The following is a 72,089-nucleotide window of genomic DNA, read 5'->3' as shown; positions in this document are numbered from 1 at the left end:
ACCCCCTTACCTTTGATTATCTCCATCAGAAGGCAGGATCCCAGGTCCGGAAGGCATTCCAGGTCCGGAACAAATGTGGTTTCTTTTGACAAAGTTCATAATTTATGTCCAAATAACACCAAGTACTTAGCGTTCATTATGCTCCCACAAAACGTGGTTGGGGCTGGTAAAATCACGCCGAAAAGCTAAAAAAACCTAGTAAATAATCTATTTATGTTCGTTCAAACATGTCAAATGTTGTTTAGCATTAATCTTTTGGTCCATTTTTTACGTTAAACATCAGTAATATTTTCACACAACCTATCCTATGTCTAGATAAAAAATGATGACAAACTCACGTTTCTCAGATTTATGCGCAGGCGCAAAAAATGAAGTGATGACATGTCAACTTCCTTGGATTCTAATTTGCTCTCTGTTTATCATAGACGCTTCAAACAACTTTATAAAGATCGTTGACATCTAGTGGAAGCCGTAGGTGTTGCGAAATGAATCCTTTCTCACTATGGTACCTATAAAACAATGACACTAAATAGTACAGTCACAAAATTCACATTTTTTTAAATCTATTTTTCACAGGTTTTTGCCTGCAATATGAGTTTTGTTATACTTACAGACACCATTCAAACTGTTTTAGAAAATTCAGAGTGTTTTCTATCCGAATGTGTTAATAATATGCATATCCTAGCTTCTGAGTTGGTGTAGGAGGCAGTTAAAAATGGGCACATATTTTTTCAAAATGTCTCAATACTGCCCCGAGCCCCAACAGGTTGATCAATCAAGTCATTCTGTACATTTCACCTTTTTTATTTACAGTTTTAACCTGACATCATTCCATAAAAAACGTTCTCTGTCAAATCCACCATCCCTTCTGTTTAGCCAGATAATACTTCCTGCTGACCAGCCAATCACATCAAAGTGCTGTTTGCTGCCTGGTGTACTCTCTCGGGAGGCCATCCCTTATCAAACGTTTAATTTCTTTTCTCACTTTCCTTGTTGTGGAGCCTGGTCATCGAAGGATACCGCTGTGGAGCCCTGGTTGGTGGTGATCACGGGTCAATGCTGTTTCACATTGACGTTAACACAGGATCCTGGATGGTACTTCCTGAATGAGAAGAATCAGAGGGGGTTGGTTAGGTTGAAAATGTCATTACATGTTATCAGCTGTAACATTGTCTTAACAGTGATGAATACCAAGTGCTGTACAGGACTTACAACACATTGCGATAGTACTGAAGCTTTGTGATGGGAAGATGTGGCTGTTACTGCAGTGGTGTGGAGGCTGCATTGTGGGGCCTGCTGGACTGACAGAGTTGGTGGGATGAGATGGGGGAGTCTGGAGGTCAAAACATGATGAACAAACAAAACAAAAAAACATAAGAAATACTGATTTAATACCAACTGTTAAAGTCTGAAATATATTTCAGGAAACTTTAGGCACAGTTTGTAATGATAAAAAAATATTTACAACAGGTAAAACTGGGATCAGCTGGATTAGACTGAATAAAAGTATGGTTGACACCAATGCAATGTGTAAAGCAGTTGAATTCCTTGTTGGCAGTGGAAGAGGGAACACACATCACCTCAATCATAACACCTACAGAACATTCTGCTACTTGTAAATCAAGTTCCTCTAAATCTAGGATATGTGTTCAGTGTAGCAGAGGTATAGTATCACATTGGCATTGGCGTCACTGGAGAAGAATCTGTACTTACCTGCTCTGTTGCCCCGCCTTTTTCCTCCCAGAAGCGGAGGTGGAACAACGTGGGGGATAATGGGGGGGGGGGGTTCCCCTTCTTTTGGTTTTGTGCACCTGTGTTAGTTTGGTTAATTAGTGGGGCTATTTATGTCAGCTGGTCCGCTTCCGTGTTGTGCGGGATTATTTCGATTGTGACGGCTCATGTTCGTGTCGGCGCTATTTTACGCTGTGTGTATTTTCTCCCCTGTGTTTGGGAGTATTTGTTTTATGAGTGAGTGTAAATTAAATACGCCACTACCCTGCTCGCTGCTTCCTGTGCCTCATTCCTTCACCACGACTGCCAACCCGTTACAGTTATGTACAAGCTATGCTATGTATAGTGGCTTGCGCAAGTATTCAACCCCTTGTCATTTTTCCTATTTTGTTGCCTTACAACCTGTAATTGAAATTGATTTTTGGGGTGTTTCTTTCATTTGATTTACACAACATGCCTACCACTTTGAAGATGCAAAATGTTTTTATTGTGAAACAATCAAGAAATAAGACAAAGCAACAGAAAACTTGAGCGTGCATAACTATTCACCCCCCCAAGTCAAAACTTTGTAGAGCCACCTTTTGCAGCAATTACAGCTGCATGTCTGTTGGTGTATGTCTCTATACGTTTGGCACATCTAGCCACTGGGATTTCTGCCCATTCTTCAAGGCAAAACTGTTCCAGCTCCTTCAAGTTGGATGGGTTCCGCTGGTGTACAGCAATCTAAGTCATACCACAGATTCTCAATTGGATTGAGGTCTGGGCTTTGACTAGGTCATTCCAAGACATTTAAATGTTTCCCCTTAATAAACCACTCAAGTGTTGCTTTAGCAGTATGATTAAGGTCAATGTCCTGCTGGAAGGTGAACCTCCGTCCCAGTCTGAAATCTTTGGAAGACTGAAACAGGTTTCCCTCAGGAATTTCCCTGTATTTAGCATCATCCATCATTCTTTCAATTCTGACCAGTTTCCCAGTCCCTGCTGATGAAAAACATCCACACACAAAGATGCTGCCTCCACCATGCTTCACTGTGGGGATGGAGTTCTCAGGGTGATGAGAGGTCTTGGGTTTGCGGCAGACATAGCATTTTCCTTGATGTCCAAAATGCTACATTTTAGTCTCATCTGACCAGAGTACCTTCTTCCATAGGTTTGGGGAGTCTCCCACATGCCTTCTGGTGAACACCAAACATGTTTGCTTATTTTGTTCTTTAAAACTTCTTGACGGTCGCCCAGGATAGGGGGCGCCACAGCGATTTTTGAAAAAATGCGTGCCCATTTTCAACGGCCTCCTACTCAAACTCAGAAGCTAGGATATGCATATAATTAATATATGTGGATAGAAAACACCCTAAAGTTTCTAAAACTGTTTGAATGGTGTCTGTGAGTATAACAGAACTCATATGGCAGTCAAAACCCCGAGACAGATCGTAACCTGATGTGGAATTCTGAATTGCGGACTCAACTTCAGCGCTGTGCCTATAAATCACACTGTGAGCTATGGTTCATTGAGCACTTCCTATTGCTTCCACTAGATGTCCCCAGTCTTTACAAAGTGGTTTGAGTCTCCTACTGTCAAAACTGCCTGAAAGAGAGGCTGTGGAATGTAGTCACATGGGGAGGGCCATCACCATTATGACGCCGGCGCCCCTGGCTACCCCCACCTTTCGAAACGTTTTGAAAGATAATGCAACCGCCCCGATTGAATGCTATTGGATCTGTGGTTGAAAAAGGCCCTAGAGATTTATGTTATACAACGTTTGACATGTTTGAACGAACCTAAATAAAATAAAAATCAATTTTGGTAAGAGAGGTAGCCCGCGGACGACGGTACTTTTGGTGCAGCCTTCAGAACGCGCTAACAAGAAGACATAAAGGATACATTTTTTCGAACGAAAATACATTTGTTGTGGACCTGGGATTCCTAGAAGTGCCTTCTGATGAAGACAATCAAAGGTAAGGGATTTTTGACAATAGTATACAAGACTATATTTGATATGCGATTGTTCCAAGATGGCGCTGACCTGTAACGAAAGCCTATTTTTCTGAGTATCGCATCCCCTTTCATCGCAAAGTATGATTACCCAGTAAAGTTATTTTTAAATCTGGCACTGCAGGTGCTTTGAAGAGATGTTAATCTATAAATCTTAGATTGACAATATTACATTTTAAAAATGTTTTCGAATAGTAATTTAGTAAATTGTAGCGCTGTTTCACCGGACGCATTTGAGGAAAAATAGTTAGTCAACGTCACGCGCCGATGTAAAATGCAGTTTTTATATATAAATATGAACTTTATCGAACAAAAGAATGCATGTATTGTGTAACATGATGTCCTAGGAGTGTCATCTGATGAAGATTGTCAAAGGTTAGTGCTGCATTTAGCTGTTTTTGGGTTATTTGTGATGCATGTGGTTGGTCGGAAAATGGCTATGTGAATACTTTTACGATGTACTCCTCTAACATAATCTAATGTTGTGCTTTTGCTGTAAAGCCTTTTTGAAATCGGACAACGTGGGTCGATTCAGGAGAGGTGTATCTATAAAACGATATACTATAGTCCTATATTTGAAAAAAAAAAAATAATAATTTTGTTATGCAAATGGCGATAGGATTTTTCGCTGGATGTCAGCCCGACCAGGGGTTAAGCAATGGCTTTTTTCTGGCAATCTTCCGTAAAGCCCAGCTCTGTGGAGTGTACGGCTTAAAGTGGTCCTATGGACAGATACTCCAATCTCTGCTGTGGAGCTTTGCAGCTCCTTCAGGGTTATCTTTGGTCTCGTTGTTGCCTCTCATTAAATCCCTCCTTGCCTGGTCCATGAGTTTTGGTGGGCGGCCCTCTCTTGGCAGGTTTGTTGCGGTGCCAAATTCTTTCCATTTTTAATAATGGATTTAATGGTGCTCCTTGGGATGTTCAAAGTTTCTGATATTTTTTTATAACCCAACCCTGATCTGTACTTCTCGACAACTTTGTTCCTGACCTGTTTGGAGAACTCCTAGGTCTTCATGGTGCCACTTGCTTGGTGGTGCCACTTGGTGTTGCAGACTCTGGGGTCTTTCCGAACAGGTGTGTATATATATATATATATATATACTAAGATCATGTGACAGATCATGTGACACTAAGATTCCACCTGTGTGCACTTTCTTTAACAAATTACGTGACTTCTGAAGGTAATTGGTTGCACCTGATCTTGTTTAGGGGCTTCATAGCAAAGGGGGTGAATACATGCGCACGCACCGATTTTAAGTTTATTTTTAAATTTTTTTTTTTATTTCATTTCACCAATTTGTACTATTTTGTGTATGTCCATTACATGAAATCCAAATAAAAATCCATTGAAATTACAGGTTGTAATGAAACAAAATAGGAAAAGCGCCAAGGGAGATGAAAACTTTTGCAAGGCACTGTAGATGCAGAATCCAGTGGGCTAAATACACTTTTCTCTGCATTCATTTGAGTTCATACTCTGTTCACAACCTAAGACCTTGCTTCAATGTAATTACTTTAATGCCTAAATGTTCTTATTCATCTTCAGAATTAGAATTACATTAACCTTGTTTTCATATTAAACTAACATAAAGAAAAGGGTGGTGACATGTTCTAATCTTCCCATGCAGTCACATGATGACCAACACAAGCAGTATCTGTAACAGCACCGTTTCTAGACAGACAACAGAGGATGTTCATGATGTTTTGATAAACAGACTATTAGAATTAGAATATATATTATAACAGAGACTTTCATAAAAAATTGTCAAAATGAGTTAGAAAGTAATCTTACCCCCATTTTATGCTCCACCTCCACAATTAAAAACACTTGATAAAATGTCAATGTGAACAGATTAAATTTGTGAAATGCACTCATTTGTGATCTGGTGTTACACTAAAAGGGCATTATCCTCTACGGGATCAGTATCCCCCCGCGAGATGATTGAGCTAACGTAGGCTAATTTGATTAGCATGAAGTTGTAAGTAACAAGAATATTTCCCAGGACATAGACATATCTGAGATGGGCAGAAAGCTTAAATTCTTGTTAACCTAACTGCACTGTCTGATTTACAGTAGCTATTACAGTGAAAGAATACCATGCTATTGTTTGAGGAGAGTGCACAGTTAAACTTGAAAATGTATTAATAATCAAATTAGGCACAATTGGGCAGTCTTGATAGAACATTTTGAACAGAAATGTTCATTGAATCAGTCTAAAACCTTGCACATACACTGCTGCCATCTAGTGGCCAAAATCTAAATTGCGCCTAATCTGGAATAGTACATTATGGCTTTCCTCTTGTTTTTCAAAGATGATGAAAGAAAAATGTTGTTTGTATGATCTTTTACCAGATCTAATTTGTTATGTTCTCCTACATTCATTTCACATTTCCACAAACTTCAAAGCGTCCTTTCAAATGGTATCAAGAAAATGCATATCTCTACTTCAGGTCCTGAGCTACAGGCAGATAAATTTGGGTATGTCATTTTAGGCGAAAATTTAATAAAAGGGTCCGATCCTTAAGAGGGTATCATAATTGTCACAATTTCACAGTATTATTCCAACCTCATAGTGTGGAAATATACACGAGTTATGCTATTTTGGACCACCACGCTGGTAATATGATGCAGTATGTCATTTTTGTGTTTATACTTTTTCATAACGACAACTACAAATTTGATGTCAGACTACAATATTATGTTCATGATGTCACTGTCTACAGACATGTCGATAAACGTAGTCTTGTAATCTTTGGTTGTTTACTACACTACCGTACTCACTCTGTTTACTACACTACCGTACTCACTCTGTTTACTACACTACTGTACTCACTCTGTTTACTACACTACCGTACTAACTCTGTTTGCTACACTACCGTACTCACTCTGTTTCCTACACTACCGTACTCACTCTGTTTCCTACACTACCGTACTCACTCTGTTTGCTACACTACCGTACTCACTCTGTTTGCTACACTACCGTACTCACTCTGTTTGCTACACTACTGTACTCACTCTGTTTACTACACTACTGTACTCACTCTGTTTGCTACACTACCATACTCACTCTGTTTGCTACACTACCGTACTCACTCTGTTTCCTACACTACCGTACTCACTCTGTTTGCTACACTACCGTACTCACTCTGTTTGCTACACTACGGTACTCACTCTGTTTGCTACACTACCGTACTCACTCTGTTTGCTACACTACGGTACTCACTCTGTTTATTACACTACCGTACTCACCATGTTTACTACACTACCGTACTCACTCTGTTTGCTACACTACTGTACTCACTCTGTTTGCTACACTACCATACTCACTCTGTTTGCTACACTACCGTACTCACTCTGTTTCCTACACTACCGTACTCACTCTGTTTGCTACACTACCGTACTCACTCTGTTTGCTACACTACGACTCACTCTGTTTGCTACACTACCGTACTCACTCTTTTGCTACACTACCGTACTCACTCTGTTTGCTACTACGGTACTCACTCTGTTTGCTACACTACCGTACTCACTCTGTTTGCTGCGCTACCGTACTCACTCTGTTTACTACACTACCGTACTCTCTGTTTACTACACTACCGTACTCACTCTGTTTACTACACTACCGTACTCACTCTGTTTAGCACATGGCCTCACATGTGGATCCTTAAAGAGATGGGTGGGTCTAAGGCTTAAGAGGGTGTGAACAATGCTGAATGAGGGTAGACAAAGAAGAGCTCTCCAGTAGGTGTACCAAAACATTCAAGGACAATTTTTATAAAAGTGGTGTTACAAGTTTATCAACTTTCAAAGAAGAATTACTTTCCCATTGTTCCTCAACTGTAGTGTATGATATACCATTTTCTATCTCTGAGTCTCTAATTTTATTCAATGTAAAAAACACAATTTCTAATTTTGCTACGTCGAATAGAGCCGGTTGGTCCCAGTTGTCATCTCATTGTTACTTAGGGAACTCGGTCTATTATACAGACAGTGGTTGTGTTCTGTCCCAGGTAGATGCAAAAATCTGGTAACTTTCCCCAACATTCTTTGAAAACCCAGTTGGGAGATTCACGGTATCAGGAAGGAATAAGCAGGAAATCTGGAATCCTCCATCCAGGATTTTTGAAAACTGGGGATTTTGGGAAACTTACTGGACTGTGTGCATGTTTATATTACTGCCTAGCACCAATTAGTTGTGTGAAGTGTTAGTAGAGTACTGGAACCTGTATACTCCGGTGTAAACTGAAGCTGTCTTGACTACAATTGTCTAAATACACGTACCATGTTTTCTCTTGCTAATCCATGCAGGTTTGTCATCTGATTTCCAAGGGGTCTGGTGGAGATAGATACAACCATACTCCAAGGCAGGACATTTCCCCACATCCAGGTTAAGGCCTGCTACCAGCAGGAACACGGAGCACCTCATATCTTTTAGCCTAGAAACATACAATATGTTTTTGCCTTAACGCTGCAATATGTCAAAGTTTTTGGGGGCGACCTGACCAAATCCACATAGAAACATTGAGTTATAGATCTTTAATTTCTAATTTAAAGCAAGTCTAATCAGCTGTAGATGTGTTCTATATGCACTTTTTCTATGTTTCCCGTTCTTAAGTTTCGTTTCTGCATCTTTTACTGTCAGTTTTGTACACCAGCTTTAAACAGATGAAAACACAATATTTTTGGTTATGGAAAATATATTTCACAGCGGGTTCATATGGTATAATGATTCTCTAAACAATTACTGCTTGTTTTGTAACAAACTGAAATTAGGCCTACCATTAGAATTTTAGCAACCAGCAAATGGCGGAGCAATTTCTGCATATTGCACCTTTAAGTAACCTTCAGTCTTATCTAACCATACAAACATAACATATCATACTAATCTATCTGAGTGTCCTGGATTTACATTTACTATGAGACCAGGCTGTCTACACACAGTGACACAGTGCATCTAGTCTATGAGACCAGGCTGTCTACACACAGTGACACAGTACATCTAGTCTATGAGACCAGGCTGTCAACACAAGTACACACTCTAGCTATGAGACCAGGCTGTCTTCCTCACTTTGTTATGAGACCAGGCTGTCTACACACAGTGACACAGTGCATCTAGTCTATGAGACCAGGCTGTCTACACACAGTGACACAGTGCATCTATATCAAATGAAATGTATTTATAAAGCCATTCTTACATCAGCTGATGTCACAAAGTGCTGTACAGAACCCCAGCCTAAAACCCCAAACAGCAAGCAATGCAGGTGTAGAAACACGGTGGCTAGGAAAAACTCCCTAGAAAGGCCAGAAACTAGGAAGAAACCTAGAGAGGAACCAGGCTATGAGGGGTGGCCAGTCCTCTTCTGGCTGTGCCGGGTGGAGATTATAACAGAACATGGCCAAGATGTTCAAATGTTCATAGATGACCAGCAGGGTCAAATAAAAATAATCACAGTGGATGTCAAGGGTGCAACAGGTCAGTACCTCAGGTGTAAATGTCAGTTGGCTTTTCATAGGCAATCATTCAGAGTATCTCTACTGCTCCTGCTGTCTCTAGAGAGTTGAAAACAGCAGGTCTGGGACAGGTAGCACGTCCGGTGAACAGGTCAGGGTTCCATAGCCGCAGGCAGAACAGTTGAAACTGAAGCATCAGCACGGCCAGGTGGACTGGGGACATCAAGGAGTCATCAGGCCAGGCAGTCCTGAGGCATGGTCCTAGGGCTCAGGTCCTCTGAGAGAAAGAAAGAAAGAAAGAAAGAGAGAAAGAGAGAAAGAGAGAAAAAGAGAGAAAGAGAGAGAATTAGAGAGAGCATACATAAATTCACACAGGGCATCGGATAAGACAGGAGAAATACTCCAGATATAACAGACTGACCCAAGCCCCCGACACATAAACTACTGCAGCATAAATACTGGAGGCTGAGACAGGAGGGGTCGGGAAACACTGTGGCCCCGTCTTACGATACCCCCGGACAGGGCCAAACAGGAAGGCTATAACCCCACCCACTTTGTGAAAGCTCAGGCCCCACACCGCTAGAGGGATATCTTCAACCACCAACTTACCATCCTGAGACAAGGCCGAGTATAGCCCACAAAGATCTCCGCCATGGCACAACCCAAGGGGGGCACCAACCCGGACAGGAAGATCACGTCAGTGACTCAACCCACTCAAATGACGCACCCTTCCTAAGGACGGCATGGAAGAGCACCAGTAAGCCAGTGACTTAGCCCCTGTAATAGGGTTAGAGGCAGAGAATCCCAGTGGAGAGAGGGGAGGCAGAGACAGCAAGGGCGGTTCGTTGCTCCAGTGCCTTTCCGTTAACCTTCACACTCCTGGGCCAGACTAAATTCAATAATAGGACCTACTGAAGAGATGAGTCTTCAATAAAGACTTAAAGGTCGAGACCGAGTCTGCGTCTCTCACATGGATAGGCAGACCATTCCATAAAAATGGAGCTCTATAGGAGAAAGCCCTGCCTCCAGCTGTTTGCTTAGAAATTCTAGGGACAATTAGGAGGCCTGCGTCTTGTGACCGTAGCGTAAGTGTAGGTATGTACGTGTTACGTTCCCCAGGTTCTTTGTTTGTGGGTTTGTTTGTATGTGTGTGTTTCGGGATGGCTTCCTGAAATTCTAAGCAGCTGATTGGTCGGCCCCATTGCAGATTGGCGCTCTGACCCCGCCCTCTCGTCAGGACATACAGTTGTCTGCAATTACCGACTCCTTAGGCAGCTTTAAATGACAGTGTTCCTTTGTTAGGAGAGAGCTTCTTGGTATGTCCTGTGTTTCGTTGTTGGTCTGTATGAATTTTTGTAAAGTATTTTGTAGCCGGTTCTGCTAACGTTTGTTACTGTAACCAAAAACAGTGAAATTGTTCACTTTATGTTTGTATTATTCTGTTTCATTTGTTCCCATTGGGGAAGGGAAAGGCACCTTGGGATTGCTTAGGCAAGAGGCCTGCGGCCATACATATACCCGTAGTATTTACTATGTCTATGCACACTCGGTAAGACCTGGGCGGACCATCCCCTGTATTTTGGTTAGTGCGCCAGGTGATGCGAGTTAGGTATTAAGTAAGTAGTGGGTAGGTAGGAGAGGGGGCTCTTTAACTTTTACTTTCTTTTCTTTGGTTCCGTCCAGCCCCTTTTCCCAAAATTACCGTGTGAAGGAAATAAATTCCCTGTAAACGGTACTAATCTCTGCCTCTGTCATCCCGAACTGCACCTACAATCCCATAACTCTTTCCCTCCACGGGGAGTTGAGTTGTAGCAGGGTGTTGCGTTCCCTCTTACAAGAGGTGTGCGTGACAGTACGGCAGGACCAAATCGGAAAGATGGGTAGGAGCAAGCCCATGTAATGCTTTGTAGGTTAGCAGTAAAACCTTGAAATTTGCCCTTGCCTTATCAGGAAGCCAGTATAGGGAGGGTAGCACTGGAGTAATATGATCACATTTTTTGGTTCTAGTCAAGATTCTAGCAGCCGTGTTCAGCACTAACTGAAATGTATTTAGTGCTTTATCCGGGTAGCCAGAAAGCTGAGCATTGCAATAGTCTAAGCTAGAAGTGACAAAAGCATAGATACATTTTTCTGCATCATTTTTGGACAGAAAGTTTCTTATCTTTGCAATGTTACGTAGATGTAAAAAAGCTGTCCTTGAAACAGTCTTGATATGTTCGTCAAGAGAGATCAAAGTCCAGAGTAACGCCGAGTTCCTTCACAGTTTTTTATTTGAGACGACTGTACAACCATCAAGATTAATTGTCAGATTCAACAGAAGATCTCTTTGTTTCTTGGGACCTAGAACAAGCATCTCTGTTTTGTCCGAGTTTAAAAGTAGAAGATTTGCCACCATCCACTTCTTTATGTCGGAAACACATGCTTCCAGGGAGGGCAATTTTAGGGCTTCACCATGTTTCATCGAAATGTACAGCTGGGTGTCATCCTCATAGCAGTGAAAGTTAACATTACGTTTCCGAATGACATCACCAAGAGGTAAGATATATAGTGAAAACAATAGTGGTCCTAAAACGGAACCTTGAGGAACACCGACATTTACAGTTGATTTGTCAGAGGACAAACCATCCACAGAGACAAACTGATATCTTTCCGACAGATAAGATCGAAACCAGGCCAGAACTTGTCCGTGTAAACCAATTTGGGTTTCCAATCTCTCCAAAAGAATGTGGTGATTGTTGGTATCAAAAGCAGCACTAAGGTCTAGGAGCACGAGGAAAGATGCAGAGCCTCGGTGTGAAGCCATTAAAAGGTCATTTACCACCTTCACAAGTGAAGTCTCAGTGCTATGATGGGGTCTAAAACCAGACTGAAGCATTTCGTATACATTGTCTTCAGGAAGGCAGTGAGTTGCTGTGCATCAGCTTTTTCAAAAAAATTTAAGAGGAATGGGAGATTCGATATAGGCCGATAGTTTTATATATTTTATGGGTCAAGGGTTGGCTTTTTCAAGAGAGGCTTTATTACGGCCACTTTTAGTGAGTCTGGTACACATCTGGTGGATAGAGAGCCGTGCCATGCTTCTACACCTGCATTGCTTGCTGTTTGGGGTTTTAGGCTGGGTTTCTGTACAGCACTTTGAGATATCAGCAGATGTAAGAAGGGCATTATGAAAAAATGTGATTTGATTATGTTCAACATAGGAGGGCCAAGCACAGGAAGCAGCTCTTTCAGTAGTTTAGTTGGAATAGGGTCCAGTATGCAGCTTGAAGGTTTAGAGGCCATGATTATTTTCATCAATGTGTCGAGATATAGTAATAAAAAACTTGAGTTTCTACCCTAGTCTATGAGACCAGGCTGTCTACATGACACAGTACATCTAGTCTATGAGACCAGGCTGTCTATACACAATGACACAGTGCAGAAGAGAAATATTTTTGTGCGCCAACCTGTCACTCAATAATTGAAACGTTTCTGCTATTTTTATACAGGGATATAAACTGAAGTCTGAAATGAGCGGGCTAATTGTGTTTTTTTGTTCGCTTACTTGCATTGTTTGTAAGTCATTATTTTACTTATTTTGTACATGATGTTGCTGCTACCGTCTCTCATGACCAAAAATAACTTCTAGACATCAGGACTGCGATTTCTCACCACGGACTAGCAGAATCCTCTTTTTCCTTTCACGACTTTCACAACTGCAATATCTTATGCTTGACAGAGTCAAGATGACATGAACGATGACAACATCAACATACAACTGGCTGGTTACACGCTGTACCGGCAGGATACAATAGCGGTGCCTGGTAAGACAAGGGGCGGCGGTCTATGTATTTTTGTAAACAACAGCTGATGCACGACATCTAAGGAAGTCTCGAGCTATTGCTTGCCTGAGGTAGAGTTTCTCATGATAAGCTGTAGACCAAACTATGTACCTAGAGAGTTTTCATCTGTATTCTTTGAAGTTGTTTACATACCACCACAGTCAGAGGCTGGCACTAACACAGCATTGAATGAGCTGTATTCCTCCATAAGCAAACAAGAAAACGCTCACCCAGAGGCGGCGCTCCTAGTAGCCAGGGAATTTAATGCAGGGAAACATACATCCGTTTTAGCAAATTTCTATCAGCATGTTTAAATGTGCAACCAGAGGAAAAGAACTCTAGACCACCTATACTCCACACACAAAGCTCTCCCTCGCCCTCCTTTTGGCAAATCTGACCATTATTCTATCCTCCTGATTCCTGCTTACAAGCAAAAATTAACCTGTTAGGGCTAGGGGGCAGCATTGACACGGCTGGATAAAAAACATACCCGATTTAATCTGGTTACCACTCCTACTCAGTAACTAGAATATGCATATACTTATTACATATGGATAGAAAACACCCTAAATTTTCTAAAACTGTTTGAATGGTGTCTGTGAGTATAACAGAACTCAAATGGCAGGTCAAAACCTGAGAGATTCCTTTACAGGAAGTGGCCTGTCTGACCATTTCTGGAACTTCTTTGCCATCTCTATCATTTACTAAGGATCTCTGCTCTAACGTGACACTTCCCACGTCGTCCATAGGCTCTCATAGCCCGGGAAAAAGAGAATGTCGTCATTCCAGCCCCAGGCTGAAACACATTATCGCCTTTCTCAAGTGGCCCATCAAGAGACACTAGCTTATGCGCGTGACCCCGACCGCCCCCGCCTTTGGGATTTTTTCCTCTGTTTGCCGAAAAGGAGATTCCCTGTCGGAATTTTATCGCTTTTCTACGAGAAAATGACGTAAAATTGATTTTAAACAGCGGTTGACATGCTTCGACGTACGGCAATTGAATACTTTGAATTTTATTGTCGGGAATTGCGCCAGCGCGCGACACTTCTTTACTATTTCGGATAGTGTCTGGAACGCATACGAACAAAACGCCGCTATTCGGATATAACGATGGATTATTTTGGACCAAACCAACATTTGTTATTGAAGTAGACGTCCTGGGTGTGCATTCTGACCGAAGACAACAAAAGGTAATGACATTTTTATAATAGTAAATATGATTATGGTGAGTGCTAAACTTGCCGGGTGTCTAAATAGCGAGCCCGTGATGCCTGGGCTATGTACTTAGAATATTGCAAAATGTGCTTTCACCAAAAAGCTATTTTAAAATCGGACATATCGAGTGCATAGAGGAGGTCTGTATCTATAATTCTTAAAATAATTGTTATGCTTTTTGTGAACGTTTATCGTGAGTAATTTAGTAAAATGTTAGCGAATTCCCCGTAAGTTTGCGGGGGTATGCTAGTTCTGAACGTCACATGCTAATGTAAAAGCTGGTTTTTGATATAAATATGAACTTGATTGAACAAAACATGCATGTATTGTATAACATAATGTCCTAGGGTTGTCATCTGATGAAGATCATCAAAGGTGAGTGCTGCATTTAGCTGTCTTCTGGGTTTTGGTGACATTATATGCTGGCTTGAAAAATGGGTGTCTGATTATTTCTGGCTTGGTACTCTGCTGACATAATCTAATGTTTTGCTTTCGTTGTAAAGCCTTTTTGAAATCGGACAGTGTGGTTAGATTAACGAGAGTCTTATCTTTAAATGGCTGTAAAATAGTCATATGTTTGAGAAATTGAAGTAATAGGATTTTGAAGATTTTGAAAATCGCGCCACAGGCTGGCAGTGGATGTTACGTAGGTGGGACGAATTCGTCCCGCCGGTCCCATAGAGGTTAAAGCAGGAAGCACCAGTGACTAGATCAATAAAAATGTGCTCAGATGAAGCAGATTCTAAGCTACAGGACAGTTTTGCTAGCACTGACTGGAATATGTTCCGGGATTCCTCCGATGGCATTGAGGAGAACACCACATCAGTCATTGTCTTCATCAATAAGTGCATCGATGATGTCTGTCCCAACAGTGACCGTACGTTCATACCCCAACCAGAAGCCATGGATTACAGGCAGCATCCGCACTGAGCTAAAGGCTAGAGCTGCCGCTTTCAAGGAGCGGGACTCTAACCCGGAATCTTATAAGAAATCCCTGCTATGCCCTCCAACAAACCATCATACAGGCAAAGCATCAATACATTACTAGGATCGAATCTTACTACACCGGCTCTGAAGCTTGTCAGATGTGGAAGGGCTTGCAAACCATTACAGAATACAAGGGGAATCACAGCCGAGAGCTGCCCAGTGACACGAGCCTACCAGACGAGCTAAACTAATTCTAAGCTTGCTTTGATGCAAATAACAATGAAACATGCATGAGAGCACCAGCTGTTCCAGAAGAGTGTGTGATCACGCTCTCCGCAGCCGATGATAGTAAGAATATTAAACAGGTCAACATTCACAAGGCCGCCGGGCCAGATGGATTACCAGGATTACCATGACCAACTGGCAAATGTCTTCAATGGCGTTTTCAACCTCTCCCTGTCCGAGTCTGTAATACCAACATGTTTTAAGCAGACCACCACAGTCCCTGTGCCCAAGAACACTAAGGTAACCTGCCTAAATGACTACCGACCCGTAGCACTCACGTCTGTAGCCATGAAGTGCTTTGAAAGGCTGGTCATGGCTCACATCAACACCATCATCCCAGAAACCCTAGACCCACTCCAATTTGTATACCGCCCCAAAAGGTCGACAGATGATGCAATCTCTATTGCACTCCACACTGCCCTTTCCCACCTGTACTAAAGGAACACCTATGTGAGAATGCTATTCATTGACTACAGCTCAGCGTTCAACACCATAGTGCCCTCAAAGCTCATCACTAAGCTAATGACTCTGGGACTAAACACCTCCCTCTGCAACTGCCTCTCCACCTTGCCTCTTGGAGGATATAGCGCCTCATAGTATCGTCACTCCCTCTTTGCTTCTTCTATTTCCTCCCTTGGGTGACGATACTCCCCAGCCTGGCTCCAGGGTCCTTTCCCATTCAGGATTTCCTCCCAAGTCCATGACTCCAGATACTTCCTCCCACGCTGCTTGATCCTTTTTTGGTGGGTTGTTCTGTCACGGCTTTCTGAAGGATCGGACCAAAACGCAGCGTGTTCGTAGTTCCACATCTTTTTGTTTATTGTGAAACTAAATGCAATACACCAACCACTTAAAATAACAAAGCCGTAAAGCAGGCAAACACTACTCAAAAATTAACAACCCACAAAACACAACAGGAACACCCCAACTTAAATATGATCTCCAATCAGAGGCAACGAGGACCAGCTGCCTCCAATTGGAGATCAACCCAAAAACCCAACATAGAAATAGAAAACCTAGAACTAAAACCTAGAAAAACACAAAAACACCCCCTGTCACGCCCTGACCACTCTACTATAGAAAATGACCCCTTACAAAGGTCAGGACGTGACAACCACAACCGTTAAATATGGTCGGGGCCAAAAAAAACGTCTGCAAAAAAGCATAACGAAGTTGTTGCCATCAGATGTTATCCATAGGTAAATAAATCATCGGCCAGAGCATCAATTGTGTGCTCCGAGAACAAAACGAGATGGGTAGGGCTAAAGCGTAAGAGGGCGTGAACGATGCTGAATGGGTGTAGACAAAGAAGAGCTCTTCACTAGATACCAAAACATTCAAAGGCCATTTTCTCAAAAGTGAGTTTACAAGTTGATCTACTTTCAAAGCAGAATTACTTTCCCATTGTTGCTCAAATGCAGTGCATGATATACCATTTTGTAGGTCTGAGTCTCTGCTTTTATGCAATATAAAATACACCATTTCAAATTTTGCTACGTAAGAACGAATCCAGGTGGTGAGTCACATATGATGACAAACACAAGCGGTATCTTTAACAGCACCGTTTCTAGACAGACAACAGAGGATGTTCATGATGTTTTGATAAACAGACTATTAGAATTAGATTATATATTATAACAGAAACTTTACCTTTTCAGTTAACTTTCATAGAAAAATTGTCAAAATGAGTTAGAAAATAATCTTACCCCCATTTTATGCTCCACCACAATTAAAAACACTTGATAAAATGTCAATGTGAACAGATAAAATTTGTGAAATGCAGTCATTTGGGATCTGGTGTTCACTTGGGAACCTCTTTCTTATTGGTCTATTAACTCATTTTGCAGGCCAAAACTCCATCTCAAAAATCTCAACCCCAAAACTCCACCCAAAAACTCCATCCTAAAACAGGCAGAATTTTCCAGAGGTCTTTTTTTTACCCCCTTTTTCTCCCCAATTACGATCTTGTCTCATCGCTCCAACTCCCCAACGGGCTCGGGAGGCAAAGGTAGAGGCATGAGTCCTCTGAAACATGACCCGCCAAACCGTGTTTCTTAACACAAACTTTACCTCTTCAGTTATCTTTCACAAAAAAATGCTCAAAATGAGTTTTAAAAGTATCTTACCCCTATTTTGTGCTCCACTTCCACAATTATAAGTATTAAAAACACTAGATAAGACGTCAATGTGAACAGATGTGTGAAATGCACTCATTTGGGATCTGGTGTTACACTCTAAGGGCATTATCATCATTTCCACAATTTCTCAGTATTATTATTCCAGTATTATTATTCCAGTATTCATTATTTTCCAACCTCATAGTGTGGAAATATATATACACCAGTTATGCTAATTTGGATCACCAGGCTGCTGATGTCATGCTGTCTGTCGTTTTTGTGTTTATACATTTTCATAACGACAACTAGAAGTTTGATGTCAGACTACAATATAATGTTCATGATGTCAATGCGACAACTGTCTACAGACATGTCAATAGATGTAGTATAAACCAGTCTTTAGTCTTGAAATCTTTGGTTGTTTAGTACACTACTGTTCTCACTCTGTTTACCACATGGCCTCACATGTGAATCCTTAAAGAGATGGGTGGGGTCGATACTGAATGGGTGTAGACAAAGAAGAGCTCTCCAGTAGGTGTACCAAAACATTCAAGGCCCATTTCCTCAAAAGTGGGTTACAAGTTTATCAACTTTCAAAGCAGAATTACTTTCCCATTGTTCCTCAACTGTAGTGTATGATATACTATTTTCTATCTCTGACTCTCTGCTTTTATTCAATGTAAAAAACGAAATTTCTAATATTAATACGTATGGCCGAATAGAGCCGATAGGTCACAGTTGTCATCTCATTGTTACTTAGGGAGCTCGGTCTATTATATAGACAGTGGGTGAGTTCTGTCCCAGGTAGATGCAAAAATCTGGTAACTTTCCCAACATTCTTTGAAAACCCGGTTGGAAGATTCACGGAATCAGGAAGGAATAAGACATTTTTGCGCCAACCTGTCACTCAATCATTGAAACTTTTTAGATATTTTTATACAGGGTCATAAAACAAAAAAATGAAGTTTGAAATGCGTGGGCTAATCCTCCTTTAGCCCCCTCATGGCGACGGTCCCGATTCAGATCTAGTGTGATTGAGGCAAAAATAACAGCTTTAACTTTTTTGGCTAGCTCTGGCTCTAATGGTACACCAACTGCGGGATGCTAGCCAAGTTCATTTACCTCTTGAAAACAAAGGCTACAAAACATTTCCATACACACAACAGCTGTTAGATAGCAATATGATGTTGCTATTGTTACAGCACTATTTACATCATTTAGCAGACACTCTTATCCAGAGCTTGGGTTAATATTCTTACTATCATCGGCTGCGGAGAGCGTGATCACACACTCTTCTGGAACAGCTGGTGCTCTCATGCATGTTTCATTATTATTTGCATCAAAGCAAGCTTAGAATTAGTTTAGCTCGTCTGGTAGGCTCGTGTCACTGGGCAGCTCTCGGCTGTGATTCCCCTTGTATTCTGTAATGGTTTGCAAGCCCTTCCACATCTGACAAGCTTCAGAGCCGGTGTAGTAAGATTCGATCCTAGTAATGTATTGATGCTTTGCCTGTATGATGGTTTGTTGGAGGGCATAGCAGGGATTTCTTATAAGATTCCGGGTTAGAGTCCCGCTCCTTGAAAGCGGCAGCTCTAGCCTTTAGCTCAGTGCGGATGCTGCCTGTAATCCATGGCTTCTGGTTGGGGTATGAACGTACGGTCACTGTTGGGACAGACATCATCGATGCACTTATTGATGAAGACAATGACTGATGTGGTGTTCTCCTCAATGCCATCGGAGGAATCCCGGAACATATTCCAGTCAGTGCTAGCAAAACTGTCCTGTAGCTTAGAATCTGCTTCATCTGAGCACATTTTTATTGATCTAGTCACTGGTGCTTCCTGCTTTAAATTCGGGCGTGCTGCAAATAATCAACACCCTTTTCAAGCCGGCGTATAATGTCACCAAGCAACACTAGTGCAGCACTCACCTTTGATATCTTCCCCCTAGGACCATTTATGTTTATACAATACATGCCATGTTTTGTTCAATCAAGTTCATATTTATACTCAAAACCCAGCTTTTCACATTGGCATGTGACGTTCTGAACTAGCATACTTCCATAAACTCCGGGAATTACCTAACATACTAATTATGATAAGCGTTCTTTAAAAAGCATAACAATTATTTTAAGAATTATAGATACAACCTCCTCTAACACACTCGAAATGTATCCGATTTTAAAAATAGCTTTTGGTGAAAGCACATTTTGCAATATTTTAATACATAGCCCAGGCATCATGGGCATAACTATTTAGACACCAGCTTGATTTAGCACTCACCATAATCGTACTATTATAAAATTTCATTACCTTTTGTTGTCTTCGTCCAAATCACGAACGTCTACTTCAATAACAAGTGTTGGTTTGGTCAAAATAGTCCATCGTTATATCGAATAGCGAAGGCGTTTTGTTAAAACAAGTTAGAATATATCCGGAAATGTAAAAAAGTATGTAATTCTACAATAAAATTCTTATTCCATTGCCCGTGCGTGAAGCATGTCAGCAGCTATTCAAATCAATTTTTCGTCATTTTTTCTGAAGCCAAAGCGACTGAGATTCAAACAGGAATCTCCCGGCCAAGCAGAGGAAAAATCCCAAAGTAAAGCCCAGGAGGTTGAGGTCATAACGCATAAGCTAGGTGTCTCTTGATGGGCCACTTGAGAAAGGCGATAATGTGTTTCAGCCTAGGAGGCTGGAATGGCAACATTCTCTTTTTCTCGGACGTGGGAAGTGTCACGTTGAAGCAGAGATCATAGTAAATGATAGAGATGGCAAAGAAGTTTCTAGAAATGTTCAGACAGGCCACTTCCTGTAAAGGAATCTCTCTCGAGGTTTTACCTGCCATTTGAGTTCTGTTATACTCACAACACCATTCAAACAGTTTTGAAAATTTAGGGTGTTTTTCTATCCATATGTAATAGGCCTATGCATATTCTAGTTACTGAGTAGGAGTGGCCAACAAGATTAAATCGGGTATTTTTTTTTTGTATCCGTAGTCATGCCCTAGCCCTGTTAATTTTGCTTGTAAGCAGGAATCAGGAGGATAGAATAATGGTCAGATTTGCCCAAAAGGAGGGCGAGGGAGAGCTTTGTGTGTGGAGTATAGGTGGTCTAGAGTTCTTTTCCTCTGGTTGCACATTTAAACATGCTGATAGAATTTACTAAAACGGATGTATGTTTCCCTCACATTAAAATTCCCTGGCTAGAGCGCCGCCTCTGGGTGAGCGTTTTCTTGTTTGCTTATGGAGGAATGTCATTCTGTTTGTGTTAGTGCCTGCCTCTGACTGTGGTGGTATGTAAACAACTTCAAAGAATACCGATGAAAACTCTCCGGTACATAGTTTGGTCTACAGCTTATCAGAGAAACTCTACCTCAGGCAAGCAATGGCCTTCGAGACTTCCTTAGATGTCGTAGCATCAGCTAAGTTGTTTACAAAACAATACATAGACCAGCGCCCTTGTCTTTCCAGGCACACGCTTATTGTATCCTGCCGGTACCGTGTAACCAGCCAGTTGTATGTTGATGTTGTCATCGTTTCATGTCATCTTTGACTCTGTCAAGCGCAAGATATTGCAGTCGTGGATAGTGGAAAGGAAAGAGGATTCTGCTAGTCCGTTGGTGAGAAATCGTAGTCCTGATGTCTAGAAGTTATTTTTGGTCATGAGAGACCGTAGCAGCAACATCACATGTACAAAATAAGTAAAATAATGAGTTACAAACAATGCAAGATAGCCCGTAACAAAACACCAATTAGCCCGCTCATTTCAGACTTCCGGTTTATATCCCTGTATAAAAATAGCAGAAACATTTCAATTATTGAGTGACAGGTTGGCGCACAAAAATAATTCTCTTCTGCACTGTGTCATTGTGTAAGACAGCCTGGTCCTCATAGACTAGATGTACTGTGTCTGTATGAACAGCCTCCGGTCATAGACTAGGGTAGAAACTCAAGATTTTTATTACTATATCTCAACTACATTGATGAAAATAATCATGGCCTCTAAACCTTCAAGCTGCATACTGGACCCTATTCCAACTAAACTACTGAAAGAGACTGCTTCCTGTGGATTTGGCCCTCCTATGTAAGCTGAACATAATCAAATCACATTTTTCTATAATATGCCTACATCTGCTGATATCTCAAAGTGCTGTTACAGAAACCAGCCTAAAACCCCAAGCAAGCAATGCAGGTGCAGAAGCATGGCACGGCTCTCCATCCACCAGATGTCTACCAGACTCCACTAAAAGTGGCCGTAATAAAGCCTCTCTTGAAAAAGCCAACCCTTGACCCATAAAATATATAAAACTATCGCCCCTATCTCAAATCTCCCATTCCTCTTAAATTTTTTTGAAAAAAACGCAGATGCACAGACAACTCCTGCCTTCCTGAAAGACACTGTATACGAAATGCTTCCGTCGTTTCAGACCCCATCATAGCACTGAGACTTCAACTCGTGAAGGTGGTAAATAGTAACCTTTGGCAAGCTTCACACCGAGGCTCATCTTTCCTCGTTCTCCTAGACCTTAGTGCTGCTTTTGATACCAACAATCACCACATTCTTTTGGAGAGATTGGAAACCCAAATTGGTTTACACGGACAAGTTCTGGCCTGGTTTCGATCTTATCTGTTAGAAAGATATCAAGTTTGTCTCTGTGGATGGTTTTGTCCTCTGACAAATCAACTTGCCAAAATGTCGGTGTTCCTCAAGGTTCCGTTTTAGGACCACTATTGTTTTCACTATATATCTTACCTCTTGGTGATGTCATTCGAAAACGTAATGTTAACTTTCACTGCTATGAGGATGACACCCAGCTGTACATTTCGATGGAAACATGGTGAAGCCCTTAAAATTGCCCTCCCTGGAAGCATGTGTTTCCGACATAAAGAAGTGGATGGTGGCAAATCTTCTACAACTATCAGGACAAAACAGAGATGCTTGTTCTAGGTCCCAAGAAACAAAGAGATCTTCTGTTGAATCCAACTTAATCTTGATAATTGCTTACAGTCGTCTCAAATAAAAAACTGTGAAGGAACCTAGCGTTACTCTGGACTTTGATCTCTCTTGACGAACATATCAAGACTGTTTTCCAAGGACAGCTTTTACATCTAAGTCAACATTTTGAAGATAAGAAACTTTCTGTCCAAAAAATGATGCAGAAAAAGTATGTCTATGCTTTTGTCACTTCTAGCTTAGACTATTTACCATGCTCAGCTTTCTGGCTACCCGGATAAAGCACTAAAATACATTTCGTTGAACACGCTAAACTCAGAATCTTGACAGAACCAAAAAATGTATGATCATACTCCAGTGCTTTACCCTCCCTATACAGGCTTCCTGATAAGGCAAGGGCAAAACCCAAGGTTTTACTGCTAACCTACAAAGAAAGCATTACATGGGCTGCTCCTACCCATCTTTCCGATTTGGTCCTCCGTACTGTCACGCACACCTCTTGTAAGAGGGAACGCAACAGCCCTGCTACAACTCAACTCCCCGTGGAGGGAAAAGAGTTATGGGATTGTAGGTGCAGTTCAGGATGACAGAGGCAGAGATTAAGCTCACCGTTTACAGGGAATTTAACATTCTACGGTAATTTTGGGAAAAGGGGCTGGACCGTGAACCAAAGAGAGAAAGTAAAAGTTAAAGCCCCTCTCCTACACCTACCCACTACTTACTTAATACCTAACTCGCATCACCTACACAGCCTTTCTACAAAATACAGGGGATGGTCCCGCTTGGTCTTACCGAAAGTGTGCATAGACTGTAAATACTACGGGTATATGTGTGTGGCCGCAGGCCTCTTGCCATAAGCACCATTCCAAGGTGCCTTTCCACTTCCCCAATGGGACCAAACGAAACAGAATAATACAAACATAAAGTGGAACAATTTCACTGTTTTTGATTACAGTAACAAACGTTAGCAGAACCGGCTACAAAATACTTTACAAAAATTCATACAGACCAACTTATAACGAAACACAGGACATACCAAGAAGCTACTCTCCTAACAAAGGAACACTGTCATTTGAAGCTGCCTAAGGAGTCGGTAATTGCAGACAACTGTATGTCCTGACGAGGGCGGGGTCAGAGCGCCCAATCTGCAATGGGGCCGACCAATCAGCTCTTAGAATTTCAGGAAGCCATCCCGAAACACACATTAAAACAAATTCACAAACAAAGAACCTGGGAACGTAACACGTACATGCACCTACACTACGCTACGGTCACAAGACGCAGGCCTCCCCTAATTGTCCCTGAATTCTAAGCAAACAGCTGGAGGCAGGGCTTTCTCCTATAGAGCTCCATTTTTTATGGAATGGTCTGCCCTATCCATGTGAGAGACGATGGACCTGGTCTCGACCTTTAAGTCTTTATTGAAGACTCATCTCTTCAGTAGGTCCTATTATTGATTAGTCTGGCCCAGGAGTGTGAGAGGTTAACAAAGGCACTGGAGCAACTTGAACCGCCTGTGCTGTCTCTGCCTCCCCTCTCCACTGGGATTCTCTGCCTCTAACCCTATTACAGGGGCTAAGTCATCATTTAAACACTGGTGCTCTTCCGTCGTCCTTAGGAAGGGATGCAAGTCATTTGAGTGGGTTGAGTCACTGACGTGATCTTCCTGTCTGGTTGGTGCCCCCTTGGGTTGTGCCATGGCGGAGATCTTTGTGGGCTATACTCGGCCTTGTCTCAGGATGGTAAGTTGGGTGGTTGAAGACCTTCCCTCTAGCGGGTGTGGGGCCTGAGCTTTCTACAAAGTGGAGTGGGGTTACTGTAGCCTTCCTGTTTGGCCCTGTCCGGTTATCGTGGCACGGGGCCACAGTTTTCCAGACCCCTCCTGTCTCAGCCTCCAGTATTTATGCTGCAGTAGTTTTGTGTCGGGGGCTTGGGTCAGTCTGTTATATCTGGAGTATTTCTCCTGTCTTATCCGGTGCCCTGCATGTGAATTGCTTATGTGCTCTCAATTCTCTCTCTTTCTCTCTCTTTTTCTCTCTTTCTCTCTTTCTCTCTTTCTTTCTTTCTTTCTTTCTTTCTTTCTTTCTCTTCTTTTCTCTCAGAGGACCTGAGCCCTAGGACCATGCCTCAGGACTGCTGGCCTGATGACTCCTTGATGTCCCCAGTCCACCTGGCCGTGCTGATGCTTCAGTTTCTCAACACAATGTCCTCTGCGGCTATGGAACCCAGACCTGTTACCGGACGTGCTACTCCGGTCCCAGACCTGCTGTTTTCAACTCTCTAGAGACAGCAGGAGCAGTAGAAGATCTCTGAATGATCGCCTATGAAAAGCAACTGACATTTTACCTGAGGTACTGTCCTGTTGCACCCTCGACTATCCACTGTGATTATTTTTATTTGACCCTGCTGGTCAATCTACTGAACATTTGAACATCTTGGCCTTGTTCTGTTATAATCTCCACCCGGCACAGCTTCAGAAGAGGACTGTCCACCCCTCATAGCCTGGTTTTCCTCTCTAGGTTTCTTCCCTAGTTTCTGGCCTTTCTAGGAAGTTTTTCCTAGCCACCAGTGATTTCTACTACACCTCGTTGCTTGAGGTTTTAGGCTGGGATTCTGTATACAGCACTTTGTGACATCAATGATGTAAGAATGGCTTTATAAATACATTTCATTTGATATAGATGCACTGTGTCACTGTAGCTGTAGACAGCCTGTCTATAACTAGATGCGTGTGTCACTGTGTGACACAAAAACCTAGTCTCATAAGACTAGATGCACTGTGTCACTGTGTATAGACAGCCTGAGTCTCATAGACTAGATGCACTGTGTCACTGTGTGTTGACAGCCTGGTCTCATAGACTAGATGTCTGTGTCACTGTGTATAGACAGCCTGGTCTCATAACTAGATGCACTGTGTCACTGTGTGTAGACAGCCTAGTCTCATATAAATGTCAAATCCAGACACTCAAAACGATAGATTATATGATATGTTATGTTTGTATTAGTTCAAATAAAGGCTGAAAGGTTACTTAAGGTGCAATGCGCAGAAATTGCTCCATACATTTGCTGATTGCTAAAATTCTAATGGTAGGCCTAATTTCGATTTGTTACAAAACAAGCCCATTAATTGTTTTGAGAATCATTATACCATATAAGACCCGCTGAAATATATTTTCCGCAACCAAAAATGTTGTGTTTTCATCTGTTTAAAGCTGAGTTACAAAACTGAGTTAAAGGGTGCAGAAGCAGAAACTTAAGAGCAGGAAACATAGGAAAAAGGTACATATAGAACCCATCTACAGCTGAGCAATTAACTTGCTTTAAATTATAATTAATGATCTATAACTCAATGTTTCTATATGTGGATTTGGTCAATTAGCCCCCAAAAACTTTGACATGTTGGCATTAACCTGTTAGGGCTGAGGAGCGCGTTATTCACGGCTGGATAAAAAACATACCCGAGATTTAATCTAGTTACCACTCCTACTCAGTAACTAGAATATGCATATACTTATTACATATGGATAGAAAACACCTAAATTTTCTAAAACTGTTTGAATGGTGTCTGTGGAGTATAACAGAACTCAAATGACAGGTCAAAATTGAGAGATTCCTTTACAGGAAGTGGCCTGTCAGCCCATTTTCTGGAACTTCTTTTACCATCTCTATCATTTTACTAAGGATCTCTGCTCATTACACTTCGTCGTCCATAGGCTCTCAGGCCGGGAAAACGAGATTATCGTCATTTCCAGCCCCAGGCTAAACACATTATCGCCTTTCTCAAGTGGCCCATCAAGAGACACTAGCTTATACGCGTGTTACCGCCCCGCCTTTGGGGATTTTCCTCTATTTCGAAAAGGAGATTCCCTGTCGGAATTTTATCGATTTTCTCGAGAAAAATGGCGTAAAAATTGATTTTAAACAGCGATTGACATGTACTTGACGTCACGGCCAATTGAATACTTTGAATTTTATTGTCAGGAACACACGTAACGACACTTCTTTACTATTCGGATGAGTGGCTGGGCGCCTGAATCTATTCGTTATGATTATTTGTTCCAACATTTTTGTTGAAGTGAAGCGTCCTGGGTGGCCATTCTAGCGAAGACAACAAAATTTATTACATTTTCCTGTAAACAAATATGATTATGGTGAGTGCTAAACTTGCGGGTGTCTAAAATAAGCGACCCTGTGATACCTGGGCTATATACTTAGAATATTACCAAGATGTACTTTCACCAAAAGCTATTTTAAAATCACAGATATATCCATTCACATGGATCTATCTGTTTCTTAATGTTGTTCTGCTTTTGGTTTATTTGAATAATTTAGTAAAATGTTAATGGATTCCCACATGGGATTTTTTGGTATGCTAATTCTGAGCGTCACATGCTAATGTAAAGCGCTAGTTTTAATATAAATATAACTTGATTGACTGCATGTGTTGCATAACATAATGTCCTAAGGTTTGTCATCTGATGAAGATCATCTTAGTGCTGCGTTGACTGTCTTCTGGGTTTTGGTACATTATATGCTGGCTTGAAAAATGGGTGTCTGATTGTTTTTAGCGTGGTACTCTTTGGCCACCAATCTAATGTTTTGCTTCGTTGTAAAGCCTTTTTAAATCGACAGTGTGTAGATCATTGAAAGTCTTATCTTTAAATGGCTGCCTTAAAATGGTCATATGTTTGAGAAATTGAGTAACAGTGGTTTTGAGATTTTGAAAATCGGCGCTACCACAGGATAGCAGTGGCTGTTACGTGGAGATGGGACAATTATCCTGGTCCCCACCTCAGAGGTAAAGGCAAAAAACATATTGTATGTTTCTAGGCTAAAAGATATGAGGATGCTCCGTGTTCCTGCTGTTCGTAGCAGGCCTTAACCTGGATGTGGGGAAATGTCCTGCCTTGGAGTATGGTTGTATCTATCTCCACCAGACCCCTTGGAAATCAGATGACAAACCTGCATGGATTAGCAAGAGAAAACATGGTACGTGTATTTAGACAATTGTAGTCAAGACAGCTTCAGTTTACACCGGAGTATACAGGTTCCAGTACTCTACTAACACTTCACACAACTAATTGGTGCTAGGCAGTAATATAAACATACACACAGTCCAGTAAGTTTCCCAAAATCCCCAGTTTTCAAAAATCCTGGATGGAGGATTCCAGATTTCCTGCTTATTCCTTCCTGATACCGTGAATCTCCCAACTGGGTTTTCAAAGAATGTTGGGGAAAGTTACCAGATTTTTGCATCTACCTGGGACAGAACACACCCACTGTCTGTATAATAGACCGAGTTCCCTAAGTAAACAATGAGATGACAACTGGAACCGACCAGGCTCTATTCGACATAGCAAAATTAGAAATTGTGTTTTTACATTGAATAAAAATTAGAGACTCAGAGATAGAAAATGGTGTATCACATACACTACAGTTGAGGAACAATGGGAAAGTAATTCTTCTTTGAAAGTTGATAAACTTGTAACACCACTTTTATAAAAATTGTCCTTGAATGTTTTGGTACACCTACTGGAGGCTCTTCTTTGTCTACCTCATTCAGCATTGTTCACACCCTCTTAAGCCTTAGACCCACCCATCTCTTTAAGGATCACATGTGAGGCCATATGCTTTTTCAAACAGAGTGAGTACGGTAGTGTAGTAAACAGAGTGAGTACGGTAGTGTAGTAAACAGAGAGTACGGTAGTGTAGTAAACAGAGTGAGTACGGTAGCGCAGCAAACAGAGTGAGTACGGTAGTGTAGCAAACAGAGTGAGTACCGTAGTGTAGCAAACAGAGTGAGTGCAAATGACGGTAGTGTAGCAAACAGAGTGAGTGTGAGTCGTAGTGTAGGAAACAGAGTGAGTACGGTGAGTGTAGCAAACAGAGTGAGTATGGTAGTGTAGCAAACAGAGTGAGTACAGTAGTGTAGCCAACAGAGTGAGTACGGTAGTGTAGTAAACATGGTGAGTACGGTAGTGTAATAAACAGAGTGAGTACCGTAGTGTAGCAAACAGAGTGAGTACGGTAGTGTAGCAAACAGAGTGAGTACCGTAGTGTAGCAAACAGAGTGAGTACGGTAGTGTAGCAAACAGAGTGAGTACGGTAGTGTAGGAAACAGAGTGAGTACGGTGGTGTAGCAAACAGAGTGGAGTGTGGTAGTGTAGCAAACAGAGTGAGTACAGTAGTGTAGTAAACAGAGTGAGTACAGTAGTGTAGCAAACAGAGTGAGTACGGTAGTGTAGCAAACAGAGTGAGTACGGTAGTGTAGCAAACAGAGTGAGTACGGTAGTGTAGGAAACAGAGTGAGTACGGTAGTGTAGGAAACAGAGTGAGTACGGTAGTGTAGCAAACAGAGTTAGTACGGTAGTGTAGTAAACAGAGTGAGTACAGTAGTGTAGTAAACAGAGTGAGTACGGTAGTGTAGTAAACAGAGTGAGTACGGTAGTGTAGTAAACAACGAAAGATTACAAGACTACGTTTATCGACATGTCTGTAGACAGTGACATCATGAACATAATATTGTAGTCTGACATCAAATTTGTAGTTGTCGTTATGAAAAAGTATAAACACAAAAATGACATACTGCATCATATTACCAGCGTGGTGGTCCAAAATAGCATAACTCGTGTATATTTCCACACTATGAGGTTGGAATAATACTGTGAAATTGTGAAAATTATGATACCCTCTTAAGGATCGGACCCTTTTATTAAATTTTCGCCTAAAATGACATACCCAAATTTATCTGCCTGTAGCTCAGGACCTGAAGTAGAGATATGCATTTTCTTGATACCATTTGAAAGGACGCTTTGAAGTTTGTGGAAATGTGAAATGAATGTAGGAGAACATAACAAATTAGATCTGGTAAAAGATCATACAAACAACATTTTTCTTTCATCATCTTTGAAAAACAAGAGGAAAGCCATAATGTACTATTCCAGATTAGGCGCAATTTAGATTTTGGCCACTAGATGGCAGCAGTGTATGTGCAAGGTTTTAGACTGATTCAATGAACATTTCTGTTCAAAATGTTCTATCAAGACTGCCCAATTGTGCCTAATTTGATTATTAATACATTTTCAAGTTTAACTGTGCACTCTCCTCAAACAATAGCATGGTATTCTTTCACTGTAATAGCTGCTGTAAATCAGACAGTGCAGTTAGGTTAACAAGAATTTAAGCTTTCTGCCCATCTCAGATATGTCTATGTCCTGGGAAATATTCTTGTTACTTACAACTTCATGCTAATCAAATTAGCCTACGTTAGCTCAATCATCTCGCGGGGGATACTGATCCCGTAGAGGATAATGCCCTTTTAGTGTAACACCAGATCACAAATGAGTGCATTTCACAAATTTAATCTGTTCACATTGACATTTTATCAAGTGTTTTTAATTGTGGAGGTGGAGCATAAAATGGGGGTAAGATTACTTTCTAACTCATTTTGACAATTTTTTATGAAAGTCTCTGTTATAATATATATTCTAATTCTAATAGTCTGTTTATCAAAACATCATGAACATCCTCTGTTGTCTGTCTAGAAACGGTGCTGTTACAGATACTGCTTGTGTTGGTCATCATGTGACTGCATGGGAAGATTAGAACATGTCACCACCCTTTTCTTTATGTTAGTTTAATATGAAAACAAGGTTAATGTAATTCTAATTCTGAAGATGAATAAGAACATTTAGGCATTAAAGTAATTACATTGAAGCAAGGTCTTAGGTTGTGAACAGAGTATGAACTCAAATGAATGCAGAGAAAAGTGTATTTAGCCCACTGGATTCTGCATCTACAGTGCCTTGCAAAAGTTTTCATCTCCCTTGGCGCTTTTCCTATTTTGTTTCATTACAACCTGTAATTTCAATAGATTTTTATTTGGATTTCATGTAATGGACATACACAAAATAGTACAAATTGGTGAAATGAAATAAAAAAAATAACTTGTTAAAAATAATTCTAAAAAATAAACTTAAAATCGGTGCGTGCGCATGTATTCACCCCCTTTGCTATGAAGCCCCTAAACAAGATCAGGTGCAACCAATTACCTTCAGAAGTCACGTAATTTGTTAAAGAAAGTGCACACAGGTGGAATCTTAGTGTCACATGATCTGTCACATGATCTTAGTATATATGTGTATATATATATATATATATATATATATATATATATATATATATATATATATATACACACCTGTTCGGAAAGACCCCAGAGTCTGCAACACCAAGTGGCACCACCAAGCAAGTGGCACCATGAAGACCTAGGAGTTCTCCAAACAGGTCAGGAACAAAGTTGTCGAGAAGTACAGATCAGGGTTGGGTTATAAAAAATATCAGAAACTTTGAACATCCCAAGGAGCACCATTAAATCCATTATTAAAAATGGAAAGAATTTGGCACCGCAACAAACCTGCCAAGAGAGGGCCGCCCACCAAAACTCATGGACCAGGCAAGGAGGGATTTAATGAGAGGCAACAACGAGACCAAAGATAACCCTGAAGGAGCTGCAAAGCTCCACAGCAGAGATTGGAGTATCTGTCCATAGGACCACTTTAAGCCGTACACTCCACAGAGCTGGGCTTTACGGAAGATTGCCAGAAAAAGCCATTGCTTAACCCCTGGTCGGGCTGACATCCAGCGAAAAATCCTATCGCCATTTGCATAACAAAATTATTATTATTTTTTTTTCAAATATAGGACTATAGTATATCGTTTTATAGATACACCTCTCCTGAATCGACCCACGTTGTCCGATTTCAAAAAGGCTTTACAGCAAAAGCACAACATTAGATTATGTTAGAGGAGTACATCGTAAAAGTATTCACATAGCCATTTTCCGACCAACCACATGCATCACAAATAACCCAAAAACAGCTAAATGCAGCACTAACCTTTGACAATCTTCATCAGATGACACTCCTAGGACATCATGTTACACAATACATGCATTCTTTTGTTCGATAAAGTTCATATTTATATATAAAAACTGCATTTTACATCGGGCGCGTGACGTTGACTAACTATTTTTCCTCAAATGCGATCCGGTGAAACAGCGCTACAATTTACTAAATTACTATTCGAAAACATTTTTAAAATGTAATATTGTCAATCTAAGATTTATAGATTAACATCTCTTCAAAGCACCTGCAGTGCCAGATTTAAAAAATAACTTTACTGGGTAATCATACTTTGCGATGAAAGGGGATGCGATACTCAGAAAAATAGGCTTTCGTTACAGGTCAGCGCCATCTTGGAACAATCGCATATCAAATATAGTCTTGTATACTATTGTCAAAAATCCCTTACCTTTGATTGTCTTCATCAGAAGGCACTTCTAGGAATCCCAGGTCCACAACAAATGTATTTTCGTTCGAAAAAATGTATCCTTTATGTCTTCTTGTTAGCGCTTCTGAAGGCTGCACCAAAAGTACCGTCGTCCGCGGGCTACCTCTCTTACCAAAATTGATTTTTATTTTATTTAGGTTCGTTCAAACATGTCAAACGTTGTATAACATAAATCTCTAGGGCCTTTTTCAACCACAGATCCAATAGCATTCAATCGGGGCGGTTGCATTATCTTTCAAAACGTTTCGAAAGGTGGGGGTAGCCAGGGGCGCCGGCGTCATAATGGTGATGGCCCTCCCCATGTGACTACATTCCACAGCCTCTCTTTCAGGCAGTTTTGACAGTAGGAGACTCAAACCACTTTGTAAAGACTGGGGACATCTAGTGGAAGCAATAGGAAGTGCTCAATGAACCATAGCTCACAGTGTGATTTATAGGCACAGCGCTGAAGTTGAGTCCGCAATTCAGAATTCCACTTCAGGTTACGGATCTGTCTCGGGGTTTTGACCTGCCATTTGAGTTCTGTTATACTCACAGACACCATTCAAACAGTTTTAGAAACTTTAGGGTGTTTTCTATCCACATATATTAATTATATGCATATCCTAGCTTCTGAGTTTGAGTAGGAGGCCGTTGAAAATGGGCACGCATTTTTTCAAAAATCGCTGTGGCGCCCCTATCCTGGGCACCTCAAGAAGTTTTAAAGAACAAAATAAGCAAACATGTTTGGTGTTCACCAGAAGGCATGTGGGAGACTCCCCAAACCTATGGAAGAAGGTACTCTGGTCAGATGAGACTAAAATGTAGCATTTTGGACATCAAGGAAAATGCTATGTCTGCCGCAAACCCAAGACCTCTCATCACCCTGAGAACTCCATCCCCACAGTGAAGCATGGTGGAGGCAGCATCTTTGTGTGTGGATGTTTTTCATCAGCAGGGACTGGGAAACTGGTCAGAATTGAAAGAATGATGGATGATGCTAAATACAGGGAAATTCCTGAGGGAAACCTGTTTCAGTCTTCCAAAGATTTCAGACTGGGACGGAGGTTCACCTTCCAGCAGGACATTGACCTTAATCATACTGCTAAAGCAACACTTGAGTGGTTTATTAAGGGGAAACATTTAAATGTCTTGGAATGACCTAGTCAAAGCCCAGACCTCAATCCAATTGAGAATCTGTGGTATGACTTAGATTGCTGTACACCAGCGGAACCCATCCAACTTGAAGGAGCTGGAACAGTTTTGCCTTGAAGAATGGGCAGAAATCCCAGTGGCTAGATGTGCCAAACGTATAGAGACATACACCAACAGACATGCAGCTGTAATTGCTGCAAAAGGTGGCTCTACAAAGTTTTGACTTGGGGGGGTGAATAGTTATGCACGCTCAAGTTTTCTGTTGCTTTGTCTTATTTCTTGATTGTTTCACAATAAAAACATTTTGCATCTTCAAAGTGGTAGGCATGTTGTGTAAATCAAATGAAAGAAACACCCCAAAAATCCATTTCAATTACAGGTTGTAAGGCAACAAAATAGGAAAAATGACAAGGGGTTGAATACTTGCGCAAGCCACTATACATAGCATAGCTTGTACATAACTGTAACGGGTTGGCAGTCGTGGTGAAGGAATGAGGCACAGGAAGCAGCGAGCAGGGTAGTGGCGTATTTAATTTACACTCACTCATAAAACAAATACTCCCAAACACAGGGGAGAAAATACACACAGCGTAAAATAGCGCCGACACGAACATGAGCCGTCACAATCGAAATAATCCCGCACAACACGGAAGCGGACCAGCTGACATAAATAGCCCCGCTAATTAACCAAACTAACACAGGTGCACAAAACCAAAAGAAGGGGAACCCCCCCCCATTATCCCCCACGTTGTTCCACCTCCGCTTCTGGGAGGAAAAAGGCGGGGCAACAGAGCAGGTAAGTACAGATTCTTCTCCAGTGACGCCAATGCCAATGTGATACTATACCTCTGCTACACTGAACACATATCCTAGATTTAGAGGAACTTGATTTACAAGTAGCAGAATGTTCTGTAGGTGTTATGATTGAGGTGATGTGTGTTCCCTCTTCCACTGCCAACAAGGAATTCAACTGCTTTACACATTGCATTGGTGTCAACCATACTTTTATTCAGTCTAATCCAGCTGATCCCAGTTTTACCTGTTGTAAATATTTTTTTTATCATTACAAACTGTGCCTAAAGTTTCCTGAAATATATTTCAGACTTTAACAGTTGGTATTAAATCAGTATTTCTTATGTTTTTTGTTTTGTTTGTTCATCATGTTTTCACCTCCAGACTCCCCCATCTCATCCCACCAACTCTGTCAGTCCAGCAGGCCCCACAATGCAGCCTCCACACCACTGCAGTAACAGCCACATCTTCCCATCACAAAGCTTCAGTACTATCGCAATGTGTTGTAAGTCCTGTACAGCACTTGGTATTCATCACTGTTAAGACAATGTTACAGCTGATAACATGTAATGACATTTTCAACCTAATCAACCCCCTTCTGATTCTTCTCATTCAGGATTTACCATCCAGGATCCTGTGTTAACGTCAATGTGAAACAGCATTGACCCGTGATCACCACCAACCAGGGCTCCACAGCGGTATCCTTCGATGACCAGGCTTTGATGTGATTGGCTGGTCAGCAGGAAGTATTATCAGGCTAAACAGAAGGGATGGTGGATCTGACAGAGAACGTTTTTTATGGAATGATGTCAGGTTAAAACTGTAAATAAAAAAAGGTGAAATGTACAGAATGACTTGATTGATCAACCTGTTGGGGCTCGGGGGCAGTATTGAGACATTTTGAAAAAAATTTGTGGCCATTTTTAACTGCCTCCTACACCAACTCAGAAGCTAGGATATGCATATTATTAACACATTCGGATAGAAAACACTCTGAATTTTCTAAAACAGTTTGAATGGTGTCTGTAAGTATAACAAAACTCATATTGCAGGCAAAAACCTGTGAAAAATAGATTTAAAAAAATGTGAATTTTGTGACTGTACTATTTAGTGTCATTGTTTTATAGGTACCATAGTGAGAAAGGATTCATTTCGCAACACCTACGGCTTCCACTAGATGTCAACGATCTTTATAAAGTTGTTTGAAGCGTCTATGATAAACAGAGAGCAAATTAGAATCCAAGGAAGTTGACATGTCATCACTTCATTTTTTTGCGCCTGCGCATAAATCTGAGAAACGTGAGTTTGTCATCATTTTTTATCTAGACATAGGATAGGTTGTGTGAAAATATTACTGATGTTTAACGTTAAAAATGGACCAAAAGATTAATGCTAAACAACATTTGACATGTTTGAACGAACATAAATAGATTATTTACTAGGTTTTTTTAGCTTTTCGGCGTGATTTTACCAGCCCCAACCACATTTTGTGGGAGCATAATGAACGCTAAGTACTTGGTGTTATTTGGACATAAATTATGAACTTTGTCAAAAGAAACCACATTTGTTCCGGACCTGGAATGCCTTCCGGACCTGGGATCCTGCCTTCTGATGGAGATAATCAAAGGTAAGGGGGTATTTACAATGTTATTATCGATTTTAGATGATGCTAACTGTATAGCATAGCCTGTTGTTTATTGCAAAATGTGATTTCCCAGTAAAGTTATTTTGAGATCTGGCCATTCGGTAGATATTACGAGATGATAATATATTATTCTTTGAATGACAATATTATAATTTACCAATGTTGTCGAATAGTAATTTTGTTATGTTCACCGGAAGCATTTCAGAGAAGAAAAAAATCTGAATTTCACGCTACTGTAAAATGCTGTTTTTGGATATAAATATGAACTTGATGGAACAAAAAATGCATGTATTGTATAACATAATGTCCTAGGAGTGTCATCTGATGGAGATTGACAAAGGTTAGTGCATAATTCTAGCTGGTTTCTGCTTTTGGTGACGCCTGACCTTGAATTGAAAATGGATGTTTGTACTTTTGTGGCTATGTACTGTCCTAACATAATCTAACTTTATGCTTTTGCCGTAAAGCCTCTTTGAAAATCGAACAATGTGGTTAGATTAAGGAGATGTTTATCTTTTAAATTGTGTAAAATAGTTGATGGTTTGAGAAATTGAAATTATTAGATTTTTGATGTTTTGAATTTCCAGCCTTGTTAGCAATCCCGACTCGGGGTTCATTGCTAACCTGTAGCCCCAACAGGTTAATAACACACCAAACTGTTGTTTTAATACATGGAAGAATTTGATTAGTCAAGGTACAATAAACAAAAACATTTATGGAATGACTAGACTAGTCAAAGTATATGGAATAACTTGAGCAGTAAATGCATGATGCTGACTTGGACTTTCAACATGAGACAGTCATTCGTTTTTTATCAGTCCTTCCTCTAGTGACACATTGGCCTCTTGTCAGTGGCACTAGCAGCGAAGGGCCCGACAGGCATACTGCAAATTATAATGTAATAAACAAAAATTTGTGTAATAACTCGTTATAATGTAATAACTTAACCTGTTGTGGTATAGGGGGCAGTATTTTCACGACCGGATAAAAAACGTGCCCGATTTAATCTGGTTACTACTCCTGCCCAGAAACAAGAATATGCATATAATTAGTAGATTTGGATAGAAAACACTCAAAAGTTTCTAAAACTTTTTGAATGGTGTCTGTGAGTATAACAGAACTCATATGGCAGGCCAAAACCTGAGAAGATTCCATACAGGAAGTGCCCTGTCTGACCATTTCTTGGCCTTCTTTGCCATCTCTTTCCACAACAAAGGATCTCTTCGGTAACGTGACACTTTCTGATGCTCCCATAGGCTCAGGAGTAATAACCAGATTAAATCGGGTACGTTTTTATCCGGCCGTGAAAATACTGCCACCTAGCCATAACAGGTTAAAACATTGTTAATTCGACGTTGTCTGCATCTGGGTCTTACCTTCATACCTGATAATATTATCATATAATACAATATAATGACTAGAATAGAATAACAGTTTTGACATGAAAGCCCAGCCAGATGTTTTAGTCCTTTAGCAGAAGCTCTTATCCAGAGCAACTTAGAGGAGCATTATGGTTAAGTGCCTTGCTCAAGGGTACATAGACAGCTCAGAGATTCAAACCAGCGACCTTTCAGTTACTGTCCCTACGCTATAAACCACTTGGCTACCTGCCACCTTGACAGTGTGTCTCTATACCTCTCAGTCTCTAAACCACTAGGATAGTTGTCACCTTGACAGTGTGTCTCTACACTTCTCAGTCTCTAAACCACAAGGCTACCTGCCACCTTGACAGTGTGTCTCTATACCTCTCAGCATCTGAAGACACCCAGCCATGGTTAGGATTATTAGAGAAGCTTTTCCTGCTGAAAGACAGTTTCATTTCATCTGGTTTCAGAAATAATGTATTGGATATGTTCATAACCCCGTCCACCTATAAGATGTGGGGGGGATCTGTATGACTAAGAAGAGATACAAAGAACTCTGATTGTAAAACGTCTTCTCTTTTTAGTCTTAGATATGTCTAGGGTTAGGGTTACTGCTGAATGTAGTACCTCTAACCCTAAACACACTGTAATGTAAAGTATTACCCCATTCTCAATGATCAGTCAATACATACAGTATTAATTTCAACTACAGAACATTGGATCAATATCAAGTCCCCTCCTCATTACAACCACTTAAGAATTATTATAGACACTTAAAATCAGTGTTATAACACATAAGTGTATTATAAGGCATTTTAAAGGTCATTAAAATAGTTAGAATATGTACTTCATAGAAACTGTTACCCTTTATATATTCTAACCACTCTATTTAATATTAAGGGTCCTAACCTAGGAACTAAAATATTTGTCTCCTTCTCGACGTTGCATGCAGTTCTCTCTCTCTCTTCCTCTAACCCCTCCCTCCTTCCCTCCCTCTAAACTCACCTATCTGGCAGAACCAGAAAGTCCATACCTCCCAAAAAATACCTTCTGTGGAAACAAAACGTATCTGAGTCTCTGTGTCGTCTGTCTTTGTGAGAGTGAACAACCATCAAAATGGCTCAGAAGGGAGTTCTGCTGGACCAGGGCTTGTTCTGTTGTTCTGTCTGTCTGGATCTACTGAAAGAGCCAGTCACTACTGCCTGTGGACACAATTACTGTAGAATCTGTATTGAGGGCTGCTGGGATCAGGATGTTCTGAAAGGGGTCTATAGCTGTCCTCAGTGCAGAGAGACCTTCATTCCAAGGCCTAATCTGAGGAAAAATAACATGTTGGCTGATATGGTGGAGGACCTGAAGAAGACAAGACTCCAGGCTGCTCCCCCTCCTGCTCTGTGCTATGCTGGACCTGGAGATGTGGTGTGTGATTTCTGCACTGGGACCAGAAAGCAGAAAGCCCTCATGTCCTGTTTGGTGTGTCTGGCCTCTTACTGTGAGACTCACCTCCAACCTCACTATGAATTTCCTGCATTGAAGAAGCACAAGCTGGTCAAAGCCACCGCACAACTACAAGAGAAGATCTGCTCTCATCATGACAAACTGCTGGATGTTTACTGTCGTACCGATCAGCAGTGTATCTGTATGCTGTGTACAATGGATGAACATAAAGGCCATGATACAGTGTCAGCTGCAGCAGAGAGGAATGATAAACAGGTAAGACCAGAACAACGTGTTGGTGACTGTCTGATAAACAAAGAATTAAAGAAGCAGTAGGAACTAAGGCTGTTTGAATATGAGATCATTCAAGTGAAATCGATCCAGGGCAGAACAAATATGATCACAAACTCCAGGGCGGCAGCGTTGGACTAGTAACCGAAAGGTTGCAAGATCTGACAAGGTACAAATCTGTCGTTCTGCCCCTGACCAAGACTTTCATTGAAAATAAGAATTTGTTCTTAACTGACTTGCTTCCCTGGTGGCACAGGGGGTCTAATGCAGTGCTAGCTGTGCCACCAGAGACTCTGGGTTTGAACCCAGGCTCTGTTGCATCTGTGAAGCTAGTTCATCGCCATAATGTTTTTTTTTCTTCAGATAGCCAAGTTAACCATGTCATCGCCCCCCATAAAAGTTGTGAACCTCCGACTCCTGTGATGTTTCGAGGAACAGACCCCTAGTTGACTGTTAGTTTACCTTACAGGTGAAATTAAATGTCGTTGATATTCAGCCAACGACTACTATATAACGTTACCCATGTAAACATTACATCGAATCAAATGACCAACGTTTATCCACATATTTGGTTGATAGAGAGCTTTCCAACGATCCGTGACATGAACAAAGGCACCTGTTGTTGGCTTGAGGGTCTTTAGTTTAGCTGGCTAAATTAGCTAATCCCACAATTTGCCCAAGCGTCGTTCGGGTTAGGGAAAGTTTGGCCGGCAGGGATATCCTTGTCTCACTGTGCACTAGCTACTCCTGTGGCGCGCTGGGTGCAGTACATGCTGACCATGTTGCACGGTGATTCCTGGCTTCCACATTGGTGAAGCTGGCTTCCGGGTTGGATGTGCGTTGTGTCAAGAAGCAGTGTGACTTGGTTGTGTTTCAGAGGACGCATGGCTCTTGACCTTCGCCTCTCCTGAGTCCGTACGGGAGTTGCAGCGACAAGACTGTAACTACTACTAATTGGATACTATAAAATTGGGAAGAAAAAGGGGGTAAAAAATAAAATAAGAATTTGTTCTTAACTGACTTGCCTAGTTAAATATCAAAAAATATATTTATCACCATTTTTTTAAAGACTCAAACTGTCACGTCCTGACCAGCAGAGGGAGTAGTTGTTTAGTATTTTGGTCAGGACGTGGCAGAGGGATGTTTGTTTTGTATGGTGGGGGTTTTGTGTGTGTTGTAGAGGGGTGTTTGATTTATGTGTTCCTGGGTTTTGGGTGTATGTTCTAGGTTAGTATGTTCTAGGTTGTATTTCTGCATTCTGTCTAGTTTAGGTTTTCTATGTTTAGGTTTGGGTGCTGGACTCTCAATTGGAGGCAGGTGTTTCTCGTTGCCTCTCATTGAGAGTCCTATATATGGGTAATTGTTTGGTGTAGTGTTTGTGGGAGATTGTTTCTTGTTTTGCGTGTGTGATCCTGACAAGACTGTTTTGTTGTTCGTGAGTTCTTCGTTTTTGTTATTTTGGTGTTCGCTTTAGTTAAAATAAATAACAAGATGAGCATCCACATTCCTGCTGCGTTTTGGTCCTCTATTCCCGACGACAACCGTTACACAAACCAAGTTTATTCACCCACTGGGTCATACAGCTGCAAAGACAAAAACATATATTTATAACCTCATACAAGACGAGATCAACTCCTTACACATCTAGACGGCCAATACATCTGTGTTGCTAGACAGGAACTGAACTGGTTCCACTCACTGGTGTAGTCATGGCCCTGCCTGATGCTAAAACCTTGGTGGGTGTGGAAGTGTGTGTGAGATAAGACTGTAGTAGGAGGGTCGTTGGGGTGGGCCTCTCTGGCCCCCCCTCCCAGAGGTTTCTTCTCACTTCATCTATTGACTTGAACTTGAGACGAATTCCTGTCTCCTCCCAAGTTCTACAGCTGGCCTGCCTTATCAGAGACTAACTAGACTGTTGATATCCTGGCTCCTCCCTAGTTCTGCAGCTGGCCTGCCTTATCAGAGACTAACTAGACTGTTGAATTCCTGGCTCCTCCCTAGTTCTGCAGCTGGCCTGCCTTATCAGAGACTAACTAGACTGTTGAATTCCTGGCTCCTCCCTAGTTCTGCAGCTGGCCTACCTTATCAGAGACTAACTAGACTGTTGAATTCTTGGCTCCTCTCTAGTTCTGCAGCTGGCCTGCCTTATCAGAGACTAACTAGACTGTTGAATTCCTGGCTCCTCTCTAGTTCTGCAGCTGGCCTGCCTTATCAGAAACTGAAACTAGTTGCCCTTTGTCTCCCTCTTTAGGAACATTTATATTCAACAATAACATGTTTGAACAGAATATTTCAGCACTTCCCCTTGTATCTCTCAGTAACTTTCCATACACCAAGTTCCTATCCACCGTTCATTGACCCCAACATATACATTCCTTATACATGTAAAGTCATCAATACGTTATAGTACGGTAACATGAATAAGTATATTTCTAGCTGGAATCCAACAAGTCAAACACGCTTATCATTTGTTATCAAGCTTCATTATCATTTGTTATCAAACTTCATTATAATTCATTTTTAAACACCATTATCATTTGTTATCAAACACCCAATCAGCGCCCTGATTTGTGTTCTGTTAAAACTATAATCATTCACATGACAACATAATAATATATTTTCACACAGACACTTCCTCAATATTTGTATCCTTATATTCTATGGGTCCTATGTCACATTACTATACTATTGATCTACTGGACTAATAAAGCTTGATAGCTCATTGAAGAGTGATTCTCCACAGAGGCAGCTGGGGATGAGTCAGCAGAAGGTCCAGCAGAGATTCCAGGAGAGAGAGAAGGAGCTGAAGAAGCTCCAACAGGCTGTGGAGTCTCTCAAGGTGAGTATTGTTGACCAGAGGAGACACATCATTTCACTTCTGTCCTCCAGTCAGAGAGAGGGAGAGACAGGCTCCTCTCCAATCCCACTGACCCCACTGTTGAGAACAGGCTGTCTGGACCCCTTTCAGAGAATTGACTGCTTAATGTAACCAACGGGATATGAACCCAGGTCTACCGTGGGATAAACCAACATCTTGACCACTACATCAAGAGAACATTCCCTATTGGGCCGATGCTGATTTAGAAGTCGCAGGCGGGGATACCTCATCACATAACCATGAGTAACCATGACTGACTCATGTCCCCTATACATTAACATGGAGCTCTCTCTCTCAATTCAATTCAATTCAAAGGGCTTTATTGGCATGGGAAACATATGTTTACATTGCCAAAGAAAGTGAAATAGATAATAAACAAAAGTGAATTAAACAATCAGAAATTAACAGTAAACATTACACTCACAAAAGTTTCAAAGGAATAGACATTTCAAATGTTATAATTCAATTGGAAAACAGAGATTATTTGTGGTTTCAGGGTGGGTGGGAAAGGAGTTGGGTGCAGTTGAATCAGTGAAGGTAACCTGTAGTGGACTTGTGATATTTGTTTGTGGTTCTTCTGACCAGAGAGAGTGGGCGCTCCGTGTCACGCAACTTGGGTCAAGATCTGATTCTTGTTTTGCTCTTAGGAACAGGGCACCATTGAAAGGAGTGATTTCTGGGGTAGCGTTAGTGTGGAGGTGGAGCAATTGAAGTTGAAGGCTCTTGGTGTTTGTGATGCCCGCCGTTTGGTGTGAAGCAGACCAGGTGGTGAGCGTGGTGAAACAGAGGAGTCACTGTCAGCGTTTGAGTCTTTACCCAACAAAGTCATGTTGGGATATATCAGTTATCCTGTTAGAGTCTTTGTGTTGAATCCACTGAGCTGTTTCAGGTGCAACGTTTATGGTCATGTTGCAGCAGTTTGGAGGAGGGATATTACAAGATGTGGGAAGTGTGCAGGAGGTCATGGGATAGAGGATTATGTAGTTTCAGTGGATAAAGTTGTGTCAACTGTAGGGGTGTCCATGTTGCTGGGGATAAGAGGTGTCTGGTGAGAGAGAGGCAGGTTAAGGTGGCTAGAGTCAGAGTAGTGCAGAAGGTGTCGTATGCTGAGGCAGTGAAGAAAGTAGAGGAGGATGGGTCAAGGCTGAGGGATCCTGAGAGGATCCCTGTGAGTAGTAGATCTGTGCCAGCACAGAGGGATAGGCCAACGAATGAAATATGCTTCAGTAAGGTTGGCTTCTTAGAGTTCAAAGCAATGGTTATCAACTGTACCACAGAAATGGAATGTAAATCAAAGACAATAGATGTTGTGGTGGCAGCTGCAGAGAAGTATTTGGTCATACGATATTTGACTTCAGAAGAGTTCCAGGGTGTGTTGAGTGGTGGTGTCCCGTCCTCCCAGGTCGTTGGCATGGTGCAGGAGCAGATAGGGTCAAAGTAGTGGAATGGGGTAGTGGGTTTTTAATGAGTATAGGATTAGTTGGAAGGGTGTTTTATTATTTATATCACAAAGTAAAATAGATTTATATTATTGTCCAGTTGGGGGTGGTAATACAACATATTGGATGCCAACCGTCGTTAAACTCCAAAGAAGAACAAACGTTATATTATGTCTATGTACAGTGTTGTAATAATGTCTCTCTCTCATTCCATCACTTTCGTGGTAGTTGGTTGTGTGGGTCTCTGGCTGTGAATGGGATGCTGACAGACAATCGTTGATGGATATTTATAGAGCTCTGATCAATACGACAATTTATTACAGGTGTATAGTTTATGGAACAGCAGCAAAGACTTAAGCTGGACAGAATCCAGTATATAGCTTTAAGGATATGTATTGGTGCATTTAAATCAACATCTGTATGTGTCTTACTAGTGGAGGCAGGTGAGATGCCTTTGGGTATACGGCGTAATAAATTGTCATTATCTTATTGGGTTGCAAGGCTGTGAGGTTGAGCATCCCACTGCTACTGTTCTAGATGACTGTTGGGAATATACTAGTAGACAAGGCAGTGGTTTTGGTTGGACAGTTGTAGGTATCAATGTTATTATGGAGAAATGAGAGAATGGGTGTAGTAGTGAGATTCTGCTGGGTCCCAGCACATTCAGGTGTGGAAGGGAATGAAATTGTAGACCAGTTATCTAAAAGAGCTTTAAAACCAGATATAATATATATTCATGTTCCACTGGGTAGAGGTGAGGACAAATGTAAAATCAGAGACATTTTGATAGATGTGTGGCAGAAGAGATGGGACTCTGAGCACAAGGGACGGCATTTATATGTCCTCTAAAGGTCGGTGGACCAAGGTTCAAAGGTCAGATTAGGAAGGAAGAAGTGGTGTTTACTCGATTGTGTTTAGGACATTGTACATTGACCTGGTCCTTACATCTGGTTGGCAGCATGTGAATGGTTTGTGTCTGGAGGGTATTGTCAATGAAACGGTGGAACATGTGTTGTTATATTGTTGTAAGGATGTTGAAGAGAGGGAAAGATTGAAGTGTAGGGTCATTGAGGTTGGATGGGGTTGGGGGGGTTGGAAGGGATTTGGGGGATGGGGGAGGGTCTATTAGAAGTTAGTAGGGCTCTTTTTATTTTCTCAGAAGTACTGAGTTAGGTAGGAGGATTTAGAAATGGTGTAAACCGTGATTGAACGCACTCCAGCACAGTAGGTGGCACCATGCACCTTTAACGTTGATTTGCGGACCGCCATTATATCATAGAAGAAGAAGGTGTTGTGGTTCCTGAGGAGGGCTACTATTCTTTTTGCGTATTTTCCAAATGTATTTTGTAGTTGTTAAGGGTTTATTTCTTAGTTTCCACTGTTTATCGGTTAGAGTTGAGGGGGGAGTAGGGTAGTTTGTTTGGGAGGTGTGATGTCCTCAACCGAGTGGAGAAGAAACGCTGTCTCTTCAGGTGCGTTCTGGAGAATGGTGTGGAGGAATTATTGATCATGGTCGGTGAACAGGTGGGAGAGGAACATATACACTCTGTATCCAGAATGAACAAGGCGGTGGTTGTGGTAATGTAAAAGGTGAGTCTTGTTACCCGGCTAGTTACCAGTATGATTTATGTGAGGGGTGTTGGTGCTGATTTCAACAAGAGTAGTGGTGTCTAATCTGCCTCCGTTTATTACGGACGAACAGATCCGTAAAGAGTTGGTTCGTTTTGGTCCATTTCCAAGTGGTTTTCTGAACTAAATTCAAGGTTAAACAGGGGAGGGGTGGTACACAGGGTTTGTTAGCACAGATAGTGTGGACATTTTTTACAAATATTTTCTGATGAAACTATCCGCCAAGGAGCCCAGTGATATAATATTAGCATATGTCCCAGCTGTTTGCTGTGGTTTTGAAGTAATTCTCTTCCAGCCCACGTTAACCTTGTAGGTTTACCTCAGGTAACTTATTGTTAACTAGGTTACAGCTACTTGGTGAGGAAGCTCACTGTTCACCTGGTTACATGTTGTAGTGACCTACAGTGTTAGTGAGTAGAACAGATGGTTGGTGCAAAGACATCAAACGTTAAACATGTTTAAACATATTTTATTTCAGAAAAAGGTTTAAAACCTAAACAAAACGTATGTCCCTGTCCTCTTTTTCAAGATGTCCCGATTTAAACAGATGTGTTGTTTCTAAATGGCTGCTGGGTAATATGATAATCGTTGAAATCTGTTGGTTCGTAGGCATCAAATAGAGAGAAAGCTGCGCAGGTTCACTGAGTTGTAAACCAAATGGATAGGTGGAGCTCATTGATTTGTAGCTCTGACTCAGTTGCTACCTCAGATTATGAGCCTATCAAGTGTGGTGAATGAGGTATGTAGTACCCACAGAAGACCACAGGGAGGAGCAAGAGAGATATAAACCCATACAGTTTTTCCCTTTAAATACCCTGAACCTAACAATCAATCAAATGTATTTATGAAGCCCTTTTTACATCAGCAGATGTCACAAAGTGCTGTACAGAAACTCGAACCCTACGTATAACCTATTTTAGCCTGAACCCTAATTCTAGGGTAGGGTAGCCTACAACTATTTTAGTAATAATATTATGTTAGTAAATACCGTTTTAGTACTAAATAACATTTGTTATTTTTTAAATAAAACCTATGTAAGCATTTGCTTTTTATTAGTTATTTTATTATATTTATTATTGCAAGGCAGAACACTTGATAAACAAGACTCATTTGTTTTATATGTTAAATGTGGTTTGACCTGGGTGACATAGTAACCTCTATGTGAAAGTCCAACAATTGGCGTGGGACAGGTGGGGCAGGTTTGAGACTGATCTCTCTAATTAAATACACTTTATTTCTCAGCTGCCTCACCAATGTCTTTACGTGAATTAATAACTTTTAATTGGTAAATATTTCCAATAGATGGCAGCATAAGACCACGTAGCATCAGTAATAGGCTACAAGGAGCAATATGATTGACATAAAATAGCATGCAACCAAAGACAATGTCCCATGATTTTCTAAAATGGTAACTACCTACTGTCTCTGTCTCTCTGTTTCTCTCTCTCTGTCTCTGTCTCTCTCTCTCTCTCTCTCTCTCTCTCTTAACAGCGCTCTGCACAGGCAGCAGTGGAGGACAGTGATCAGATCTTTACTGAGCTGATCCGCTCCATTGAGAGAAGGAGCTCTGAGGTGAAGAAGCTGATCAGAGCCCAAGTGAAGGCTCAAGTGAGTCAAGCTGAAGGACTCCTGGAGCAACTGAAGCAGGAGATAGCTGAGCTGAGGAAGAGAAGCACTGAGCTGGAGCAGCTCTCACACACAGAGGATCACATCCATTTCCTCCAGGTAACTAAACTGTCTTGTTACATGTGATATGAAATTAACTTAATGTGAAACTATTCATCTCAATCATTATGTTGTCCTGTCTGTCTCTCTGTCCCTCTCTCTCTCTCTCCCTGTCCCTCTCTCTTTCTGTCCCTCTTTGTCCCTCTGTCCCTCTCTCTCTCTGTCCCTCTCTCTCTCTGTCCCTCTCTCTCTCTGTCCCTCTCTCTGTCTGTGTCCCTCTCTCTGTCTGTGTCCCTCTCTCTGTCTGTGTCCCTCTCTCTGTCTGTGTCCCTCTCTCTGTCTGTGTCCCTCTCTCTGTCTGTGTCCCTCTCTCTGTCTGTGTCCCTCTCTCTGTCTGTGTCCCTCGCTCTGTCTGTGTCCCTCGCTCTGTCTGTGTCCCTCGCTCTGTCTTTGTCCCTCTTTGTCCGTCTCTCTCTCTGTCCCTCTCTCTCTGTCCCCCTCTCTCTCTGTCCCCCTCTCTCTCTCTGTGTCCCCCTCTCTCTCTCTGTGTCCCCCTCTCTCTCTCTGTGTCCCCCTCGCTCTCTCTCTGTCCCTCTTTGTCCCTCTCTCTGTGTCCCTCTCTCTGTGTCCCCCCTCTCTCTGTGTCCCCCCTCTCTCTGTGTCCCCCTCTCTCTGTGTCCCCCCCTCTCTCTGTGTCCCCCCTCTCTCTGTGTCCCCCCCTCTCTCTGTGTCCCCCCTCTCTCTGTGTCCCCCCCTCTCTCTGTCCCCCTCTCCCTCTCTGTCCCTCTCTCTCTTTGTCCCTCATTGTCCCTCCCTCTCTTTGTCCCTCTTTGTCCCTCTCTCTTTGTCCCTCTTTGTCCCTCTCATTCTTTGTCTCTCTTTGTCCCTCTTTGTCCCTCTCTCTCTTTGTCCATCTTTGTCCCTCTCTTTGTTTGTCCGTCTTTGTCCCTCTCTCTGTCCCTCTCTCTCTGTGTACCTGTCTCTGTCACCTCTCTTTGTGTCCTTGTCTCTGTGTCCCCCTGTCTCTCTGTGTCCCCCTCTCTCTCTGTGCCCCCCTCTCTCTCTCTCCCTATCTCTGTCCCCATCCCTCTCCCTCTCTGTCTCTGTCCCTCTTTGTCCGTCTCTCTCTTTGTCGCTCTTTGTCCCTCTCTCTCTCTGTCCCTCTCTCTCTGTCCCCCTCTCTCTTTGTCCCTCTCTCTCTCTGTCCCTCTCTCTCTGTCCCCCTCTCTCTCTGTCCCTCTCTCTCTCTCTCTGTGTCCCCTCTCTCTCTCTCTGTGTCCCCCTCTCTCTGTGTCCCCCCTCTCTCTGTGTCCCCCCCTCTCTCTGTGTCCCCCCTCTCTCTGTGTCCCCCCCTCTCTCTGTGTCCCCCCCTCTCTCTGTGTCCCCCCTCTCTCTCTGTCCCCCCTCTCTCTCTGTCCCCCTCTCTCTCTCTGTCCCTCTCTCTCTTTGTCCCTTTTTGTCCCCCTCTCTCTCTCTGTCCCTCTCTCTCTTTGTCCCTCTTTTTCCCTCTGTCTCTGTCCCTCTATATCTCTGTCCCTCTCTCTCTCTCTCTGTGTCCCTCTCTCTCTTTGTCCGTCTGTGTCCCTCTCTCTCTGTGTCTCTTTGTGTCCCTCTCTTTCTGTGTCCCTCTCTCTCTCTGTGTCCCTCTCTCTCTCTGTGTCCCTCTGTCTCTGTGTCCCCCTCTGTCTCTGTGTCCCCCTCTGTCTCTGTGTCCCCCTCTGTCTCTGTGTCCCCCCTCTCTCTGTGTCCCCCCCTCTCTCTGTGTCCCCCCTCTCTCTGTGCCCCCCCCTCTCTGTGTCCCCCCCTCTCTCTGTGTCCCCCCCTCTCTCTGTGTCCCCCCCTCTCTCTGTGTCCCCCCCTCTCTCTGTGTCCCCCCCTCTCTCTGTGTCCCCCTCTCTCTCTCTGTCCCCCTCTCTCTCTCTGTCCCTCTATATCTCTGTCCCTCTCTGTCTGTCCCTCTCTCTCTCTTTGTCCTTTTTGTCCCTATCTCTCTTTGTCCCTCTCTCTCTTTGTCCCTCTTTGTCCCTCTCTCTCTTTGTCCCTCTTTGTCCCTCTCTCTCTTTGTCCATCTTTGTCCCTCTCTTTGTTTGTCCGTCTTTGTCCCTCTCTCTGTCCCTCTCTCTCTGTGTACCTGTCTCTGTGTCCCCCTGTCTCTCTGTGTCCCCCTCTCTCTCTGTGCCCCCCCTCTCTCTCTGTGTCCCCCTCTCTCTCCCTCTCTCTGTCCCCATCTCTCTCCCTCTCTCTGTCCCCATCTCTCTCTCTCTCTCTGTCCCCATCTCTCCCTCTCTGTCCCTCTCCCTCTTTGTCCCTCTTTGTCCCTCCCTCTTTGTCCCTCTCTGTCCCTCTCCCTCTCTGTCCCTCTCTCTTTGTCCCTCTCTCTCTTTGTCCCTCTCTCATTGTCCCTCTTTGTCCCTCTGTCTCTTTGTCCCTCTCTCATTGTCTCTCTTTGTCCCTCTCTCTCTTTGTCCCTCTCTCTCTGTGTCCCCCTCTCTCTCTGTGTCCCTCTCTGTCCCCCTCTCTCTCTCTCTGTGTCCCCCTCTCTCTCTGTGTCCCTCTCTGTCCCCCTCTCTCTCTGTGTCCCTCTCTGTCTCTCTCTGTGTCCCTCTCTCTCTTTGTCCCTCTTTGTCCCTCTCTCTCTTTGTCCGTCTGTGTCCCTCTCTCTCTTTGTCCGTCTGTGTCCCTCTCTCTCTGTGTCCGTCTGTGTCCCTCTCTTTCTGTGTCCCTCTCTCTCTCTGTGTCCCTCTCTCTCTCTGTGTCCCTCTCTTTCTGTGTCCCTCTCTCTCTCCGTGTCCCCCTCTCTCTCCGTGTCCCCCTCTCTCTCTGTGTCCCCCTCTCTTTCTGTGTCCCTCTCTCTCTCTGTGTCCCTCTCTCTCTCTGTGTCCCTCTGTCTCTGTGTCCCCCTCTGTCTCTGTGTCCCCCTCTGTCTCTGTGTCCCCCTCTGTCTCTGTGTCCCCCTCTGTCTCTGTGTCCCCCTCTGTCTCTGTGTCCCCCTCTCTCTCCGTGTCCCCCTCTCTCTCCGTGTCCCCCTCTCTCTCCGTGTCCCCCTCTCTCTCCGTGTCCCCCTCTCTCTCTGTGTCCCCCTCTCTCTCTGTGTCCCCCTCTCTCTCTGTGTCCCTCTCTCTCTCTGTGTCCCTCTCTCTCTCTGTGTCCCTCTGTCTCTGTGTGTCCCTCTGTCTCTGTGTGTCCCTCTGTCTCTGTGTCCCCCTCTGTCTCTGTGTCCCCCTCTGTCTCCGTGTCCCCCTCTCTCTCTGTGTCTCTCCCTCTCTGTCCCTCTCTCCCTCTCTGTCCCTCTCTCTGTCCCCATCTCTCTCTCTTTGTCCCTCTGTGTCCCTCTCTGTCTCTCTCTCGGTCCCCCTCTCTCTCTCTCTCTCTCTCTCTCTCTCTCTCTCTCTCTCTCTCTCTCTCTCTCTCTCTCTCTCTCTCTGTCTCTCTCTCTCTGTCTCTCTCTCTCCAGAGTTATCAGTCTCTCTCCAGTATCAGTGTATCTTCAGACTTACCCAGCATCGTTGTCCGTCCTCTTCAGTACTTTAGAGATGTGAGTAAGACTGTGGCTGAACTGAGAGATGAACTAGAATACTTCCTTAAAGGAGAATGGACCAAGATCTCCGCTACAGGTGTGTTGAAAACAATAAGAACATCAAGTTTAGACCATTGAAAGTTCCCTACTAGTCATATACATGTGGAATATGGTATGATGATAACATTCCCTCTCTCTGTCAATGTGTTTGTGTGTCTGTAGTGAATATAGTGGATGTTTTACTGCCTCCAGAGCCCAAGACCAGAGAACAGTTGTTACAATGTGAGTCTCTTTATTGTGAAGTAACTAACAGTCTCTTTTTACTGACTCTCCTAACAATCCCTCTAGAAATATATAGCAATAGTATATCTAATCAAAGACTGGGTATCTATCTGACTCCTCATATTTCTCTGATTTGATCTCTGCTGTGCTCTAATCAAAGACAGGGTAGATACAGTATCTGACTTAACTTATTGTTCTGACTCCCCTCATTGGTCTCTGCTCTGCTCTTCTCCCAGATTCCTGTCAGCTCACACTGGACCCAAACACAGCACACACACACCTCTCTCTGTCTGAAGGGAACAGAAAGGTGACCTATACAGGCCAAGTCCAACCATATCCTGACCATCCAGACAGGTTCACCAACTACAGGCAGGTTCTGTGTAGAGAGGGTCTGTCTGGACGCTGTTACTGGGAGGTGGAGTGGAGTGGTTATGTTGAGGAGTGGGTTTATACAGCAGTCTCATATAAAGACATCAGCAGAACAGGGTCAGATGGTGGATTTGGAAACAATAACAAGTCCTGGAGTTTACTGTGCTATAGAGGTGGTTATTGGTTCAGACACAATAATGTTAAGACTAAAGTATCAGGCCCTCAGTCCTCCAGAGTAGGAGTGTACCTGGATCACAAGGCAGGTACTCTGTCCTTCTACAGGGTCTCTGACACAATGACCCTCCTCCACAGAGTCCAGACCACATTCACTCAGCCCCTCTATCCTGGGTTTTATGTCGATGGTACTGCTGAGCTGGTTAAACTGTAGTAGGGTCCACATAGATACTAGTCATGCTGGTGTAGTCTATAGCTGAGCTGGTTAAACTGTAGTAGGGTCCACATAGATACTAGTCATGCTGGTGTAGTCTATAGCTGAGCTGGTTAAACTGTAGTAGGGTCCACATAGATACTAGTCATGCTGGTGTAGTCTATAGCTGAGCTGGTTAAACTGTAGTAGGGTCCACATAGATACTAGTCATGCTGGTGTAGTCTATAGCTGAGCTGGTTAAACTGTAGTAGGGTCCACATAGATACTAGTCATGCTGGTGTAGTCTATAGCTGAGCTGGTTAAACTGTAGTAGGGTCCACATAGATACTAGTCATGCTGGTGTAGTCTATAGCTGAGCTGGTTAAACTGTAGTAGGGTCCACATAGATACTAGTCATGCTGGTGTAGTCTATAGCTGAGCTGGTTAAACTGTAGTAGGGTCCACATAGATACTAGTCATGCTGGTGTAGTCTATAGCTGAGCTGGTTAAACTGTAGTAGGGTCCACATAGATACTAGTCATGCTGGTGTAGTCTATAGCTGAGCTGGTTAAACTGTAGTAGGGTCCACATAGATACTAGTCATGCTGGTGTAGTCTATAGCTGAGCTGGTTAAACTGTAGTAGTGTCCACATAGATACTAGTCATGCTGGTGTAGTCTATAGCTGAGCTGGTTAAACTGTAGTAGTGTCCACATAGATACTAGTCATGCTGGTGTATTCTATAGCTGAGCTGGTTAAACTGTAGTAGGGTCCACATAGATACTAGTCATGCTGGTGTATTCTATAGCTGAGCTGGTTAAACTGTAGTAGGGTCCACATAGATACTAGTCATGCTGGTGTAGTCTATAGCTGAGCTGGTTAAACTGTAGTAGGGTCCACATAGATACTAGTCATGCTGGTGTATTCTATAGCTGAGCTGGTTAAACTGTAGTAGGGTCCACATAGATACTAGTCATGCTGGTGTATTCTATAGCTGAGCTGGTTAAACTGTAGTAGGGTCCACATAGATACTAGTCATGCTGGTGTATTCTATAGCTGAGCTGGTTAAACTGTAGTAGGGTCCACATAGATACTAGTCATGCTGGTGTAGTCTATAACTGATTTGATCTTCAGATGTTCTGAATTAAAATTCAATACTTTCATTTCGAATTGTACATATATATTTTCACTTTGATTTTTCTGACTGATTTGAATTTTAAGGTGTTCATATATGATACAATGTTTTAATCTGTACATTTCTATGAATCATGATGTATGGTGTTGATGTGTATTGGTTGTCATTCAGAACCATTGATATGTTTTCTCAGTTGGTTCTCTGTCTCTATGTAATTCTCCTCAGTATCATTGATCAGCTTGTAGGCTCGGCCCTAATTGATGTGTTCTCTGTCACCTGGAGCTGCATGGAAAATGGTCCAGGAACAAAAGGACAATTCAGGACTAGTCAGCCCACTACAAGCTGGAATCACTTACTTTCTACTAAAGTATATAGTCTGGTTTCCCAGACACAGATTAATCCTAGTCCTGCACTAAAAAGCATGTTCAATGTAGATGTCCAGGAAACCAGCCCTAAATGTGTCATCTTTCTTCCTCCCATACTGCTCAGTCCAGCAACATTAAACCTGTCCAGCAGGTGGTGGTATTGACCAAACAATAAAACCAGCAGATATCTTGACTTGCCACTCAGTATATCAGTAATGTTCAGAATAGTACTTTAATATCATTGGAGAATGATGGTCTTTTTAATCCACTATCCAGAGTCAGGAACAGATGAAGTTAGGTCTGCTACTGTTCAGTGATTAAATATGATTTATGGTGATGGGAAATAAAAAATACAACACTAAACTTCATCTAGTAATAGTTTTCCTTTGTTATTTATTCCAAGGTGTGTCTTTAACTTGTAAATGGATTGTGTGGAGGTGAGCTAGTGGTGTGGCTGATAGCATAGAATGAAAAGGGAGGATAGGAGGGGAAATGGGCAGATATATCAGACAGATTAGGGAGAGAAAGATTTTCATACAGGAGTTAGTGTCTCTGTTGCAAATGGTTCCTGTTACGAATCCCTTTGGCCCTGCAGTATCCAAACCAACCCCAAAGCTAGTCTAGCCTGCTGTAAAAACAGCTAGCTAACCAAAAACATACAGTGGGTGGTCCAGTTCTAACTAGTGTATTTATTTAGTTTTCCCGGGTAATGTAGGACCATGGGCGACTTGTCTATTATCCCCTTTTCCCACAAACAAACAAACATTCAGGCACAACAACAATACTCAGGTGGGGACAAAGTGACATGTAGGCCCTAAAACCAAAAGAGAGATCAATGCATACGGAAAGAAAGAGCGAGAGAAAGCTTGAGTTCAGAGAGCTTGAGCCTCCAGAGAGAGATTGAATTGTTGAGAAAACAACTGGCTGGGTTTTTAAACCAAGGGAAAGGTGCTGTGATAGGGTAAGTCAAAAGGAGCAGGTGTCTTCTGATTGGTGACTGATTGGAATGATTATTGTGAGGGGAGAAGGAGAGAAAAGAAATACACACACAGGATGCCTGTATCCGTAACAGTTCCCTATTCCCTACGTAGTGCACTACGGTGCTTCTGACCAGGTCTAAAGTAGTGTTCTACATAGGGAAGAGGGTGTAGATTTATTACAATAACATGCTTTAGTGTTTGGCACAAAAAAATATTAGATCTCTACCCTCCCACTTCATGTCTGTCATCCCCCAGTTCTGTTAAGACTTCCTCTCATTGAACTGGGCCTCATTCTAAATGGTCACTTTGTATTGATAGTCCATACTGGGCTTTACTATGGTTCTACATACAGTATATGTATTGATAGTCCATACTGGGCTTTACTATGGTTCTACATACAGTATCTGTATTGATAGTCCATACTGGGCTTTACTATGGTTCTACATACAGTATCTGTATTGATAGTCCATACTGGGCTTTACTATGGTTCTACATACAGTATCTGTATTGATAGTCCATACTGGACTTTACAATGGTTCTACATACAGTATCTGTATTGATAGTCCATACTGGGCTTTACTATGGTTCTACATACAGTATCTGTATTGATAGTCCATACTGGGCTTTACTATGGTTCTACATACAGTATCTGTATTGATAGTCCATACTGGGCTTTACTATGGTTCTACATACAGTATCTGTATTGATAGTCCATACTGGACTTTACAATGGTTCTACATACAGTATCTGTATTGATAGTCCATACTGGGCTTTACTATGGTTCTACATACAGTATCTGTATTGATAGTCCATACTGGGCTTTACTATGGTTCTACATACAGTATGTGTATTGATAGTCCATACTGGGCTGTACTATGGTTCTACATACAGTATCTGTATTGATAGTCCATACTGGGCTTTACTATGGTTCTACATACAGTATATGTATTGATAGTCCATACTGGGCTTTACTATGGTTCTACATACAGTATCTGTATTGATAGTCCATACTGGGCTTTACTATGGTTCTACATACAGTATCTGTATTGATAGTCCATACTGGGCTTTACTATGGTTCTACATACAGTATCTGTATTGATAGTCCATACTGGGCTTTACTATGGTTCTACATACAGTACCTGTATTGATAGTCCATACTGGGCTTTTCTATGGTTCTACATACAGTATCTGTATTGATAGTCCATACTGGGCTTTACTATGGTTCTACATACAGTATCTGTATTGATAGTCCATACTGGGCTTTACTATGGTTCTACATACAGTATCTGTACCTGGAGGGTTTCTGCTCACATATTCCTTTATCTCCACAACTTTATCTGATTCTCTCTCTCTCCCACTTCCCTTCATGGATTTAAAGGAAATGACTGGTATATGTAAACTCCCTCTACTCCATGTCAACACCAATCCAATGATTTGAAATGTGTGAGGAGTAGAGAAGGAAAGCTACACTTCATGAGGATGGAGAGATTATTGGGACGCCACCATGGAGAGATGATAGAGGGATGTGAAAGAGGAGAGAGGTAATGGTTGTACTCCCCCATGGAGAGATGACAGAGGGATGTGAAAGAGGAGAGAGGTAATGGTTGTACTCCCCCATGGAGAGATGATAGAGGGATGTGAAAGAGGAGAGAGGTAATGGTTGTACTCCCCCATGGAGAGATGATAGAGGGATGTGAAAGAGGAGAGAGGTAATGGTTGTACTCCTCCATGGAGAGATGATAGAGGGATGTGAAAGAGGAGAGAGGTAATGGTTGTACTCCCCCATGGAGAGATGATAGAGGGATGTGAAAGAGGAGAGAGGTAATGGTTGTACTCCTCCATGGAGAGATGATAGAGGGATGTGAAAGAGGAGAGAGGTAATGGTTGTACTCCCCATGGAGAGATGATAGAGGGATGTGAAAGAGGAGAGAGGTAATGGTTGTACTCCCCCATGGAGAGATGATAGAGGGATGTGAAAGAGGAGAGAGGTAATGGTTGGACTGGACTTATTTATTCTCTCATTAATGACTTCTTCTATCTAAATAACATAATTGCAGTTTACAAGATAAGTTCATTCAAGGAAGTATCCATGTTTTACAGTTTTCACAGTGTAACAGAAATGTTGTTGTCTGAATATATAGCCATTAATTGTACAACTTGTCTCACACAATCATTGGTTCCTGTAGGTGCAGGGTAAAGATATGACGGGGAGACGGTCATGACCTCCTCCTCAGACCTTTTGGCAGAACGCCCAGAATATCTTCAATTAAGATAGGAGACGGTGCCAGACAGGAACCAAAACAATGAAGCATGTTCTATAAGATAGGAGACGGTGCCAGACAGGAACCAACCCTGTGAAGCATGTTCTATAAGATAGGAGACGGTGCCAGACAGGAACCAACCCTGTGAAGCATGTTCTATAAGATAGGAGACGGTGCCAGACAGGAACCAACCCTGTGAAGCATGTTCTATAAGATAGGAGACGGTGCCAGACAGGAACCAACCCTGTGAAGCATGTTCTATAAGATAGGAGACGGTGTCAGACAGGAACCAACCCAGTGAAGCATGTTCTATAAGATAGGAGACGGTGTCAGACAGGAACCAACCCTGTGAAGCATGTTCTATAAGATAGGAGACGGTGCCAGACAGGAACCAACCCTGTGAAGCATGTTCTATAAGATAGGAGACGGTGCCAGACAGGAACCAACCCTGTGAAGCATGTTCTATAAGATAGGAGACGGTGCCAGACAGGAACCAACCCTGTGAAGCATGTTCTATAAGATAGGAGACGGTGCCAGACAGGAACCAACCCTGTGAAGCATGTTCTATAAGATAGGAGACGGTGCCAGACAGGAACCAACCCTGTGAAGCATGTTCTATAAGATAGGAGACGGTGCCAGACAGGAACCAACCCTGTGAAGCATGTTCTATAAGATAGGAGACGGTGCCAGACAGGAACCAACCCTGTGAAGCATGTTCTATAAGATAGGAGACGGTGCCAGACAGGAACCAACCCTGTGAAGCATGTTCTATAAGATAGGAGACGGTGCCAGACAGGAACCAACCCTGTGAAGCATGTTCTATAAGATAGGAGACGGTGCCAGACAGGAACCAACCCTGTGAAGCATGTTCTATAAGATAGGAGACGGTGCCAGACAGGAACCAACCCTGTGAAGCATGTTCTATAAGATAGGAGACGGTGCCAGACAGGAACCAACCCTGTGAAGCATGTTCTATAAGATAGGAGACGGTGCCAGACAGGAACCAACCCTGTGAAGCATGTTCTATAAGATAGGAGACGGTGCCAGACAGGAACCAACCCTGTGAAGCATGTTCTATAAGATAGGAGACGGTGCCAGACAGGAACCAACCCAATGAAGCATGTTCTATAAGATAGGAGACGGTGCCAGACAGGAACCAACCCTGTGAAGCATGTTCTATAAGATAGGAGACGGTGCCAGACAGGAACCAACCCTGTGAAGCATGTTCTATAAGATAGGAGACGGTGCCAGACAGGAACCAACCCAATGAAGCATGTTCTATAAGATAGGAGACGGTGCCAGACAGGAACCAACCCTGTGAAGCATGTTCTATAAGATAGGAGACGGTGCCAGACAGGAACCAACCCTGTGAAGCATGTTCTATAAGATAGGAGACGGTGCCAGACAGGAACCAACCCTGTGAAGCATGTTCTATAAGATAGGAGACGGTGTCAGACAGGAACCAACCCAGTGAAGCATGTTCTATAAGATAGGAGACGGTGCCAGACAGGAACCAACCCTGTGAAGCATGTTCTATAAGATAGGAGACGGTGCCAGACAGGAACCAACCCAATGAAGCATGTCTATGTAGCTTTCTAGCTGTATACTGTCATGAAGTTGCCCTGTTGGTGGAGGTTTATGACCCCCCCATAAATACCTTTCCCCCTTTTCTCTCCACTCTACAGAGTGGACTCTTGGAAAGCCCTTTGTTAACGTAGAGAGAGTATGGTAACATCAAAAGGTTTTACTTATTTATTCTCTCATTACTGACATTCTTTATCACTGAAGTAATTACACAACATAATTCATGTTAGATAGATAAGGCTCTCTTCCTCCTGTAAGAGTCATTGAAGTGTTGGATGAGATAGGACCCTGCCTTCACCGGGGAATATTTGTTGGACCCGTCACAACAGGTGCACTAGCGGTCCTGGGGGGCTCTAACAGTACAACTGGCCCCAGCTTCCTGAAATGGTCTAGAACCGCCACTGAAATGGTGATGAAGGCCTCCTCGTCCAGCTGCACAAAGAAAGCCAAGGAATGCAGTGTGCTCCAGTCTCCAGCAGGGGGCAGTAAAACCCTATGGACCTGAAAGGGAAAGTGAGGAGTATAAATCAAAGGTGAATTTATATTGATGTTTCCACATAGACCTGAGTCATATTCACTAGGCACCAAACTGAACTCAAACAGGGAGGGACTAACTGAACTTAAGAAAATAAATGTTTTCATTTTCTGTTGCTAAATGTTTTGCTACAGTGTGCCCTAACGAATACAATTTGAATTCTTACAAATACTTTGAGCATTTCCTTTAGTCCTCCAGGTGGGAGGGGTTTGTTTGTACTTTTAAGATGTTTCTATTGGTTCCATTACAACCAACTCAATCAACCACTGCTTATTAAGTATTCAACATTATTTTAAATAGTAATTGAACGCAGGTCTGTTTCCACATGCAATAAGCCTGTAACGTCTTGTACGATCTCAGGTAAAGGTGTTTCAAATGGAAGGGCAAGTCTCACCACTGAGAGGAAAACATCACTGGTCCACCTTTGCATCAGGTCAGCTATGTTGATCAGTACTGTCCCAGGGATGCTGGGAGCAGAGATGATCTCCCCTGACCTGGTACCACCTATGGAGTTGTCATTTTAATATCAGTTTAACCCCATTACTGCTATAACACACATCAACCATGTTAGTAGAATGAAATGGATCCAGGTTCCATTTATTTTACAATAGATTTCATCACAGGTCACTTGGTAAGTTTGCTAATATCATCATCATCATCATCAAATGTATTTCTAAAGCCCGTTTTACATCAGCCGATGTCACAAAGTGCTGTACAGAAACAGTCTATGTTATGGAAAGAGCAGTTAATGTTTTGTACACTCAGTATATGTTGTGTCTACAAGCTCATTCCCACAGAAAACTGCAGAGGGAAGCAGTACCACCCAGTCAACCATCAGACTCCATTGTGAGACGCCTCACAGAGGATATTCAACCATCATTGCAAATCCAAGATGTCAATATCAACAAGGTGCTGATCAGTAAAGAGAAGAGAGACTAACATTCTAGAATGCTCCCTTTTTTCTGCACGGTTCTCACAGTGAAAACAACAGGATTACAAGAGTGTTCTACGCTTTCTTCATTTGATCCAATTCAAAGTTGACAATTATTTTATGGGATGAGAATTAAGTGGAGTGACTAATCTTAGCTGGTCTGAGAAAACTGATGAGACTTCTCTCCTTTATGTATACATTGGGCCATTTAAAAAGACACCAATCTGTAGAACCTCTTCTCACAGTCAGTGCAGTGATGAGGCTTCTCTCAAGTGTGTATCCGTTGGTGTGTTTTTACATTGCCCAATAGGGAGAAACTCTTGCCACATTAAGAGAAGAAGTAAGGCTTCTCTCCTCTGTGTGTTCTCTGATGACCCTTTTAGTTCAGCTGTTGATAAAAAACTAAATCTACAGTCAGATCAGTGATAAGGCTTCTCTCCTTTCTGATTACCTTGGTGTCTTTTTAACTGGGCCAGTCGAGAGAAACTCTTTCCACAGTCATAGCAGGAGTAAGGCTTCTCTCCTTTCTGATTACCTTGGTGTCTTTTTAACTGGGCCAGTCGAGAGAAACTCTTTCCACAGTCAGAGCAGGACTAAGGCTTCTCTCCCGTGTGTATATGTTCATGTCTTTTAAGTTTTCCAGTAGAGAGAAACTCTTTCCACAGTCAGAGCAGGAGTAAGGTTTCACTCCTGTATGTATATGTCTCCAAAGTGGTCTGAAATCAAGATGACTGCAGGTCTCAATCCCAAACTAATGGGGGGAAATGTCTCCATCTAATAAGATGGTATTTAGAGGTATCGAAAAAAAATAGTTGGACAAACTTTACTATTGGGGAGAACAAATTCTATTAACATACATACAGTGCATTCAGAAAGTATTCAGACCCCTTCCCTTTTTCCACATTTTGTTACGTTACAGCCTTATTCTAAAATTGATTAAATAAATAATTTTCCTCATCAATCTACACACTACCCCATAATGACGTCACACTACCCCATAATGACGTCACACTACCCCATAATGACGTCACACTACCCCATAATGACGTCACACTAGCCCATAATGACGTCACACTACCCCATAATGACAAAGCAAAACAGATTTTTAGAATATTTTGCAAATGTATGAAAATTAAATTTATATATATATACACTGCTCAAAAAATAAAGGGAACACTTAAACAACACAATGTAACTCCAAGTCAATCACACTTCTGTGAAATCAAACTTAAGTCTATTAGGGGGGACCCGGTGGGCGCCTCACCCTCGTTGGAGGCTCTGGCCCCGGGCGTGTTCTTTCCCCCGCCTCCACCTTAGCCCTACCCCTCTGGCCCGGGCTGGACCACTGTGGAGCGGCATGCTCAGGCTCCGGAGCTGAGCCGTCGACCGGAACAAGATTGGGCACCGGTGGACCGGACACGGGCCGTGCCGGACTGGGGAACACGCACCACTGGCTTGGTGCGGGCAGCAGGAACGGGCCGGGCCGGACTGGGGAACACGCACCACTGGCTTGGTGCGGGGAGCAGGAACGGGCTGAACAGGACTGTGGACATGCACCGTGGGCTTGGTGCGGGGAACAGGAACGGGCCGGACAGGACTATGGACACGCACCGTGGGCTTGGTGCGGGGAACAGGGATGGGCCGGACAGGACTGGGGACACGCACCACTGACCTGGTGCGGGGAGCAGGGACGGGCCGGGCCGGACTGGGAACACGCACCACTGGCTTGGTGCGGGGAGCAGGGACGGGCCGGGCCGGACTGGGAACACGCACCACTGGCTTGGTGCGGGAGCAGGAACGGGCCGGGCCAGACTGGGGATAGGCACCACTGACTTGGTGCGGCGAGCAGGGACGGGCCAGGCCGGACTGGGAACACGCACCACTGGCTTGGTGCGGGGAGCAGGAACGGGCCGGGCCGGACTGGGGACACGCACCACTGACTTGGTACGGGGAGCAGGGACGGGCCGGGCCGGACTGGGAACACGCACCACTGGCTTGGTGCGGGGAGCAGGAACGGGCCGGGCCGGACTGGGGACACGCACCGCTGACTTGGTGCGGGGAGCAGGGACGGGCCGGGCCGGACTGGGAACACGCACCACTGGCTTCAATCAACCGCCTCATCTTCGTCTCCTCCTCCGCCGTCATCCCCCACGAGAGCAGTGGTCTGGGCTCTTATACTGCCCTTCCGGACCACCCCATTAGCCCCCCCAAAACATTTTCTTGGGGGTGTCTTCCGGGCCTCCTCGACCGCCGCCTGCGACTCCATCCACCGGCTGGCATTACCTCCTCGACCTGGGAATCCTTCCGCCAGGGTCCTTTCCCCGACATGATCTCCTCCCAGGTCCAGAACTCCTTCCACTCGCGAGCCCATCTCTCGTGCTCCTTATCCTCCCGCTGCTTGGTCCTGGTTTGGTGGGGTGTTCTGTAACGATCGTCGTCGGGTGATGAGGAAGCGGACCAAAGCGCAGCTGGGAGCGAACACATGTTTATTCTTCACACTGAAATAAACACGTACACAAAACCAAGAAAATGCCGATACGTTAACTGCTCAAAACACAAAGAGGCAACACCCCACAAACAGCGTGGGGGAAAAAGGAACTTAAATGTGATCCCAATCAGAGACAACTAGCGACAGCTGTCTCTGATTGGGAATCGACAGAACCCAACATAGAAATAAACCACATAGAGCTAACACCAGGCTATAACGCAAACATAGAAAACAAACCAAGGAAAAATACCCAACATGACACACCCTGACCCAAAATACCCGAGTTCACCTGGTCAGAGTGTGACAGTCCAGACAACATGGTCACATGTAATGGTTTTGACATCATATACACAACATATATATTGAATACTCAGATACTGCTCAACAGAGACAATAAGAGCACAACCCTTATATACGGTGACTGTATATTGATATTGTAGTTTGTCCCTTTAGGGCACCTGTAACGCCCCCCCTGCTTATGTACATTGGAATCCTTGGAATGTTTTGTCCTGTGATGAAACAATGGCCACGTTAGTTTCTACTCCCGTCTCCTTAGTTACTGTCCTTCTATTAGTTGTAGAAGTAATACAGCGTGTTCTACAACACTGACCTGTTGTGGTTCCACTATGTGGATCAATGATCAATAACCAGTATTCATTATGTATGTTACCATGTATCATACATGTCATCTACATGTTTCTACTTTAAACACATTTTATTACTGTAGGGTCTCTACATCCTTATATAGCAGACAGACCAGTTTAACATCTATAGTTTTACCAAACGGTTAAGTGATTCATCATTAAGCTCAGTTGGATTAACCTGTTTAGGATAGGGGGCAGTATTGACACGGCTGGATAAAAAACATACCCGATTTAATCTGGTTACCACTCCAACCCAGTAACTAGAATATGCATATACTTATTACATATGGATAGAAAACACCCTAAAGTTTCTAAAACTGTTTGAATGGTGTCTGTGAGTATAACAGAACTCAAATGGCAGGTCAAAACCTGAGAGATTCCTTTACAGGAAGTGGCCTGTCTGACCATTTCTTGAACTTGTTTTCCATCTCTATCATTTACTAAGGATCTCTGCTCTAACGTGACACTTCCCACGTCGTCCATAGGCGCTCAGAGCCCGGGAAAAAACAGAATGTCGTCATCCCAGCCCCAGGCTGAAACACATTATCGCCTTTCTCAAGTGGCCGATCAAGGGACACTGGCTTATGCGCGTGACCCCGACCGCCCCCGCCTTTGGGATTTTTTCCTCTGTTTGCCGAAAAGGAGATTCCCTGTCGGAATATTATCGCTTTTCTACGAGAAAAATGTCGTAAAAATTGATTTTAAACAGCGGTTGACATGCTTCGAAGTACGGTAATGGAATATTTAGAATTTTATTGTCACGAATTGCGCCATGCGCGCGACACTTCTTTACTATTTCGGATAGTGTCTGGAACGCATACGAACAAAACGCCGCTATTCGGATATAACGATGGATTATTTTGGACCAAACCAACATTTGTTATTGAAGTAGCAGTCCTGGGTGTGTATTCTGACGAAGACAACAAAAGGTAATCAAACTTTTATAATAGTAAATATGATTATGGTGAGTGCTAAACTTGCCGGGTGTCTAAATAGCGAGCCCGTGATGCCTGGGCTATGTACTTAGAATATTGCAAAATGTGCTTTCACCAAAAAGCTATTTTAAAATCGGACATATCGAGTGCATAGAGGAGGTCTGTATCTATAATTCTTAAAATAATTGTTATGCTTTTTGTGAACGTTTATCGTGAGTAATTTAGTAAAATGTTAGCGAATTCCCCGGAAGTTTGCGGGGGTATGCTAGTTCTGAACGTCACATGCTAATGTAAAAAGCTGGTTTTTGATATAAATATGAACTTGATTGAACAAAACATGCATGTATTGTATAACATAATGTCCTAGGGTTGTCATCTGATGAAGATCATCAAAGGTGAGTGCTGCATTTAGCTGTCTTCTGGGTTTTGGTGACATTATATGCTGGCTTGAAAAATGGGTGTCTGATTATTTCTGGCTTGGTACTCTGCTGACATAATCTAATGTTTTGCTTTCGTTGTAAAGCCTTTTTGAAATCGGACAGTGTGGTTAGATTAACGAGAGTCTTGTCTTTAAATGGCTGTAAAATAGTCATATGTTTGAGAAATTGAAGTAATAGGATTTTTAAGGTTTTGAAAATCGCGCCACAGGATAGCAGTGGCTGTTACGTAGGTGGGACGAATTCGTCCCGCCTAGCCTAGAGAGGTTAACGGACCATCTTGTTATTGCTCCATCCAAAGACTGATATGTCAGAGAAACTAGGTTGTATATCTAAAGTAGTAGTTAGAGGGGTATTGTGTATATCCATATTTAGCCTATTACGGGTCTGAGGTATCCACATCATCTCCAGTGTTGGTTGTTACAACCATGGCATTGTCAGCTATACCCTTGAGCTATCTACTTGTTACCCTATCAACTGCCACGATCCTGTCTGCAGAGGATCAGCTACCAGTCTCTGCTACTTCATTACCCAACACATATGGGTATCTAGCAATTAGGCCTAGTATGGCAGTAACCAAACATGCAGCCTTTACAACCTGACCTTGGAATGTTGGCACTACAACTGAGACTGTGGATGCCAGTGGTGATATGGCCACGGCCCTTAATTTCCTTACACCTCACACAGAGGCCAAGATCAAGGATGTTACCACCGAGCCTCTTTCTACTACTTTCACTTCAGTCCCAAGGATTAAGGCTCTTCCCAACCGCACTGCTACACCTCTGCAACTTGTATGTCCAAACTCGAATCCTCACCACTTTATGACCACTAGCTGGCTTATCTTGACAGAGGAGAACATAATGTACAGGTTATATCGCATCGAGCAACGGGGCCATGTCTCCAAATAGAAGGACTGGTTCAATATACAGTCAGGGATGAAGGTTACCCATAACGTAACAAGTAAAGACACCTTAATGATATATGGTGACACGTGCAACCACACTGCAACCTACCAGTGTAAGAGGTCGGCTAGAGTGGGCTACACAAATGAAGTGCACAGTTTCTCTGTTTCAAATTGCACCGTTGCGAGGAAAGTACACATTGGATCCCATGTTAATGTTTTTGCCCATGTTAATGTGTTTGCCCCTGTAAACACATCACCACGTCTGACAGCAGCCAGTTTCCCACTGGCTATAGGACCTATAGTGTGGTTCATCTCTATTTATTAACCTTGCTAGCTTCAACTCCCGTATCCTGCATAAGATACCACCTGCGTCCCTGACTTGTACATTTACATCGTGTTGGGACTCCACTCGGGAGACATAGAATGGCTTCTGCTAAACCTCCTAATGCCAGAAACAGAGCCCCTGCTAAGGTTACTGGTGTACCACCGAACCCGCTACCCTTGATCCCCGAGCATAACAAATATGTCTACAAGCCAGCCCCGATGAATTCCTTCGTACATGACATCGTAACGAGAGCACGTGCCAATAAGGTGAAGATTGAGATCCCTACGACCAAGTACGGCACTGTCAAACTGGTGCATGTCCTGTGCGCCGCTTCAGATGCCAACGTCTGGAGCCCGAATGTGAGAAAGCCTTGGTGAATAGTCTCCCCTTGAGAGAACACCACAAAGCCTTCCTCTCACACAACATGTTTGTGACCGTGATCGGCGCTGTGGTTGCCAGAGCTCTAGAACAAGCAACCAGGACTTGTGAAGACACTCTGGACCTGCTTGCCGATCGCTACTATGTGAGAAGCATTGCGTGTCACGACTCTAGCAAGACAAGTGCAATTGAAGCAGCTGCGTACTCTGGTATCATGGCCGTACACATGGACAAGGAAGCCGCGGCTGTAAACAAGAAGAAACGGATCCTGCTCAACAAACGTTACAGAGGTAACCAGACCGAAGAAGTAGTGCAAGCATGCTCACTGGAGAAGCTGTATATTGACAACACGGATGACATGTCAGCCATGGCAAACATTGGATTCAAGCACCATTATGAGAAGAACCCCCATCACCCTGAGCACTTTCATCAGGATGAGATCGACGATATGAACCTGGTGGAAGCAATCGTCGATGGCTTGGCCTGTATATTCGAAAGAAACACGGCACACACAAATGTGAAAACCTGGCTGGACATGTACAATGTCGAGAGGTTTAAGGGTCAGAATAAGGACCTTGCCGTGAACATCATATAGGCTCTCGGGATGTATATCACGGCCGCAGATTATACAACCCTGCAGACCTTCAGGGGCTCCATATTCTCTATCATTGGAAAATCTATCCCATGGTCCCGTGTGACGATGACGGAATGCTGCAATCACAAAAGGGAGCCCGATAACCCTTTAACCAGGCGTGATTTTGCACCATGTTTTGTAACTAACAACTAACCTCACAGATGATTTGTTTACTTGTTCTGTGTAACCTTTGAATCTTTATTGAACCAGATATGCTGTTCACCTATGTTATTTGTGGCATGTATATGCATTTAAGTTAGTTTATACAATGCTTTGTACAATGAATAAAGAAATTGTGACTCAATGTAGACCTGTGACATGTCTTTATTCCTTTCTGTGTTGGTAGTCCCATTGAGTACATATCATTTCCTACTGCTAGTGGGGAATAGCCGTAGTTGCTATGTCACAGCCCCTGACACACTAACAGAGTACAAGGACAATTCCAAGTCCTGAGGCAACACACATCGTCCCTCAGACATTCACAAGTCTATCTGAACCAGAGGTTATTGCCATTAGGCTTGGTCGGCTGTGTAGCTCGAGGTCGGAAGGGCTAGTCGTTGCTTGATGCAACTGGTAAAATGAAATATCCAAAATGGTTATAAAGGGTGAGGATGTGAACTAGATCTTACACTCAACATCACCTGGTCTGATGATATTGAAATGGAACCCCTTAATGGATATTGTCAACAAGCACAGTCTTGTACTGTAACTGCAACAACAACAACAGTTACTCAGATCAAGTCCAGGAGGAAACAGCACCTTGTCCCCCGTATGCTGTTCAGGTACGAGCAAGACTGCACTCCGTTCACCCCTTTGGATCGCCACGTGTTCAAATTTCCAAAATTAGACTTTGGTATGCCAGAGATGGGTAAGGTTGAACTGGAGCGAGCCTTGGTGGACCAATTGTCTCTGCACAGTACAAACACTGCAAACGAGACAGGGGTGGATCACCCTAATCCACAGGAGCTAACCAATGATACCTTCACCGACAACCAGAACCATCGGTTAGCGGCCGTTAGCTGGTTTGCTAACATGATACCGGTCGACATGATCTACACCCAGAAGCACCACTCTGTCTTTATGCCGGCTGTGAATGTCATGGACCGATACATAACCACCTGTGTAGACCTCGGAGAGGACCTGTATCAGCTGCTGACAAACATCTCTAACATCCGAGCTGCATGCCTATCGCTCTCGATTAAGATGCATAGTGTGAACACAATTTGTAATCTAAAGGGAATTGTCAAGCACAGGGACTGGGTAAACAAGGCATGTGTTACAGAATCTTCCAGATTCAACGTGTACATCTTGTCAGATGTACAAGGGATAGAAGAGGCCGAGAAGTGGATAATTACCAAATTGAAAGGATCCGTTTTCCCCGCACACAGTAAAAACATGATCAGTATACTGTGCAAGTATCTCATCCTGGAACATGTTCGAGAACACACGTCCCGTACCCTGTCACCTATCCATGTGCTGAATGAAAGTGTCAAACTGGTAGCTGCCAAGCTGTTCTCTAAATGTGCATTGGACATTAGGTTGTTACGCTTCAAGAGTTGGAAGTGCATCGCTGTATGCTGCCTGCTCGGAATGATCACGGTGTGCATTATGGATCCCAAGGAGGGACTCCGGCTGGAAAGCAGTTTGATGTCGCTGTTGGAAAAGCTTAAGCCTGGCGAGTTCACACAAAAGGATCTGTGTGGCCTTAGTGAGATGTTGACTCAGGGCTGTGTGGTATGCAGCAGTTCCTTTGTCAACCCTGATGTGTGCAAGACTCTACGTAAGATATCATCTGCGTCTTGCGCCAAGTGTAGGAAGACCACTCTCGTAAAGGGAAATTATGATGACCATTGGACTAGGCAAACAAAGGGAAAGGGGGTATCTAATAGTAAAGTGGCACGGTTCATCATTGACAACTCTGTTCATCATTGACAACATGACAGTTACCACATACAAGCAAGGCACCTTCGACAAAATACCAGCCAAGTTCACTGTCCTCAATGACAACAAGACAAGGGTCCTGACTAACGATCCATCTAAACGTTCATCCCAGTGGAACGTTGACATTAACAGGGCTCCGGGCAGCCGAGCGGAAATGTAGGAAAACTCGCCTCCCCTGCGGACCTGGCATCCTTTCACTCCCTCCTCTCTACATTTTCCTCTTCTGTCTCTGCTGCTAAAGCCACTTTCTACCACTCTAAATTCCAAGCATCTGCCTCTAACCCTAGGAAGCTCTTTGCTACCTTCTCCTCCCTCCTGAATCCTCCTCCCCCTCCCCCCTCCTCCCTCTCTGCGGATGACTTCGTCAACCATTTTGAAAATAAGTTTGACGACATCTGATCCTCGTTTGCTAAGTCAAACGACACCGCTGGTCCTGCTCACACTGCCCTACCCTGTGCTCTGACCTCTTTCTCCCCTCTCTCTCCAGATGAAATCTCGCGTCTTGTGACGGCCGGCCGCCCAACAACCTGCCCACTTGACCCTATCCCCTCCTCTCTTCTCCAGACCATTTCCGGAGACCTTCTCCCCTACCTCACCTCGCTCATCAACTCATCCTTGACCGCTGGCTACGTCCCTTCCATCTTCAAGAGAGCGAGAGTTGCACTCCTTCTGAAAAAACCTACACTCGATCCCTCCGATGTCAACAACTACAGACCAGTATCCCTTCTTTCTTTTCTCTCCAAAACTCTTGAACGTGCCGTCCTTGGCCAGCTCTCTTGCTATCTCTCTCAGAATGACCTTCTTGATCCTAATCAGTCAGGTTTCAAGACTGGGCATTCAACTGAGACTGCTCTTCTCTGTGTCACGGAGGCTCTCCGCACTGCTAAAGCTAACTCTCTCTCCTCTGCTCTCATCCTTCTAGACCTATCTGCTGCCTTTGATACTGTGAACCATCAGATCCTCCTCTCCACCCTCTCCGAGCTGGGCATCTCCGGCGCGGCCCACGCTTGGATTGCGTCCTACCTGACAGGTCGCTCCTACCAGGTGGCGTGGCGAGAATCTGTCTCCGCACCACGTGCTCTCACCACTGGTGTCCCCCAGGGCTCTGTTCTAGGCCCTCTCCTATTCTCGCTATACACCAAGTCTCTTGGCTCTGTCATATCCTCACATGGTCTCTCCTATCATTGCTATGCAGACGACACACAATTAATCTTCTCCTTTCCCCTTCTGACAACCAGGTGGCGAATCGCATCTCTGCATGTCTGGCAGACATATCAGTGTGGATGACGGATCACCACCTCAAGCTGAACCTCGGCAAGACGGAGCTGCTCTTCCTCCCGGGGAAGGACTGCCCGTTCCATGATCTCGCCATCACGGTTGACAACTCCCTTGTGTCCTCCTCCCAGAGTGCTAAGAGCCTCGGCGTGACCCTGGACAACACCCTGTCGTTCTCCACTAACATCAAGGCGGTGACCCGATCCTGTAGGTTCATGCTCTACAACATTCGCAGAGTACGACCCTGCCTCACACAGGAAGCGGCGCAGGTCCTAATCCAGGCACTTGTCATCTCCCGCCTGGATTACTGCAACTCGCTGTTGGCTGGGCTCCCTGCCTGTGCCACTAAACCCCTACAACTCATCCAGAACGCCGCAGCCCGTCTGGTGTTCAACCTTCCCAAGTTCTCTCACGTCACCCCGCTCCTCCGCTCTCTCCACTGGCTTCCAGTTGAAGCTCGCATCCGCTACAAGACCATGGTGCATGCCTACGGAGCTGTGAGGGGAACGGCACCTCCGTACCTTCAGGCTCTGATCAGGCCCTTCACCCAAAGAAGGGCACTGCGTTCATCCACCTCTGGCCTGCTCGCATCACTACCTCTGAGGAAGCACAGTTCCCGCTCAGCCCAGTCAAAACTGTTCGCTGCTCTGGCACCCCAATGGTGGAACAAGCTCCCTCACGATGCCAGGACAGCGGAGTCAATCACCACCTTCCGGAGACACCTGAAACCCCACCTCTTTAAGGAATACCTGGGATAGGATAAAGTAATCCTTCTACCCCCCCCTTAAACGATTTAGATGCACTATTGTAAAGTGGTTGTTCCACTGGATATTATAAGGTGAATGCACCAATTTGTAAGTCACTCTGGATAAGAGCGTCTGCTAAATGTCTTAAATGTAAATGTAAATTAACGGTGGCTCCTGTATCAAGATAGCTGGCACAGACACAGTTCCTTTCAATCGAACCCTATCTGTGTATGATGACGACAACAGGCAGGCTCTCATCAATGTCTTAGCCTTCATGATGTCAAACAGTCTCTGGGCATCGGACAGCGCAAAAGGAGCTTTAGACATTCTAGTTGCTTCTGCCCGAGGGGAGTTTCAATTCACATGCGGCCTGTGTTCAACAATAGGTCTTGCCAGGGTTATCATGCGACCCAGTGGAATATCATCCTTTTCTTTTCCCCAGTGTGCAGACAGTTACGTCTGCATACCTTCTCATCACCTCAACACTGACAAGGACTATGATGCTCTCAGAAATGTCCTAGCTCTTTTGCGATCTGCCTGCCTTGACGACCTTGGGATTCTCCACAGAGTCACTCAGGAGATGGCAATGGCAAGCCCGCGAGCCTTCCAAGACCTCGACTGTACATTTTTAGCCCTTGTCATGTAGTCCATCAACTCTCGTATATTGGAGAAGTGTAGATTGGCCCCACATCAAAACCCAGACCTGTCGAACATCACTTTGTATCCCTTTCCTTTCCCTGTTACAATGTCAAAGAGGTATCCAGAGCAGTGTTCATCCATGTAACATATTGCTGCAGCAGGATTGCTTTTTCCATTTGCATACTTTTTAGGTTGTTTAACAAGGCAGTGTGCTCACATGACCCTGAGGACCTTCCATTTGGTGACTGCCCAAAAGACAGTCCCCACCATGCACTCCTTAGTGACTGTATCATGGCATGCATCTCTTCCACTACACGTATGCAAGGGAACTCACTTTGACCACCAGGTATGGATCTCGGTCTAGCCATCAGGTACCCTCCTGGGTATTTTGCAATCATGTCCTCTATAATGTTTGCAGGTTGACTGTATTCACATTTTAGGAAGTCGGTACATTTGTAACGACCTCCTATGACATATATGCCGAATGAGATAATAACATAATCATCTGTCTTCATCATACATGAACACACTCCTCCGGGCACCGCTCCACAGTATTCCGATATGGCAAAAGCTCCAGCATTCACATCGGGTCTATTCAGAAAAGATGTACTTTGTTGCTCAGACACAGAACCCCACCAGTTGTCACCCAGTGACTCTACAAATGAAAGCCGTGATCTATCCAATAGAGGCCAGTTTCCATATGTCACTTCCATTCCAGCCATTTCCAATAGACACTTGCTGTTCTTCCCAGTGCTGAGACAGGCTAAGTGTGTTCATATACAGGAACAGACCTTGCTATTTAACTGCTTTCCTGTGATAGTTTGTTGGGTAAACACCCGGGGGTTGGGTTTATCCAAGGCTTGCTTGGATCAATACCCCAGAGCTGGAAGAGAGAGAGAGAGCCACATTATGCTAAGTGGTAAATGGGTTGCTAAGCACCCCTAGGTTGAATACACACGAGCGGTTGAGTAACAGTCCACAGATGAATAACCAAGATATTGTGCCATGAAGGGACTCGTGTTAGATAATACAGACACGGCTGAATGAGCAGGCCCAGCCATAATCACTTTCTGAATGAGCAGGGCAGAGTTGATAACACGACCTCGGAAAAGGAACAAGGGGGAGAAGAAAAATGCTTGCTTTGTTTTTTCTATCTTTTTATCTCGTGTGAAGTATTTGGCTTTCCTTATGTGTGGGTTTGAAGTTCCACACCCAGACAAAAGGGGGATGGTTGGGATATATTTAATTAACAGCGTCTCATCCCGTCAGCGGGATCAAAATCCAGCGAAAAATCATATCGCCATTAGCATAACAAAATTTAATAATTTGAAAAAAATAAAATAAAAAATAAAATCTTTTATAGATACACCTCTCCTGAATCAACCCACGTCGTCCGATTTCAAAAAGGTTTTACAGGAAGAGCAAATCATTAGATTATGTTAGAGGAGTCCATCGTAAAAAGCAGCAACTTAGCCATTTTCCGACCAACCACAAGCATCACAAATAACCAAAAAACAGCTAAATGCAGCACTAACCTTTTACAAACTTCATCAGATGACACACCTAGGACATCATGTTACACAATGCATGCATTCTTTTGTTCAATAAAGTTCATATTTATATATGAAAACAGCATTTTACATCGGCGTCTGACGTTGACTAACTATTTTCCCATCAAAAGCATCCGATGAAACAGTGCTACAATTTAATGAATTACTATTCGAAAACATGTTTAAAATGTAATATTGTCATTCTAAGATTTATAGATGAATATCTCTTGAAAGCACCTGTCATACCAGATTTAAAAATAACTTTACTGGGTAATCACACTTAGCGATAAAAGGGGATGCGATACTCAGAAAATGAGCTGGTAAATACAGCTCGGCGCCATCTTGGAACAATCGCAAATCACATCTAATGTTGTATAATATTGTCAATAATCCCTTACCTTTAGTTGTCTTCATCGGAAAGCACTTCCAGGAATCCCAGGTCCACAACAGATGTATTTTCGGTCGAAAAAGTCCATCCTTTATGTTCCATTAGCTTGCTGTTGTTAGCGCTTCTGAAGGCAGTATTCCAAAGCTCTGCCGGCCGCGGGACAGCCGTGTCGGAAAAAAGCAATTTTTTCCCATTTAGGTTCGTTCAAACATGTCAAACGTTGTATAACATAAATCTTCGGGGCCTGTTTCAACAAGAGAGCCAATAAGATTCGAGGGGGACGATTTCAATGTGTTTCAAAACGTTTCCAAAGGTGGGGGTAGACAGGGCCGCCGGCTTCATAATGGTGATGGCCCTCA

General features: G+C 43.2%; 1 protein-coding gene and 1 long non-coding RNA gene across 2 annotated transcripts; both read left to right on the top strand.

Moving 5' to 3' along the window:
* The first annotated feature begins 27,374 nt into the window (after positions 1-27,374).
* Positions 27,375-34,487, top strand: LOC123731756 (uncharacterized). The gene is made up of 3 exons (XR_006762825.1): positions 27,375-27,485; positions 34,158-34,278; positions 34,390-34,487. It is a non-coding gene; the product is annotated as an uncharacterized lncRNA (long non-coding RNA).
* Positions 34,488-37,852: 3,365 nt separating this feature from the next.
* On the top strand, positions 37,853-50,769 carry LOC123731753 (tripartite motif-containing protein 16). Its single transcript, XM_045711157.1, has 6 exons — positions 37,853-38,495; positions 41,254-41,349; positions 45,948-46,181; positions 49,576-49,735; positions 49,861-49,920; positions 50,157-50,769. The coding sequence occupies exons 1-6, from the start codon at positions 37,899-37,901 to the stop codon at positions 50,675-50,677; spliced, it is 1,668 nt and encodes a 555-aa protein (XP_045567113.1). The 5' UTR covers positions 37,853-37,898; the 3' UTR covers positions 50,678-50,769.
* The last annotated feature ends 21,320 nt before the right edge of the window (positions 50,770-72,089 follow it).

Source organism: Salmo salar, unplaced genomic scaffold (assembly GCF_905237065.1).
Source record: "Salmo salar unplaced genomic scaffold, Ssal_v3.1, whole genome shotgun sequence".
Classification (NCBI taxonomy): Eukaryota; Metazoa; Chordata; class Actinopteri; order Salmoniformes; family Salmonidae; genus Salmo; species Salmo salar.
This window is presented reverse-complemented; position numbering and strand designations above follow the sequence as displayed.

Bases quoted from the DNA above. Each gene is read 5' to 3' on its own strand.
- LOC123731753 (XM_045711157.1), top strand. From the start codon at position 37,899: ATGGCTCAGAAGGGAGTTCTGCTGGACCAGGGCTTGTTCTGTTGTTCT. The intron at 41,350-45,947 runs GTGAGTATTGTT...CTCTCTTAACAG, and splicing joins AGGCTGTGGAGTCTCTCAAG to CGCTCTGCACAGGCAGCAGT. The intron at 49,921-50,156 runs GTGAGTCTCTTT...CTCTTCTCCCAG, and splicing joins CAGAGAACAGTTGTTACAAT to ATTCCTGTCAGCTCACACTG.